The sequence below is a fragment of the Uloborus diversus genome, chromosome 1 (assembly GCF_026930045.1).
Source record: "Uloborus diversus isolate 005 chromosome 1, Udiv.v.3.1, whole genome shotgun sequence".
Taxonomy (NCBI): domain Eukaryota; kingdom Metazoa; phylum Arthropoda; class Arachnida; order Araneae; family Uloboridae; genus Uloborus; species Uloborus diversus.
This window is the reverse complement of record NC_072731.1, coordinates 268424291-268496379: the sequence shown is the minus strand read 5'-3', so window position 1 is coordinate 268496379 and position 72089 is coordinate 268424291. Positions and strand designations below refer to the sequence as shown.

General features: G+C 36.5%; 1 protein-coding gene across 1 annotated transcript; it reads left to right on the top strand.

Moving 5' to 3' along the window:
* The first annotated feature begins 32339 nt into the window (after positions 1 to 32339).
* Positions 32340 to 59207, top strand: LOC129220617 (catalase-like). Its single transcript, XM_054855050.1, has 6 exons — positions 32340 to 32405; positions 39359 to 39550; positions 41540 to 41692; positions 44640 to 44778; positions 47456 to 47604; positions 58659 to 59207. Exons 1-6 carry the CDS (start codon positions 32340 to 32342, stop codon positions 59031 to 59033), a joined length of 1074 nt encoding a protein of 357 aa, XP_054711025.1. The 3' UTR covers positions 59034 to 59207.
* The last annotated feature ends 12882 nt before the right edge of the window (positions 59208 to 72089 follow it).

Here is a 72089-nt window from a genome sequence, read left to right as displayed (position 1 = left end):
TTGTAAAATGTAAGAATAAATAAAATGACAACAGACATTTGAAGCAAGTGATGTGAAGGACACTAAAACTTTTTTGCACATTAAAATGCACGCACAAATTAAGGTTGTCTGGTTTTCTCATTTAAAAGCGCGTGGATTGCTTACCGGTCATCCCCGCGTAAAATTCAACTCTGCATTCGAGGAGGCGGGGCGAGGCACCCTCTCATGAAAATCGGACAATATCTTTGCTCTAATGTTAATATGTATGGCCTTAATTTCCATTTCGCTCACACCCGAATGAATGGTAAGTTTTTTTTTCCCTCAGAGTCCAGAAAAGTCACAGAAAATGAGGATAATGTTCAAAAACGTACGCAAAGTTGATTTTTCCTACTTCCACCCAATAACCGAATAAAGAGAATGTGAGTGGTACTTCTACACAGTAAAAGTTGGCACATTAGTAAAATACAGAAGGCTCCTCCCACAAAAAGGGTTTTTACCAAAGGTGTAAAAACCGTCCTATCTGAAATAACTTTTAGCCACTACGATGCCAAAAAAAAAAAAAAAAACAGTATTCATTGCTCACAGGAATATAACTGTATTTTTGATGGTTTTTCAATTCAACTTACTGACTTAAGAGCGTGGAATGCAATTTTAATTTCATGTTTTATGTGTCTGAAAAAGTGTGGTACCTGGGGATGGATGAAATGATCATCATTTCCTCGCAATTTATTTGCCAACTAAGTTTGTATATTAATTTATGTATGTCTGTTTTCAAATTTATTTATGTTTTGCCTTAGCTCATGAATCTCTTAAATTTGTAAGTTGACTATTTCCAGCATTGATATTGTCAAGAATCCTTACGGTGAGCTTTTTATAATATTTTTCATAATTATTAAATATATATTTAGTTTGTCAAGAAGATTTTTTACTCAGCTTGATCAAAAAGTTTTGTTGCTCTCAGATTGCTTCTCTGTTTTAAAATAGCGCATTAGATTATTCTACCGTATGCGCTGTATAATTATATTCTTATCCTGATTAAACTGTTATTTTTGTCTAAATATTTTTCCCCAAAAAACAAAAGCAGGTCTAAATCCTTTTCTTTTTTGCTATTGGCATTCAGTACAAGACAGAAGTTAAAGTAATATTAAAGCAAAAAACAGTTTGAAGAACATTGTAATTGGAAAATAAAAACAGTTATACGGGAGTAAACCAAGTTCTTCCAAAGTTTAGTACTAAAATTTCTCGATCGCAGAAAGTCATTTTCTTTAAAATTAATATTTTCTGCCTTCATTGTTTAAATGATTCATAGTTTCGTTTAGGAACATTGTAATTTTGTCTCATTGTGGTCCACCGTCCCCTACACATTCCGTACTGATTAATAATCATAGATATCAAAAATGAGGCAACTAAATTAAAATGAAACAGGTTTCTCGCGAATCAAAAACGCTAAAGTAAATGAAAAAATACAGGAAAAAATATTGAATGAAGTAAAGAATAAGAAAATTAAAATCTGGTTTTCTCGTGGTCGCGAGATAAGAAAATACTATGAAAACAAAAAAAAAACTCAAGGAAAAAATATAAATTAATGTATAAACTTTCTTCCCCTGCTCGCGAAATTATAATTTCAAAATTGAAGTTTCATAAATATAAATTTTCCTTCAAATGAAAAGTGAGCCAGCATGAATATGAGAATTCCTTAACCACGCTCGCGAAATAAACAATTTTGATATCAACTAAAAAAAAACAAAGAAAAAATATTAATGCAATAAAAGAACTTTATTATCGCTTTTACGGAACAAAAACCAAGACGTACACCAAATCCTTCGTTCCTCAGTGTTTCCAAGCCTTCTCCACATTTTTTTTCCCCTCGCCTGTCTCTTTTTGGCCATGGCTTGCCAATTTTTTCCTTTATGGTAGACAAATAATTTTCAAGGCAATCAACCCATCTAAGAACCGTCGACCCTTTGTTCTAACTCCTGAAGGTTTAGCCAAATAAATTTTGTTTGTTGATCTTTATCTAATTTTACAACGTGACCTGCACAATTCAATCTCTTTCGCGAAACCAAACTAAGACGTACACCAAATAGCAAAGTAAAAAATATTATTATTTTTCTTTTTTTCACGTTCGCGATGTTAAAATTCAATTTCTATCTGCCGTACTGATTCATAATCCTAGAAATTAAAATTGAGACCAAAAATTAAAAAGAAAAGAGGGTTTTATCTCGTTAACAAAACCTATGAAAACAAAAAGAAAAAAAATCTCATGGAAAAGAATAAAGTCATAAAAGAACTTTCTTCAACCGCTTGTGCAATTTTAGTTTCAAAATCAGTTTCATTTCTATAAATTTTCCTTCAAACGAAAAGTGAGGCAGCTTAAATATGAGAGAACTTGAAAACCGCGCTCACGAAGTAAACATTTTTGAAATAAACTTAAAACTGGGAAAAAATATTAACTTAATAAAAGAACTTTCTTGTCGCGCTCGCGAAGATATGATACAAAAATCAAGCTTCCGCACGATTGAATAACACTAGTCTACGAAAAAAAAAATACTCAAGAAACAATGCAAATTAATAAAAGATCTTTCTTAACCCCGCTCGCCAATCATAATTTCAAAATCATAGGTTCATTGCTCAAAATTTTCCTTCAAACGAAAGGTGAGGCAGCTTAAATATGAGAACTTGAAAACCGCGATCACGAAGTAAACATTTTTGAAATAAACTTAAAAAAATTGAGAAAAAATATTAATTTAATAAAAGTACTTGTCGCGCTCGCGAGGATATAATACAAAAGTCAAGCTTCCGCACCGCTTAGTAACACTAGTCTACAAAAAAAAAAGAAAAAAAATAAATACTGATAAAATAAAAATATTTTTAAATCAAGCCCATTTTCTATTGTTAAATTCTTTTTTGAAACTAAACCACTCTCGCGAAATAAACAATTTTGATATCAACTAAAAAAAACAAAAAAAAAAAAAAAAATTAATAAAAGAACTTGATTCTCGCGTTCGCGGAACAAAAATTAAGACACACACCAAATCCTTCCTCCTTCAAAGGCAGGACAGCCCTGGGTAGGCCCAGGCCTTCTCAACATTTTATTTCCCCCCTCGCCTGTCTCTTTTTGGCCAATTTTTTCCTTTATGGAAGACAAATCCTTTTCAATGCAATCAACCCATCTGAGGTTAGGTCGACCCCTTGTTCTAACTCCTGAAGGTTTAGCCACACAAATTTTGTTGATTTTTCTTTATTTAATTTTACATGGCCTGCACATTTCAATCGCTTTTGCGAAACCAAACTAAGACGTAAACCAAATAACAAAGGGAAAGTTATTAATTTTTTTTTTCTTTTTCACGTTCGCGATATTAAAATTCAACTTCTATCTGCCGTACTGATTCATAATCATAGAAATTAAAAATGAGACCAAAAATCAAAAAGAAATGAGGGTTTTCTCTCGTTCACGAAACAAAAACTATGAAAACAAAAAAAAAAATCTCATGGAAAAGAATCGAAAGTCCTAAAAGAACTTTCTTCCCCCGCTTGTGCAATTATAGTTTCAAAATCAGTTTCTTTTCTATAAATTACTGCTAAAATATAGGATAATTCTTTAACTGCGCGCCCGAAGTAAACAATTTTCAAACCAACTAAAAAAAAGCAAAGAAAAAATATTAATTTAGTAAATATTAATTTAATAAAAGAACTTAATTAGCGCGCTCGCGAAATTATAATACAAAAGTCCAGCTTCCGCACCGTTGAATAACACTAGTGAATAAAAATAAATAAATAAATACGAAAGAAAAAATGTAAATAAAAGATCTTTCTTACCCCGGTTGCGAATTTATAATTTCAAAATCACAGATTCATTTCTGTAAATTTTCCTTTAAATGAAAAATGAGACAGATTAAACATGAGAACTTTCCAACCGCGCTCAAGAAGTAAACATTTTTGAAATAAACTTAAACTGAGAAAAATATTAATTCAATAAAAGAATTTAATTCTCGCTTTCGCGAAATTATAATACCCAAATATAGCTTCAGTACTGATTAATAATCATAGAAATAGATAGTGAGGCAATTGATTTTAAAAGAAAAGTGTTTTCTCACGTTCGCAACACAAACTATGAATAATAGGGGAGAGTGGGCCACAATGAGACATGGGCCACAACGAGACATTGTGAATTCAAAAGTAAATACAATTCTGACGGCTACCACTATCTAGGAGAAGTAAACATAATCAAAATCCATCCCAGAATTTCTAGTTCCATGCTGTTCTATATTTTTGTTTTGTAGGACAGAATTAGTTACTGTTTGGACACACGGAAAATGATTTGGGTGATTTCATGCATGTATTAAAATCTTGAAAAACCTCAACAGTTAAGCTAAGAGTTGTAAATTATGTTGTTATTCATTGTTTCGTCTTCTATTATTCAGCGAATTAACTCATGGTTTGAAGCAACTCATTTTTTTTGTTTGGGCCACAGTGAGATTTCTCATTATGACACAAGCAACAGTAAGAAAGTGTAGTTCTACTCTATTCTAATTCATATCTACTACTTGTTTTAGTTTACAAAAAAGAAATTTAACAATAGAAAATAGGCTTGATTTAAAAATATTTATATTTTATCAGTATTTTTTTGTAGACTAGTGGTACTAAACGATGCGGAAGCTTGATTTTTGTATTATATCTTCGCGAGCGTGACAAGTAAGTTCTTTTATTGAATTAATATTTTTTTGTTTAGTTATTATTTTTATTTTTTTTTCTGTAGACTAGTGTTATTCAGCAGTCTGGAAGCTTGATTTTTGTATTTCACGAGCGCGTTAATTAAGTTCTTTTATTGAATTAATATTTTTTATTTATATTTTTATTTAGTATATATTTATTTATTTTTTCTGTAGACTAATGTTATTCACCGGTCCGGAAGCTTGATTTTTGTATTATAATTTCGCGAGCGCGTTAATCAAGTTCTTTTAATTAATTAATATTTCTTCTCAGTTTTTTAAGTTTATTTCAAAAATGTTTTTTTCGTGAGCGCGGTTGGAAAGTTTTCTTATATTTAAGCTGTCTCACTTTCCATTTAAAGGAAAATTTACAGAAATGAATCTGATTTTGAAATTATAAATTCGAATCTGGTCTAAGAAAGATCTTTTATTTACACTTTTTCTTCAGTATTTATTATTATTATTTTTTAAATCTAGTTATTAATTTTGTTTGCTTGATTTTTGTATTCTAATTTCGCCTGCGCGTTAAGTTTTTTTATTGAATTAGTATTTTTTATTTATATTTTTATTTAGTATATATATTTATCTTTCTGTAGACTAGTGTTATTCAGCGGTGTGGAAGCTTGATTTTTGTATTATTTCGCGAGCGCGTTAATTAAGTTCTTTTATTGAATTAATATTTTTTATTTATATTTTTATTTAGTATATTTTTATTTATTTATTTTTCTGTAGACTAGTGTTATTCACCGGTCCGGAAGCTTGATTTTTGTATTATAATTTCGCGAGTGCGTTAATCAAGTTCTTTTAATTAATTAATATTTCTTCTCAGTTTTTTAAGTTTATTTCAAAAATGTTTACTTCGTGAGCGCGGTTGGAAAGTTTTTTCATATTTAAGCTGTCTCACCTTTCATTTAAAGGAAACTTTACAAAAATGAATCTGTGATTTTGAAATTATAAATTCGAATCCGGCCTAAGAAAGATCTTTTATTCACACTTTTTCTTCAGTATTTATTATTATTATTTTTTTAATCTATTTATTTATTTTGTTAGCTTGATTTTTTATTCTAATTTCACGACCGTGTTAAGTTCTTTTATTGAATTAATGTTTTTTATTTATATTTTTTATTTATATTTTTTTTTTATGTAGACTGGTGTTATTTAGCGGCGTGGAAGCTTGATTTTTGTATTATTTCCCGAGAGCGTTAATTAAGTTCTTTTATTGTATTAATATTTTTTATTTAGTATATATATATATATGTATATATATTTATTTATTTATTTTTATCTAGACCAGTGTTACTCACCGGTCCGGAAGCTTGATTTTTGTATTATAATCTCTTTTATTAAATTAATATTTCTTCTCAGTTTTTTAAGTTTGTTTCAAAATCTTTTCTTCGCGATTGCGGTTGGAAAGTTTTCTCATATTTAAGCTGTTTCAATTTTCATTTAAAGGAAAATTTACAGAAATGAATCTGTGATTTTTAAATTATAAATTCGAATCCGGACCAAGAAAGATCTTTTATTTAAATTTTTTCTTCAGTATTTATTATTTTTCAAAAAAATTATGAGTTTTGTATTCTAATTTCTCCTGCGCGTTAATAAAGGTTTTTCTTTGAATTAATATTTCCCCTTTGTTTTTTAGTTGATATCAAAATTGTTTATTTACGAGAACGGTTTAAAGAATTATCCTTTATTTTAGATGTTTCACTTTTCATTTGAAGGAAAATTTATATTTATGAACCTTTTGATTTTGAAATTATAATTTTGCGAGCGGGGGTAGAAAGTTCTTTTATTGCTTTATATTTTTTCCTTGAGATTTTTCTTTTTGTTTTCATAGTTTTTGTTTCGCGAACGATAGAAAAATCTCTTTTCTTTTTAATTTTTTGTCTCATTTTCAATCTCTATGATTATAAATCAGTACGGCCGATAGAAGTTGAATTTTAGTATCGCGAACGCGAAATAAGTTTTTTTTAAATTAAAATTTTTTCCTCTGCTATTTGGTGTACGTCTTAATTTTTATTTCGCGACGGCGAGAAAACCCAATTTTAATTTAATTTTTCATTCTTTATTTCAATCAATATTTTTTTTCCTTTATTTGATTTCAACGTTTTTGTTTCGCGAACATGAGAAAAAGATTCGTTTTAATTTAGTTGCTGCAATTTCATATAAATGATTATTAATCAGTACGGAAGATAAATTTCTGTATTATTATTTCGTAAATGCGAGAGCAAAGTTATCATTTCTTTTAACTGAAATTTTCTTCTCCCATTATTTGTATGGGAGGGTGGGCCACAATTGAGACATTGCAAATTCAAAAATAAATACAATTCTGACAGCTACCACCACCTAGAAGGAGTAAACGTAACCAAAATGCATCCCAGAATTTCTAGTTCCATGTTGTTCTATGTTTTTGTTTTCTAGAAAAAAATTAGTTACTGTTTGGACACACCGAAAATGATTTGGAAAATTTCATTCATCCATCATGATCTTGAAAAACTTCAACAGTTAAGGTAAGTGTTGTAGTTTATTTTGTTACTGACTCTTTATTCTTCTACCATTCAGCTACGTTACTTTTAACTCATGGTTTATTTTAATGATATGAAGCAAAAATCTTTATTTTGTTGTGTGGGCTACAATGAGACGTCTCTTTGTGGCCCAAGCAGCAGTAAGCAAGTGTAGAATACTTATCTACTTCTTGTTTTAGTTTACAAAAACGAAATTTAATAATAGAAAATAGGCTTGATTTAAAAATATTTATATTTTAACCAATAATTACAAGTTAATTTTTATTTTACTACACAGCTTTATACAAAACAAAACTAGAAACCGGTTCGTAGTTAAAAAAGTTGCCAAATTTGGTACTTATTTTAAAGCATTTATGTAATTATTTTACAAATATTAATTATAATTATAAAGTTAGTAAAAGAAATCAATTATTGTTTGGCATTTATTCTTTTTAGAATTATGTTTTTCTTTTCTTTTTTTGCTCACTGTAATTAAAATTGTTTCGTATGTAAGAATAAAACAGTTTTAAAAATTAAAAATATGCTTTAAGGGGCACAGAACCTCGAAACCATCAAATTTATGGGGGAAAAAACTGTCGGAATTGTGGAAAACATTAGTCTGTGCGACTTGGTGTTGTAATTTTTTTGTTGTAATTTTTAATAACTCTGAACTGAATTTATTAAAGAAAGTTAACTAGCTAAAGGTGCTTATTTTACAAACTTTGAGTAAAAATACAGTAATTATTCAGCTGACCCATTGTGGCCCTTCTTAAACGTCTCATATTGGTCCATCATGAGGTCACAATGTGACACTTCTCATCGAATTTATAAAGACTCGTAACTTTATTTTCCTAACATTAAATAAACTAAATTTGGTGCAATATACTATAATTTGATAACTTTAATATAATCAAGTATGTTTCTGCGCTTCTGAACTCACTAATACACCAAAAATGAAAAATATGTTTTTGTCTCATTGTGGCCCATCATCCCGTACAAGTAATGGAGGAAGGAAATATCAATTTAAAAAATAACTTTGCTCTCGCGCTCGTGAAGTCGTAATACAAAAATCTAGCTTCCGAACTGATTAATAATCATAGATATAAAAAATGAGGCAACTAAATTAAAATGAAACAGGTTTTCTTGCGTTCGCGAAACAAAACACTGAAATCAGTGAAATAATAAATATTGAAAGAAGTAAAATATTGAAAGAAGTCAAGAATAAGACAATTTAATTAAAATCGGGTTTCTCGTGGTCGCGAGATAAAAAAAAAAGTGAAAAAAAAATACTCAAGGAAAAAATATAAATTAATAAAAAAACTTTCTTCCCCCGCTCGCGAAATTATAATTTCAAAATGGAAGTTTCATAAATACAAATTTTCCTTCAAATGAAAAGTAAGCCAGCTTGAGTATGGGATAATTCTTCACCCGCGCTCGCGAAATAAAAAATTTTGAAATAAACTTAAACAGAGAAAAAATATTCATTCCATAAAAGAACTTTCTTGTCGCGCTCGCGAAATCATTATACAAAAATCAAGCTTCCGCACCGTTTAATAATAACACTGGTCTACAAACAAAAAATACTGAAGAAAAAATTTAAATTAATAAATGAACTTTCTTCCCCCGCTTGCGATTTTATAATTTCGAAATTGAAGTTTCATAAATATAAATTTCCTTGAAATGAAAAGTGAGCCAGCTTGAGTATGGGATAATTCTTTACCCGCGCTCGCGAAATAAAAAATTTTGAAATAAACTTAAACAGAGAAAAAATATTAATTCAATAAAAGAAGTTTCTTGTCGCGCTCGCGAAATCATTATACAAAAATCAAGCTTCCGCACCGTTTAATAATAACACTGGTCTACAAACAAAAAATACTGAAGAAAAAATTTAAATTAATAAATGAACTTTCTTCCAACGCTTGCGATTATATAATTTCGAAATTGAAGTTTCATAAATAGAAATTTCCTTGAAATGAAAAGTGAGCCAGCTTGAATATGGGATAATTCTTTACCCGCGCTCGCGAAATAAAAAATTTTGAAATAAACTTAAACAGAGAAAAATATTAATTCAATAAAAGAAGTTTCTTGTCGCGCTCGCGAAATTATTATACAAAAATCAAGCTTCCGCACCATTTAATAATAACACTGGTCTACAAACAAAAAGTACTGAAGAAAAAATTTAAATTAATAAAAGATCTTTCTTGCCCCGATTGCGATTTTATAATTTCAAAATCACAGGTTCATTTCTATAAATTTTCCTTCAAATGAAATGCGAGACAGCTTAAATATGAAAACTTTCCAACCGCGCTCACGAAGTAAACATTTTTGAAATAAACTTTAAAAAACTGAGAAAAAATACTAATGCAATAAAAGAACATTTTTCTCGAACTCGGGAAATTATAATACAAAAATCTAGCTTACGTACTGATTAATAATCATAGAAATAAAAAATAAGAAGCCTAAAGGATTTTCTCGCTTTCCCGAAAATGAAACGCTAAAAACAACCAAATAATAAAAGAAGAAATATTGATTGAAATAAAAATTCTGGCAACTGAATAAAAAAGAAAAAGGTTTTCTCGCGTTTTCGAAAAAAAAAAAAATCTATGAAAAAAAAAATACTCAAGGAAAAAATATAACTTCGCCTGCGGGGGAAGAAAGTTCTTTTATTAATTTATAATTTCAAAATCGCAGGTTTATTCCTATAAATTTTCCTTCAAATGAAAAGTAAAACTGTTAAAATAAAGAATAATTCTTTAATCACACTCGCGAAATAAACAATTTTGATATCAACTAAAAAAACAAAGAAAAAATATTAATTCAATAAAAGATCTTAATTCTCGCTTTCGCGAAATTATAATAGACAAATCTAGCTTCAGTACTGATTAATAATCAAAGAAATAGATAGTGAGGCAACTAATTTTGAAAGAAAAGGGTTTTCTCACGTTCGCAAAACTATGAATAATAAGGGAGGGTGGGCCACGATGAGACATGGGCCACAACGAAACATTGTGAATTCAAAAGTAAATACAATTCTGACAGCTACCACCATCTAGGAAAAGTAAACATAATCAAAATCAATCCCAAAATTTCTAGTTCCATGCTGTTTTATGTTTTTGTTTTGTAGGAAAAAAATTAGTTACAGTTTGGACACACTGAAAATGATTTGGATAATTTCATGCATGTATTAAAATCTTGAAAAATTTCAACAGTTAAGCTAAGAGTTGTAGTTTATGTTGTTACTGATTCTTTCATCTTCTATTATTCAGCTATAACTCATGGTTTATTTTAAAGATATGAAGCAAAAATCTTTTTTTTTTTTGTTTTCGCCACAATGAGACATCTTATTGCGGCCTAAGCAGTAGTAAGCAAAGGTAGATTTTAGTTTACAATATTTATATTTTATCAGTATTTTTTTTTTTTTTTTGTAGACCAGTGTTACCGTGCGGAAGCTTGATTTTTGTATCATTTCTTCGCGAGCGCGTTAATCAAGTTCTTTTTTATTGAGTTTATATTTTTTCTCAGTTTTTTAAGTTTATTTCAAAAATGTTTACTTCGTGAGCGCGATATTCAAGTTTTCAAATATTTAAGCTGTCTCACTTTTCGATTGAAGGAAATTTTAGAGAAATGAAGCTATGATTTGAAAAAGTAATTCGCGAACGGGGTTTAAAAAGATCTTTTATTAATTTTATAATTATAAGTTTTTCTTCAGTATTTTTTTTTTTTCGTAGACTAGTGTTATTCAAGTCAAATCAAGAAAAAATTCTTTTATTCAAGAAAAAAATCTGTTCTTCAAATCATTCAAGAAAAAATTCTTTTATAAATTTACAATTTTTCTTCAGTATTTTTTTTTTCGTAGACTAGTGTTATTCAACTGTGCGGAAGCTTGATTTTTGTATCATTTCTTCGCGAGCGCGTTAAAAAAGTTCTTTTATTGAGTTTATATTTTTTCTCAGTTTTTTAAGTTCATTTCAAAAATATTTTTTCGCGAGCGCGGTTTTCAAGTTTTTTCAGATTTAAGCTGTCTCGCTTTTCTTTTGAAGGAAAATTTAGCTTGATTTTTGTATCATTTCTTCGCGAGCGCGTTAAAAAGTTCTTTTATTGAGTTTATATTTTTTCTCCTTTTATTGAGTTTATATTTTTTCTCCTTTTATTGAGTTTATATTTTTTCTCAGTTTTTTAAGTTTATTTCAAAAATATTTATTTCGCGAGCGTGGTTTTCAAGTTTTTTCAGATTTAAGCTGTCTCACTTTTCGTTTGAAGGAAAATTTAGCTTGATTTTTGTATCATTTCTTCGCGAGCGCGTTAAAAAAGTTCTTTTATTGAGTTTATATTTTTTCTCAGTTTTTTAAGTTTATTTCAAAAATATTTACTTCGCGAGCGCGGTTTTCAAGTTTTTTTAGATTTAAACTGTCTCGATTTTCGTTTGAAGGAAAATTTAGCTTGATTTTTGTATCATTTCTTCGGGAGCGCGTTAATCAAGTTCTTTTATTGAGTTTATATTTTGTCTCAGTTTTTTAAGTTTATTTCAAAAATATTTACTTCCCGAGCGCGGTTTTCAAGTTTTTTCAGATTTAAGCTGTCTCACTTTTCGTTTGAAGGAAAATTTATCTTGATTTTTGTATCATTTCTTCGCGAGCGCGTTAAAAAAGTTCTTTTATTGAGTTTATATTTTTTCTCAGTTTTTTAAGTTTATTTCAAAAATATTTTTTCGCGAGCGCGGTTTTCAAGTTTTTTCAGATTTAAGCTGTCTCGCTTTTCGTTTGAAGGAAAATTTAGCTTGATTTTTGTATCATTTCTTCGCGAGCGCGTTAATCAAGTTCTTTTATTGAGTTTATATTTTTTCTCCTTTTATTGAGTTTATATTTTTTCTCCTTTTATTGAGTTTATATTTTTTCTCAGTTTTTTAAGTTTATTTAAAAAATATTACTTCCCGAGCGCGGTTTTCAAGTTTTTTCAGATTTAAGCTGTCTCACTTTTCGTTTGAAGGAAAATTTAGCCTGATTTTTGTATCATTTCTTCGCGAGCGCGTTAAAAAAGTTCTTTTATTGAGTTTATATTTTTTCTCAGTTTTTTAAGTTGTTTTCAAAAATATTTATTTCGCGAGCGTGGTTTTCAAGTTTTTTCAGATTTAAGCTGTCTCACTTTTCGTTTGAAGGAAAATTTAGCTTGATTTTTGTATCATTTCTTCGCGAGCGCGTTAAAAAAGTTCTTTTATTGAGTTTATATTTTTCCTCAGTTTTTTAAGTTTATTTCAAAAATATTTACTTCCCGAGCGCGGTTTTCAAGTTTTTTCAGATTTAAGCTGTCTCGCTTTTCGTTTGAAGGAAAATTTAGCTTGATTTTTGTATCATTTCTTCGCGAGCGCGTTAATAAAGTTCTTTTATTGAGTTTATATTTTTTCTCCTTTTATTGAGTTTATATTTTTTCTCAGTTTTTTGAGTTTATTTCAAAAATATTTACTTCCCGAGCGCGGTTTTCAAGTTTTTTCAGATTTAAGCTGTCTCACTTTTCCTTTGAAGGAAAATTTAGCTTGATTTTTGTATCATTTCTTCGCGAGCGCGTTAAAAAATTTCTTTTATTGAGTTTATATTTTTTCTCAGTTTTTTAAGTTTATTTCAAAAATATTTTTTCGCAAACGTGGTTTTCAAGTTTTTTCAGATTTAAGCTGTCTCGCTTTTCGTTTGAAGGAAAATTTAGCTTGATTTTTGTATCATTTCTTCGCGAGCGCGTTAATCAAGTTCTTTTATTGAGTTTATATTTTTTCTCCTATTATTGAGTTTATATTTTTTCTCCTTTTATTGAGTTTATATTTTTTCTCCTTTTGCTGAGTTTATATTTTTTCTCAATTTTTTAAGTTTATTTCAAAAATATTTACTTCCCGAGCGCAGTTTTCAAGTTTTTTCAGATTTAAGCTGTCTCACTTTTCGTTTGAAGGAAAATTTAGCCTGATTTTTGTATCATTTCTTCGCGAGCGCGTCAATCAAGTTCTTTTATTGAGTTTATATTTTTTCTCAGTTTTTTAAGTTTATTTCAAAAATATTTTTTCGCGAGCAAGGTTTTCAAGTTTTTTCAGATTTAAGCTGTCTCGCTTTTCGTTTGAAGGAAAATTTAGCTTGATTTTTGTATCATTTCTTCGCGAGCGCGTTAATCAAGTTCTTTTATTGAGTTTATATTTTTTCTCCTTTTATTGAGTTTGTATTTTTTCTCCTTTTATTGAGTTTATATTTTTTCTCCTTTTATTGAGTTTATATTTTTTCTCAATTTTTTAAGTTTATTTCAAAAATATTTACTTCCCGAGCGCGGTTTTCAAGTTTTTTCAGATTTAAGCTGTCTCACTTTTCCTTTGAAGGAAAATTTAGCTTGATTTTTGTATCATTTCTTCGCGAGCGCGTTAAAAAATTTCTTTTATTGAGTTTATATTTTTTCTCAGTTTTTTAAGTTTATTTCAAAAATATTTTTTCGCAAACGTGGTTTTCAAGTTTTTTCAGATTTAAGCTGTCTCGCTTTTCGTTTGAAGGAAAATTTAGCTTGATTTTTGTATCATTTCTTCGCGAGCGCGTTAATCAAGTTCTTTTATTGAGTTTATATTTTTTCTCCTATTATTGAGTTTATATTTTTTCTCCTTTTATTGAGTTTATATTTTTTCTCCTTTTGCTGAGTTTATATTTTTTCTCAATTTTTTAAGTTTATTTCAAAAATATTTACTTCCCGAGCGCAGTTTTCAAGTTTTTTTCAGATTTAAGCTGTCTCACTTTTCGTTTGAAGGAAAATTTAGCCTGATTTTTGTATCATTTCTTCGCGAGCGCGTTAATCAAGTTCAAGTTTATATTTTTTCTCCTTTTATTGAGTTTATATTTTTTCTCCTTTTATTGAGTTTATATTTTTTCTCCTTTTATTGAGTTTATATTTTTTCTCCTTTTATTGAGTTTATATTTTTTCTCCTTTTATTGAGTTTATATTTTTTCTCCTTTTATTGAGTTTATATTTTTTCTCAATTTTTTAAGTTTATTTCAAAAATATTTACTTCCCGAGCGCAGTTTTCAAGTTTTTTCAGATTTAAGCTGTCTCACTTTTCGTTTGAAGGAAAATTTAGCCTGATTTTTGTATCATTTCTTCGCGAGCGCGTTAATCAAGTTCTTTTATTGAGTTTATATTTTTTCTCAGTTTTTTAAGTTTATTTCAAAAATATTTATTTCGCGTGCGTGGTTTTCAAGTTTTTTCAGATTTAAGCTGTCTCACTTTTTGTTTGAAGGAAAATTTAGCTTGATTTTTGTATCATTTCTTCGCGAGCGCGTTAAAAAAGTTCTTTTATTGAGTTTATATTTTTTCTCAGTTTTTTAAGTTTATTTCAAAAATATTTACTTCGCGAGAGCGGTTTTCAAGTTTTTTCAGATTTAAGCTGTCTCACTTTTCGTTTGAAGGAAAATTTAGCCTGATTTTTGTATCATTTCTTCGCGAGCGCGTTAATCAAGTTCTTTTATTGAGTTTATATTTTTTCTCAGTTTTTTAAGTTTATTTCAAAAATATTTTTTCGCGAGCGCGGTTTTCAAGTTTTTTCAGATTTAAGCTGTCTCGCTTTTCGTTTGAAGGAAAATTTAGCTTGATTTTTGTATCATTTCTTCGCGAGCGCGTTAATCAAGTTCTTTTATTGAGTTTATATTTTTTCTCCTTTTATTGAGTTTGTATTTTTTCTCCTTTTATTGAGTTTATATTTTTTCTCCTTTTATTGAGTTTATATTTTTTCTCAATTTTTTAAGTTTATTTCAAAAATATTTACTTCCCTAGCGCAGTTTTCAAGTTTTTTCAGATTTAAGCTGTCTCACTTTTCGTTTGAAGGAAAATTTAGCCTGATTTTTGTATCATTTCTTCGCGAGCGCGTTAATCAAGTTCTTTTATTGAGTTTATATTTTTTCTCAGTTTTTTAAGTTTATTTCAAAAATATTTTTTCGCGAGCGCGGTTTTCAAGTTTTTTCAGATTTAAGCTGTCTCGCTTTTCGTTTGAAGGAAAATTTAGCTTGATTTTTGTATCATTTCTTCGCGAGCGCGTTAATCAAGTTCTTTTATTGAGTTTATATTTTTCTCAGTTTTTTAAGTTTATTTCAAAAATATTTATTTCGCGTGCGTGGTTTTCAAGTTTTTTCAGATTTAAGCTGTCTCACTTTTTGTTTGAAGGAAAATTTAGCTTGATTTTTGTATCATTTCTTCGCGAGCGCGTTAAAAAAGTTCTTTTATTGAGTTTATATTTTTTCTCAGTTTTTTAAATTTATTTCAAAAATATTTACTTCGCGAGCGCGGTTTTGAAGTTTTTTCAGATTTAAGCTGTCTCACTTTTCGTTTGGAGGAAAATTTAGAGAAATGAACCTTTGATTTTGAAATTGTAATTCGCGAGCAGGGTTAAGAAAGATCTTTTATTAATTTACAGTTTTTCTTCAGTACTTTTTTCCCTATACTAGTGTTATTCAACCGTGCGGAAGCTTGATTTTTGTATCATGTCTTCGCGAGTGAGGCAAGAAAGTTCTTTTATTGAATTAATACTTTTTGTTTTACATTTTTAAAATTTTATATTTCGCGATAGCGATTAAATTATTTTCTTGTGATTTTGCTGTCTCACTTTCTATTTTTATGAAAATTTATCTTTGTGAACCTTTGAGTTTGAAAATGTAACTTCGCGAGAGAGGGAAGAAAGTTCTTTAATTAATGCATGTTTACCTTGACTATTCAGTTGTATGTTTCGCGAAGTGCTAAAACCTGCTTTCTTTTTAATTTAGTTGTCTCATTTTTCGTTTCAATCATCTCAAAGTTAGATTGCTATTATGATTTTGCGTGCGCATATGAAACAGGGATAAGCACAGGAGGGGATAAGCACTTTTAGGGACAAACTCGATTTGACAAGAATAACCGAAACGAATCCAGGACGTAACAAAATGGCGATTTTTTCCATTAAGGAGCATTTAATTTTTCAAGTGGAAATTGCAATGAGTCAACTAAACGCAGTTTTAAATCCTAAATTCTAAATTAGTAGAAAGGAATTTTTGAGCAAACACATTGCTTATTGTTCTCATTTGACTGTTTTGAATTCCTATGATTTTGTTTCTCCCCCCCCCCCGCCTCCCTCTGCAGCACCACCGTCGACCGGTCCTTCCCGATGCTGCTCCTCCAGAGAAAAGTCTCCAGGTTGCGTCTATATCCTACACATCCACACACATACTCATACACACTCATGCCTGCACACAGCCACAAACAGACACATGATTGCGAAAAATAATTGGAATTCCAAATGTCGAAATTCAAATTAATTTTTACTTTTTTTTTATCGATTAAACTATCCGTCCGAAGTTACAGAGGTTTTGTCTGCCCATTTTAAAAACAAAATCTTCTGCTATGTACCACGTTGATGAACCGTTAACTCACGCATCCTTTTCTTGTTGTTCGTGAACCACAGTTTCAAACCAGATTCAACTTCATATTTTCCAGCACGGATTTGATTGCTGTTTGCACTTTCATTTATTTTCGCTGGATTTTCAAACTCATCAATTTTTACTTCCTTATACAAAAAAGGAAGTAAAAATATATTCGAAAAAAAAAAAAAAAACCCCTCAAAAATTGTCCTTAATTTCCATTTTGCTCATCCCCGAATGGGTATTGAGTTATTTTTTTAGACCCGACCACACGTAGATGCCTATTAAAGTACAGAGACCCCAAATACCCATTTTGAGGATCCCCGAGTTAATGACAACGAGTTTTCTCGTGATGTCCGTCCGTATGTACGTACGTACGTGTGTTTGAACGTATATATCTCGCATAACTCAAAATGTCCTAGAAAGTTGAAATTCGGTACGTAGACTCCTAGTTGTGTCTAGTTGTGCACCTTCCCTTTTGGTTGCATTCGGAAGTTCCTAAGGGGGTCTTTTAAACATTTTTGGGAGGAAATCATTGTTAGATTCAATGCAAACTCAAGGGGTGTTATAATTTATCAAACACTTGGCGATATATCACCAAGCTTTTGTCCGCCAAGTTTTGTCGCGCAGTTTTAATTTTTAAATCGGGTTTTAATTCGGTCAATGTTGGTGATATTTAAAGTTAGCCACTGAATCACATTAAAATTGCCAATGATGGGGAAATAAATCTGTGTAAAACATTTTATTGCTTCGGTTCGCAAGACACTAGGGGTGAAAATATTTAGTGTTTCCTTGCTTACTCCAAGGCGCTATTATCATTAAATTGGCGTAAAAGGAAGTCATGTGATGCGCGCATCAGTTCCTTTTAAATAACTTACTAAATAATGGTTGTGAAATTTTTAACTGTGCTGCAGCAGTTCCTTAATTCATGATAATTAAATTGTCAAAGCGTTTTTAAAATGTTGATTCTTAACTTTGCAGTTAAATAATTGTTTTCTCTTCATTGCTACACTGTTTGACTGTTTAATATGAAGTTTTTAGTATAACTGTGCAGGGAGAAGAATTCTTCTTTACTGAAAGGAAGAGAGCTTGTTTTACACGAAGCTAAAATAAATATCTCGTAGTGGGAGGAGATCCCCATCAGCCACGTGTCCAACAACTAGTAGAGGGGATAAAGTAGAAAATATAGCCGGAAACAGCATTTTGTAATAAAATCATGAAACTTGGCATGCATGAAGATAATGTACTTACAAACATTTTTAATAGGGGAGACATTTCAAAATCCCCCCAACCCCCCCCCCAGCTTCCATTTTTAATCAAAAATCCAAACCTACTTTTATTATTTTTAGAAAACCACCCACTGTATCTTTTGTTTGTTGTACTATGCTTATTAAAACATAAAAATCCATCAAATTGTCTCTAAACCTCCTAATTTTAATAATAATTTCGAAAACTTTAATTAACTAAAGTTTTGTTTACAAAAATCAAAGTCTTCAAAATTTCTGGAAAGGTTGTTTGAGAAATGTTCTTTTATGTATTTTAAAGCACTACGTTACGAAAAATCAATTCATTTATAGTAGAACCTAATAACACCTATGTTTTCAAATTTACTGATAAAAATTGATTACAAAACAATGAATAAAATTAGAAATAAAAAATCATAAACAAAGCTAGTAATTTTTTCACGACTTGAAACAAACATTTGAATTGTTATTTAAGAATGAATACACTACCTTGATTTGTTAAAACAAAATCAATTTTCATTATCGGCAAAAAAAAAACTTCAGTTTTTTCGCAATTTTTTGGAAGTTTGACACTCCTGCTGCAGTTTTATAAGTCATATTTGCACTAGCAAGACGATGGAAGGGGGGGGGGGGCACGGATATTATTTTCATATAACTCCAAAATTTATTATTAGAAGCTTTAAAAAAGTTTTTTCATTAGACGATTTGAAGTGTTTGTTCTATGTTTTAAATGATGTAAGAGGAATATATAGTAATAATATTGTTAGCTTTATTAACAATGCACTATCTTATTGCAGTTATTAATAAATAGAATTGTTATGTATTGAAATATAACTCACTATTACAAAAGCTACAACTAAACTACAACAAATCTGAGTAAATGATATGTACAATGGTTATATAGAAGGTAATTTAAAACATTTGTATTTACATGTAATATACACAGATACATAGCATTTTCCATTGCAGTATTTATACATCGATATGCAGATAAGTCCATTTTTGAAGTACCCACAAGTTATTTGAGTGCAGTTTTCTTACACTTGCATGGCGTAAATTCGCTTTAAGCAGTGGAAACTGCGGACAAACTCAAACACACAAGTGCTTCTCATCAATTACTGTGAACCCCAATCATGAATTTAAGCTCAGGCATACTGCCCCATTGATATCTACCTTAATAAGCATTATATAAGTTGCCTAAGGGCTTCAGCTGTGGTTGATTCCTTAAGTTAATCATTGATCTTTGTTTGCTTGTGGAAAAACATTCTCTATCTTCACTTACGGGCGGAAGATACATGAAGATGAGTAGCAAGGATTCGCTAAGATATTTGAAATTTTTAATCATGTTTTTTTTTTTGAGGTTGAGATAGGTATTAAAACACACTAATCAGAGTAGTCTTTCCATCTTTTCCACATCGTCAATTCCCCCGACTAGCAACAAAAAGGTCGTGTCACATCCTGAGAATGAGTCGAACCCTCTTTAAGCAACTGCTTTTTGCTGACCGAATTTGTGAGCAAAATATCTTGGACTAGTTTAATCGAAAATGTTTTCCAGCTACAAATGTAAGCCCCATCTTCTTTCTCCCCTTTTTGTACAGCTCATGGAAGTACGATATCCCTAAAATGACAGCGGGCTCCAACAGTCCTTACGCATATGCTTCTGTATCCTCTTTCCGCAGCATCCAAAACATGTACGAAGATCCTGCAATCGGTTTCCTTATGATTTGATGGAGCTAGAGGTGTTGTATTCAATGAAAATCACCGTCAAATCATTTAGAGGATAACAAGATGGTATAGGCAGTGCAAGCATGAAAAACAATTATGTCTCTTATCTGCATTCCGGAGAACACTGATCCAGTTCTGAGGGAGCAAAGCATTTTCTCCAAAATGATATCTTTCTCCTATTCCTTTTATACGTCTTGCATCAGTATCCTGAATAAACTTCAGACACTACACCCAAATATTTTCGGTCCTAGGTCGTTTTATGTAAACGATAAAAGAACTATCAAGACAATAGCATCACAATGTATCTCTGCACTTATTCTAAAATTAGCATTCATTCATTTTCATCTTCAGCAACCCTTCTCAACTCGTTTTCGTCTTTCCAGTAGTTTTCATCAGTAGGAAGACTATTATTTAATTCATTGAGCAGGAATGTTAATGACTGCTCAACTTATGGGACTTATTTCCCGTGGGACAACATGGGACTTATTTCCCGTTCAAAGAGCGCCATTCATTGAAATCGATGGAAGGTGAAGGTGATTTTCATGGAAAAGAAATTCGTCCAGGTTTAAATTTACGATATTGCAAATAATGAAAAGCTTTGAAAATGAATCTGCATCGAATTTTAATCTTTTTCCCGCGATTTTGTGTTAATGTATGAAATAATTTTTAAGGTTGTACAATTAGTAATGCTTTTTGAATTTTTATGACTAAAACATAAATATCTCTTCAGTAAAAGATAAATCATTCAATATTTTAGTTGCATTAAATAATCATTTAATGTATAGTCTTAAATTATTTATTACTATATTGGCTCATCTCCTTATTTGAGAATATAAAAGTACAATATGAATAAAGAAATATATATATAAACAAATATGAATTGATGTCTTATTTCTTTTTATAAATTGAACATTATTTCTTAGTTTTTTGGTGCAAAAACTTCATTTTCAGCATTGATCCGTAATAGCCAAATTTTTTTGAATTTAATACGAAGAAGGATTCATATCCGATCTAACCGATAGAGATTCTCAAACGACTAACCAACCTGACTTTTCAAAAAGTTAATTGAATAATTTCATAGAGCTTGTGTCATATGCCTATTTTTTTTTTATAAAAATAATCTTTTTAGCTATTTTCTTTATTGCTGTTTCCATTTTTGAGTCAAAAGTGTCTGTCTCAAAATTTAGAGGAGAGAGAGAAAAAAAAGAACGTTTTGAAATAGAACTTTTATTTAAATTTTTAAAATGAGCAACTTTAGCAAAAATCAAAGTGTTTTATTTTGACTTTTTAAATTAAAATTCTTTTGTATTTTCTTTTACTGTACCCTTTACCATACATTACGCAATTCGGTAATTCGAGCAACTACATTCAACAACAAATGAAATGTTAGCCAGAAAAGAACTTTTATTTTCCGAACAGTTATTTTTTATTGATTTTCTCGACTGTTCGATTTTGAAAATAAGGCATGGTGCTTATGACGTTACAAGTGATGTACTTTGGCGCGCTACTCCATTGCCTATCGCTTTGTTGTCAACCGCGTTTCCAGGTTATGATAACTTGCGATGTGCACTAATGGCATGAGCGAATGGCATTTCATCGCTTTTGATGCAATGTTCAGAAGCGTAAAAAAATAAATTTCAATCTGCGCACCAAATAAAATAATTGTTAAAAAATATTTTTATCAAATTATTTAAAAAATGGTTAAAACCCATGTTTTTAAGCATGCTTATTCAGAAAAAAAAAATGCTTTTAAAATTTCAGAAACGACCTCTCATTACCGAAACATCCTCTTTCATCCATTTATTTTGAAATTAACAGACAGAAAGCAAAATTGGAATATATTCTTACTGTTTGCTATTGTTTGTACATATAAAAATTGTATGGTTCCAGATATGCAGTAAACGTGAGTAAGGGGGAGGAGGGGTATAAATAAAAACGTTGGAAATAGATAAACTCATACACGTTTTTATCTAATATCCATTTATGAATAGGGTCGAATTTCGACCCCTGGGCGAACACTAGTGACACTTTATTTAATAAATTATTTGCGTGCTGCTAAAAATTGCTCGCAGTGAGAAATCACCAAACGCGATAACTTGGCAGAAAAAACAACCACTCAAACACGCGTTCCCATCCAAAATGGTTGAACTTAAGTTAATGAATCGGCTCGTAAATATAGTGGCCTTAGCTCAGAGCTTCCCTAGGCGGATGACTGTGGGGGAGAGGAGACCTATATTCAGAATTGTCCGTTTTTTACGAGAAGACCCTTCGCCACGCCTCCTCGAACGCAGAGTTCCATTTTATGCGGGGTTGATCGGTAAGCAATCCACGCGCTTCTAAAGGACACAAAACCGTACATCCTTAACTTGGGCGTGCCTTTTAATGAGCAAAAAAAGTCTTCGAGTCCTTTACATCACTTGCTTCACTTGTCTGATGTCATTTTAGTTGTTCTTACGTTTTGAAAACTGCTGCTTTAGCAACAAAATGCTATGACCCGAACATACCTTCTGCTGAAAACGGCGAAACAGAATCATCGGATACCACGTGACGAGGGAGAAGTCAGGCGCCTTCTCCTGAAAAAACGGACAATATTATACTTCTTATAGCTAAAATGATTATAATGCTGATGATGTGTTCATCTGTATATCTCTCGTTTTTTCGGAAGCATATTCAACGACTGGCGAGAACCTCAATATTTCGTTAACGTGATAATTTTCAAGTACATTTGAAAAAGTATCGAACCTTAGAAAAACACAAGTTGACAGAAAATAATTATTTTAAAGCCGAGCGACGCTCGATCGTCCAGGTACTTGAAGTAAACATTCTTAGTTATACATGGAATACACCGCCAGCTCAGTCATTTCCAGCCGAGGACTGCAGTTCCGTGCTTATTAGCACTCATCAGCCCGGCATGGGAAAGTGACTGAGCTGGAGATGGAAAACCATGTATTCCATGTATTTCTGCTTTAGCCCTGGCTAATGGGCGGTAATTTACTGAATATTCTTAGTTATGTTTCATATTTTAGATTTTTATTAATATAGTCGAATCTCGATAACTCGAAGCGTATAATTCGAACTTTTCTTTATCTCGAAGTTTTTACCAGGTCCCAAACTTTTGAAACTTTGAGTTGTCGGGAGTTCACTGTATTTGATGGCAAATACCAGTACCGTTTGTGATATTTTCCCGAATTTCTTTACTTTTTCTTTTTTACTGCCTGAATGCTGATAATTTAACACAATAAAAGTCAGTAATTAAATATTGTAAGTGTTTGAGGTTATTTGGTAAAATTGAAAAATGCTTTTATTTCATTTCATCAGCGGCGTAAGAAAGGAGATCGTACCCAGATCCTAGTTGACTAGCTTGAAGCTCAAAATCAATTAACTAGTTCCATCAAAATATAAGTTCCTATAAAATTATTAACTGATATAGAAAATTAAAGTTTTTCTCCTTCGTCCAAAAGATGTTTCACATCATCTAAATCCATTTTATGTACATGTATGTATACAATTTAAATCAAATTTAGAAAGCTCACATAAGCGATCTGTAATGATTTTTGTATCGTTACTTGTTAACAATCATTTTCCATTAAATCAGAAATGCATTACAGCTCCTTCTACTTTTCTGACAAAGTAGAAGTAAATAATATGAGAAGACGAGAAAGATCATTGAACTTCAGCTCAAGATAGGTGGGCTCTTTAAACATTTTAAAAAAAATTTATTATAATCAGTGGCAAAATTTCGTAACTTAAGAACGCTTGGTCTGGACTCCACATAACCACACACACAGCAGAAAAGTAGGTAGAAGTACGTTTAAAAATCTTTTTTTTTATTTAATTAAATATTATGACAAGTACTACTTTACTTTATGAAAAAAAAATTTTGGTGCTCATTGACTTCGCCGATGGTTCAGAATAAGAAGTCTCATTGATTAATCCGTCCGTGGACATCTGTCTTAGAAATGTTAACTCTTTTTCCACATCACCACTGAGGTACACTGTTATAATCAGGGGTTCCAGACGAGTGAAAATATTCCCTCTAAAGGGATATCCCACGAGAGAAATTACAGGACATCGCAACCGCAATAGCAACCGTAACGCTATCTGGAACTGGTTTTTCTACTCACTTCCACAAACGATCGCTCCAAAATTCTCGTGTGCTATGGAAATTCGCAGTTGCTCGTATAGGGGCAAATTTTTTCCTCCGGTAGAAAAAAATTGCCTTTAATTTTGGGCAAGTTACGAAGGAACCAATCTGGGCGCTGGGATTTCGTGACGTCAGGCAGCGTCACTGGAAAATACTTTTGCGACAGAAATGTGGGGATTCCTTTTTATTGTTCTATTTATTTTATGTTTCAAAAATTTTTCGTTTCACTTTAAAAAACGGATGAGCGACATTTAACCTTTAGTTTTGCATCTGATTTTGAATTTAAATTGCTACTTATTCGCACTGATGTTAACTAACATATATTATGCATTTCTTAATTTATATTGGTGCTTTTTGTTTCATTGGGTTTTTGAAAATCGTTTTGCACAAATGTTAAAATGGGGTCGTTTCCAAAATTGTAAACGTATTTTTTTTTTCTGAAAGAGCATGCTTAAAAACGTAGGATTTGACCATTTTTTTAATAATTTGTTTTTGTTTAATATTTTTAAAAAATTACTTAAATTGTTGCGCTATTATTGTTTATATTTCTGTCGTGTGACGTCACAAATGATGAAATGTCATTTCGTGTTGCCATTTACAGAGCAAAATATTTAATTCGCATCTTTACTTACGTTTATTGGCAACGATAGGGTTGATAGCAAGCGTAGAGTGCAATTTTAATTCGCTTCATGATTATCATAACGTGGAAACATGGTGAAAGATGCAAAAGTGCAACATTTTTGACGTCATCAAGACCACGCCTTGTTTGAAAAATCGGTCATTTAAAAAAATTAATTAAAAAATAACGGTTGGGAAAATGAAAGTATTTTCTGGGTCCAAATTATTGTTATTATTATTATTATTATTTTGCTTATTCTATCAATTTCAGTGACTAAAAGTACTAATTTTCACTGGAGGAAACCTCCCCATTCTGATACTTGAACAATTACAGTAAATTTTTTCCTTGAAAAAGTTGCGTGAAAATTCGTTTTTAAAAATCATAGCATTGAAGCTGTGCTTTTTTTTTTTTAATTCGAACTGATGGGTACATACAGTATGTTCCATTTAATAATACTTGAAAGGTAGGGGAATGTAAGGCAAAGTGAAATGGTGAAATATTTACTCTACTTTTAGCGCCACCTATTTATAATATTTTGACTGTGTAGTAACACATGTATTTTATTTCAGTCAAGAAAAAAAATCCCTCTGAAAATCAAAAAATATGATAATACAAAGAATTTTAAAAAAATGATACGCATATTGTAATATTTCGTTGATGTCAAAAAATGTTTGGCATTATTAAATATAAAGTTCTTTTTATTAACATTTGAAATATTGATTGAGACCTACTATTATTCAATGCAGTGTTTATTTGCTCAGTATTAAGCTTATTTGTGTTATAAATGCTTAGTTCACATCATATTCGGTCTTTGATAAAATCACTTTCGTATTCATTTATTAATTAGTTCGTTTACATTTCTTCTACAATACTTCCCTTATTTATTATTCATTTATTGACTTATTTTCTTAATAATTCGCTATTTTATTCACTTCTTAATTTATTTTCGTTTTTTCCTTCATTTTCTTTTCACTTATTCATTCTTTCTTTTATTTACACACTTATGAGACAAAAACTATCTTTAACGATAGAATGAAAAAACTTTCATTAGAAAAATATTTAATTTTTCACTTTGCCCGAATGGGAAAAAAAAGATGAAAAATTACCATTTTTTTTTTTTTTGAGGCACAAACTTACTGCCAAAAATAAAAAATACTTATTCAATGCGAGTTTTAACGCAAAACATATTTTCCTTCCTTTCTGTACCGTAATTTTCAGAAGGAATTTCTAATTTGTTCATTTTGAAAAAAGTAAGTTAACTAAAAGTAAGTACACTTTGCCCCACATTCCCCTACAGTGTTTTTAAAATTTATTACTTTGATAATAATATTCATCATATTAATTTTTTATAATAAAATGAAATTTCCATCATACTATACAAATTGGTGTATAGTAGCATGTAGGGCAAACATCTATTGTACAATAGAAATCTAGAATATAGGGAAAATTAAAACTTTTCATAACTTTTAACGTTACTAGGCAAGATACTGATTGTGTTAAACAGTTTTGCAGCTCAAATTATGAGAGTTCAGTCTGCAATCCCAGTTATTTACGCGTAGCATATTTAACTGAAATTTCAATGATTTTATTAATCGACTAAAAAAATGTTTTAAAAATGTTTCAAAATCGTACATTAAATAATACTGGCTTTTTGCGCTTCATCGTTTCATCACATTTTTTTTAAAGCGTCATCTTATTTTTAAATGTCTGGAACTATTTTAATAAACTCAGCCACACATTTTCCTGTGTGCAATATGTATCTAGTGGCGTTATATTTGTGTAGGTTAAAGAGTTAGCACATCCAATAAACTCGAAGTTTAAAAAAATAACTATAAAAGACCTATTGATGAGAGTTTGCTGGCTTTTTTTTTTTAATTTTTCATGTTTGTTTTTAGCTATGAATTTAGGTATAATTTGTTAGAGTTAAATTTTTTATTACCTGTCAATAAGTGGCTAATAATTCCTATCTAAAATAAAGATTTTATTTAGTAGTTATGGGAAAAATAAGCCTAGAGAAGTCATATATTCTGTATGTCTTCGTTAAATGTAACAAGAGTATCACTTAAAATCAAACATTCAATTAATAGTAATAAAATTTTTCAGTTTTTCTGAAATTTTTACCATAAGTTCTACAAATTAATGTTAAAACTCAAATATGAATTTAACAGGAGGAGCTTTAGTGACTGCATGAAATAATAATTAATGCTCTAGCTTTGATCATTTCCCCCCCCCCTTTTTTTTGCCATCTTTTCACAAATCCACATACAATTAAAGCTGCAAGCGCTGCATTAAGTATTTGATTACTAATTTCATCCATAAGTGTCAAATTAACGCAACGCAGTGTGATAACCAAATGCGGAATTGACGAAAAGCGATGAACAAGCGCAAGCACACGGATGTAAGCTAAAAAATGGTAGCCCCCGTTGTGAACAAATCGAGCAACCGGCAGTAACCCTGTAGGCAACTTCCCGTCCGAAAAACCAGTTCCAGATAGCGTTGACGGTTCCTATTGCGGTTGCGATGTCCCGTAATTTCTCTCGTGTGATATCCCCTTGAGGTGACTCTATAAGACTTCTGATTTAAGAGGAAGCCGATATGAACCTAACCTATAATATTAACTCGGAAGTAAAGGGGGTCCGGGGGTTTCTCCCCCGTAAAATTTTAAAATTTGTAGTCTTAAAAACCCGTTTTAGACGATCTTTGGTGATGTTAGGGGAAAAGATGTTGGGTGGCGCTCACTTGCCTATTTTTCGAAATTGTAGCTTTAAGAATGCAGTTTTAGACGATATTTTTGATGATGTTAGAGGGAGGAGAGATTTGAAGGCCCATCCCAGGAAGTTTTTCTGATTTGTAATCTTTGAAGTGGATTCTGTCTTTCGTAGTATTTAGCGCTCGGGAGCGACCCCCTCCCCTCGGCCATTTTTCGAAATTGAAACCATTAAAACGCAAACATTATGTCCAAGAGGTACCCAATATGATTCCCAAGATATCGAGTCAATATGTATCTCGTATCTTGCGCACTAGATGACAGCACTAAAGTAACCAACTTTGGTGCTGCTTATCTTATTTAAAAATTTGTTCTTTTTATTATTGTTATGAATTTTCTTGAATATACACTTGGGCAGAGCCGGTTTTTTCCCTTTCACACAAATACGAAACAGATGTACAAAAATTAAAAGTTGAAAAGTAATATTAACGGATGTTCCATCTCGGAATTTGATGCTACTTCTGTTCATGGGGAAAGTTAGGGTTGTGAAACTTTTGCCATGTTTATTAAAGTTATCAAATACACATCCAAAACTACTTATGCCAAAAAAAAAAAAAAATTATAGAAAAACGTAAACATATGCCAAGTAAGAAAGTCTTAAATCCATTGCCGTGCCGACTGCATCCTATACACTGTAAAATAAAAAAAAAATGGAATATTGGGCTTCAATATAGAAATTACTAATGATTATCGTCAGTTATTACGGTGGCTAATAACACAAGGGCACTTTACGGGGACTCATTATAGAATGTGCAAGAAGGGGCAGGGCGGGCAAAGATATCTTTTTTCTTCATCATTTTATTTGTGTACTAGTGGTATCCGCACGGCTTTGCCAGTAGTAGAAAATGAAAAGTCCCTTTGGTTCGCCTGTATATTACAAATAATGGATGATGAATTTCTCGCCCATTTGCTATGTTCGTTTGCTCGCCCATGTTGCGGTTTCCACGTTATGATAATTTCGTTATTTACTATTCCACGTTACGATAATATGCTGGGTACAATGTTCTTAAAATTGGGATAAAAAGGAACAAAATCGAATTTCAAAAAATCGCTTCGAGGTGCACACCCCCATGCTACAAACTAATTCAGTGCCAAATTTCATGAAAATCGACCGAGCGATCTAGGCACTATGCACGTCACAGAAATCCACACAGACAGACATCCAGATCTCCAGACAGACTTTCAGCTTTTTTATTCCCTGGAAATTAGAACTTCCTTGCTTTTAGTATTTTATTCTTTGCAAAAATGTGAAAAATTTCTACTCCAACCATTAATGAATAAGTCATTAAAAATGTCGACACTTTAATAACGCCAATCTGTACTGAAATCGGTTTCCATGGGGAAAGTATCCGTTTAAACCGTGGGGAAAATATCTGAGCGCCCCCCCCTAACATTTTGCTTATGGGCGACATAGTTACTATATTCTGGAAAATGTTTCATTCCGCGTTTGAACTTGAACCCCTACTATTTCTTGAAACAAGGCTTATCAAGTTGCTTTTCTACGACGACTTGTTTTTAAAATAAAATTTCAACAATACAACAGAACCGCATTCAAGGGGCACCTCTGTTAGAGGGGCATTCGTTCTCCCGTCCCAGTCCCTGCATAACTTGTCTTCATTAGGTCAGCTATCCTAGCATACTAGGATTATGCTTAATGCCACCCTACATTCTCCCTGCGGGGCTTTTGGCGAGACAGACCCAGCGGCACCCTCAATAACGATTGCTTATTATTCTCACTTGACTGTTTTGATGTGCTATCATTTTATTTTCCTGCCAGCACCACCGCCGCCTCGACCGCCCTCACGATGCTGCTCCTCTTGCGAAAACAGTCTCCAGGTTGCGTCAATATCCTAAACTTACACGCATACATACGCCTACACAGCACATACACACACACACACGCATACACACCTACACACACGCCTACATACACACACACTCGTGATTGCGAAAATCATCATTTGAATTCAAGATGTCAAAATTCAAATTAATTTCTTTCTTTTTTTTTTTGCGCTCATAAACCTGTGCAATTTTACTTCGCATGTGTTCGCATTCACATTGAATGAAGTACACTATTGGATTAAAACCCAACTTTTCTAGGATTAATTATCCGAAATTACAAGTAAGTACAGCTTTTGATCACTTTGTAGCTTTTAGGGCTTTCAAACATAGTTAAGTGGTAAAAAGTGCATTTATTGCTTTTCAGTTACCGTTACTGTCCCCAAAAACGAGCCGCCATGTTGGGTAGAGTCGCATCTCTCCTACTGAAAAACGCACTTTATTCTTAAATCTGATGGAAACACACATATTCTTTATCTCGTTAAAAAGTATCAGAAGAACATTTTCAAGCAGATCATTTTGAAAATGAGGCGTTTGCTATCAAAACCAGCTCATTCCATTTTTGGTAATTTTACAGGAGCGACAAAAAACTTTTCACGTCTACAGCTCTAAAGCTTTTTTTTTTAATTTTTATTGTAGTTATAACCGGTCTAGAATTTGATTGTTTTTTCATTTTTATTCTAGGTGCATTACCTTGGGCGTAGTTACACTAATTAGGTTGGAATGAGCTGATTTTGATGCAAAACACGATGTTTTTTCCATGCTATTTTTTTTCAGTTTTTTTGTTTAATTACCTTGTGTGAAATTGTTTTTTGAGCAATCACGATTGCTAATTGTTTTCATTTGATCGTCCTTGATGTCCGGTTCCTTTTTCAACCCCACCGTCCTCTGCAGCCGGGACTCCTCCCGGTAGCCGCTGCTGCTGGTCGGTGGCGTTCATGTCCTAGATATACACACGCGCCTTTACTCACAAACGCGCCTTTACACACATTCCTGCGTGCATACACACAGGTCTACGCACGCACACAAGCCTACACATACACAACTATACACACGTAACCACCAAGAGCAGGGACAGGAACCGTTTTTAGAAGCAAGCGAATGGGGTAGTAACCAATGAGTAGGGTCCTGTCGCAACTCCTGATTGCGAAAAAACATAATTTGAATTAAAACTTCAGAATTCAAATTAATTTTGAAAATTCGAAAGGATTTTTTTCAGTTTACCAGTCAGTATTAATTTGTGTCTTTACGAGTTTGAAATAAATGACATCCACTTTACTTTTTCAAACGATCTGAAATTTTATAGTTGAGACAAACTTTGGTGCAATGTGAAAAGGTCATAAAGTGCAACGCCAAATGGAACAGCATGTTTTTTTTTTTATTTATTAAAGAAAATTAATATTGTAAATAAAATGCAGAAAGCAAGGAGAGAAAGGAAAAAGAAGAATCGTTATTTAAATGAAATTGTTGTCGTAATGCATCGGATTGGTAGGAGATTGGAAAAGTTTGGAATGAGCTGGATTTGATTCAGAGGACAAACATTTTTATCCAATTTTGGGTTGGAATGAGCTGGATTTGAACTATATCCCTTCGTCAGGTTATGAAGGACCCTCTAAACTTACAAAATATGCAAAAAAGTGTATTTCAGAAAAATATGGAATGAGCTGGTTTTGATAGCGAACGCCTCAAACTGTACTGTGTTACCCCTTTCTAGTTTTTGTATTTGAACAGTTCCACTACGTTTGGAAAATCGGTACCACTGTCCGTAAAAGTAAGATATCAGGGGTATGACACCTCGGACTTATGTCCCTTTGCGCAGCCTAAGGTACACCACTGCACCTGGTCACCCCGCTCACGCTGAAAACAGATGTTAATTTGCCTCTATTTCGGGAGAGACCTTCCTGTAAAAGGAAAATGAAATGTTGGTTAGATCTACATTCTTCGTCGATCTCTCGTGAAGACAAGAGTTCAAACCTTCAAGCTGAAATTCAAAGTGAATAGTAAATCTGATGGGGGGGGGGGGTCATTCGGAGGGGGTCTTACAGAGGTGGAACTGCTCCTTCTTATGCCATCTTCTGAGCCTCCCCGCGCTTTGAAGTCTTGCAAGGCAGGGCATACCATGTTCCAGGGATTTCGTTACTTGAAAACATATACATAACACATCAGGATACGGCTTTTATTATTATTATTATCACATATAATTATTGTTTTCTTTAAAAACGTTTTTCCGGATCTTTTCCTTCGATTCCCCGGAGCTGGTCTAGCTGCTTGAAGCCCTACTTGGCTTAACCTGATTAATGTTTCAGTCGTCACGACACCTCCGCTTGACCCCCACCAGGCAGGGGTGCCCACGGGGGGGGGGAGGGAGTTATGGCGCAAATGCATAATTCAAATTTTTGAGGGGGATTTTAAAAATGTATTAATTTATATATATTGATTTATTCTTAATTTAAATTATTTATTTTATTTTATTCTGTTAATGAAATAAATATATATTTATTTAGTTTGTGTGTGTGTTTGTGGCATGTCATTGGCGTAGCACAAAACTTTTCTAATAAAAAAATACAAAAATTAATTAAAGTAAATAAATAAGCAAAAAATAATAATAAAATAAAAAAAGAACTAAAAATAAAAAGAGGAAAGAGGGTCGAGAAAATTAAGGGGGGGGGGCTTCGCGCCATTGGATTCGGATGAGGTGACACCTCTGCCACAAGGAGAGCTCGGGTCGTGTGGTGGGGTGGATATATCTCATCAAAAACAACCCTGTTGTAAAAATTTTCCCGCCAAGAAAACCTTTAACTTTTCCGCACAAAAAAAGAAAACCTGCATCCTAAACCCAAAAACCCTCAGTCATAAAAAGTTATGATATCTAGTTTGCCCGCCAAGAATCTGCCAAACTATCATCCTCCCTCTTCTCCTTTTTCATCACAGCTACTTCCATTAGAACCTCCTCCCACCTTCAACTCCTCAGAAATATGGATAGATCTTTTAAACTGCTTATCTTGCTTGGTGGGAAGCTTTTTGCTCACCAAGCAACCACTTCACTTTGAAACGCTTCCCGTTTTCAGTTCGTGTTAAGTCAAATGATTAAGAAAACTGTCGTCGATCCGTCGTTTTCTGTAAAACATACTTTCTTGAATCGAAACGCAATGCTTTAAAAATACGCTCTACGAAAATTTATAATAAAACGGAATGATTTTAACCTAATTTAGTTTTTGACGATTTAAAACTTTCGCAGTTGAGAATTTCAGTCAGAATATTGCTTCGTGCTTCTAAAACTTATAATTTTGCTGAAATTTTTACTAACCATTTCAGATTTTTTATTTCATTTCAAATTAAACCGTGTTATCAGGTCATGAACTGTCATAAAGGGTTTATATATTTTCCTCAAAAGTTCATCACGTTAATATGATGCAAGTGAGATTCGTATTTTTGGAAGAAGAAGAAAATGTATTTGGTAATGGTAATTTTATGGTAAATTTAATGGTAAATTTAATATTGGTTTGGTAATTAATATTTGGTAATGTACTTGGAAAAGATACCTGCTCAGTGATATGATTAGTATTTGAATTATTAGCAAATAATATAATGGTATATTTATTTATGAGAAATACTATTTGTTTTATGAATGAGACACATAATATGAAATTATAGACAAAATTTGAAAATATGGATCATGGAAGCATGTTTTAGGATGACATGGAAATAATTAATTAGTGCATAATCAAAAATTGGAATGATAATTGAACATTTGTGCTAACAGCATTTGTTAGCTAAAAATGATAGATTTAAATATAAGTAATAAAATTGTTCATGCGACATAGTATGAAATTGTACATATTGCAGACATATTTTAACGAAAAGTAATTTTTCAGGAAAAATCATATCTATTTATAATTATTGTTCGACAGTTGGACCTTATTTAACAGAAGAAATGTTATCTGAATGAGTCTAACACGGCAAAAGTCAAAATTTGATTCACATATTTTGTTCTTTTCAAAGTTTCACTGCTTTGAATGCAACAAAACAGACTCCCCTGTAAAATAAAAGAAACGTCTATTCCTGCCTGCAAGCCGAGTGTTTGTCTTTTCATCACATGAGTAGTGGAACACTATCTGCTTGACATACACAGAACAGTCACATTAATGTGACCACCACGTACTTTCCACGTCAGAGTTAAATAACCAATCACAGAAGGCAGGTGGCAGCACAGTGCAGTTGAGCGTATATAAAGGGTGTGGGAGGGCTTCGGAAAACATTTCAATCGTTGGCGTAATGCAGAAACGAAGCGATTTATCCGACGTCCAAAAGGGCATGATCATTGGCATTCGGGCCAAAGGTGGAAGCATTCCCGAAACTTTGTGAACTGTTCGCGTGCCGCCGTGGTAAAAGAGTACCGTGCATGGCAAAATGGGACTGTCCAAAATCAGTGACGTGGCAAATGTGGTGCACCACGGGCCATAGATGACAGAGGTGAACGACGGTTGCGGAGATGCGTTCGGGCAGATAGACAGGCTACCGTTGAGCAACTGACCACCAAAATGAACCAAGGGGCTACCAAAAGTGTCTCCCAAACTACTATTCAGCGAACATTGCTGCGTCTGGGTCTCCGAAGCAGACGCCTGGTTCGTGCACCTATGCTGACTGCTGTTCATCGACGACGAAGGCTAGACTTTGCACGCCAGTACAGTAGTTGGACGTCCACTGAGTGGCGACAGGTAGCGTTTTCAGATGAATCGCGTTTTATGCTCCATCGGACAGATGGACGTTGGCGTATATGGCGTGAAACATCTGAAAGGAACCACCCTGCAACCATTGCCGGAACGGTTCAAGCTGAGGCGGGAGCATTATGGTCTGGGGAATGTTTTCCTGGCACTCTGGGTTCACTGATCATTGTGGAAGGCACGATGGATCAATACCAGTACGCATCTGTCCTTGCGGACCATATCCACCCCTACATGCGCATTGTTTCTCCTCAGGATGATGGCATCTTCCAGCAGGACAATGCGTGGTGCCATACAGCTGCCACTGTACGTGCGTGCTTCGAAGAGCACCAGGATGAGTTTACCGTCCTCCCCTGGCCAGCAAACTCACGTGACTTAAAACCAATCGAGCATCTGTGGGACCATCTCGATCGAATTGTTCGCTTCATGGATCCTCAACCGCGTAATCTAGCGCAACTGGCTACGGCATTAGAGTCGGCATGACTCAACATCCCAGAGAACACCTTCAGGGACCTAAGTGACTCTCTTCCTGCACGTCTCGCAGCAGTCCGCTCTGCGAAAGGTGGTTATTCTGGCTTTTGACAGATGGTCCACAGCCTTCTATATATCAGGCCTACGCGCTGTATTGCGCAATCGATGTCACGTGACCTCAAGGAGGCTTTGAGCGGGAAAACACCTTTAGTTCAAACAGTGTTGTGGACTTCAAGTAGCTGCTCGTTGCGGATGCAATACTGTATTTCATCTTACAACTTTAGTATCAAATAGCAAAGTAATATTTATTCCAAATGTGTGAATACGTTATCAACTGTCTTTATGGAGACTTGAAATTATGTTTTCTTTTTTGCTCTTTGTATTTGGCTGTGCTAAATCGTTATGTTTCGTCAAGTTTACATTATAAGCCGTTGGGATACTTTGGTGGTGAAAATTTAACGTATCAAATGTTTAACATCTCCAAATATGTTTGAAGCTACTATTGTTGGATTAAAAAATGTTAAGAAGGTAAGTGTGGTTACCAATGGTTATTTTTAAGCAGAATTGATAATAAAAATAAATACAGTAAAATCCCTCCTAACGGATACCCCTCCTATGTGGACAGTATTTAATTCCTCGATTCTAAGGTAAAATTAAAAGGTATTAAACCTTTGTCATGCGGACACCCCTCTATTGCAAACAAAAAATTTTGTCTTGTTAGTGTCCGTATTAGAGGAGTTTTACTGTACTTGTTAAATAATATTTTAAGGATTTTTTACTTGTAAGAGACGAATTTTTATGTATGTTTTTTCATGCTACATATTTTTATCACTTTCGATTTTAATGACGAAGCTTTTTTGCCCTCAATTTGTGTAATGATTATTTTTTGTAACTATTATTTCAAGGAACTTTTTAACATGAATTGGCTGAAGAGTGCTGTTTAATATATACATTAGATCGCGGTTCATTAAAAAGAGCAACTGTTTTAACTTTTAAAGCAGTTTCTATTTCTGTAAGGTACTGTACTCTATTATTGAAAGGTACACATTTTTATTTATGTTTTTTTCATGTAATACACATTTATTACTTTCGATTTTAATGACGAAGCTTTTTGCCCTCACTTTGGTAAATGATTATTTTTTGTAACTAAAATTTCAAGGAGCTTTTTAATATGAATTCTCTGAAGAGTGCAGTTTAATAGATACATGAAATCGTGACTTTTGAAAAACACCAACTTTTTCTTTTAAACCCAGCTTCTATTTGTGTAAATGTATTTTAAAATGTTGTGGATTTTTTTTTTTTTTTTTTTTTTGGCGGAATTCATAGCAAATGAAAATGAATTAAAGATTTTAACAACTATTAGCGAGCCATGCATTAGAAATGTGGTACATGACCATTACAAGCTTAGCTCTCATACCATTTTCTTGATTTTGAGAAATATTATGCAAACGATTTATAACATACTGTTAAATAACTTCTCCAAAAAAAAAAATCTCTCAGATAACTCATGATAAATCTAATTATATTTTTTACTCTGAAATATATGCATCAGTATTGTCTTTATACCAATTGTTTAGTTTGTTTCAATTGCTCAGATGTTTTGTAATTATTATTGGGTATTGGAGTGATTTTTCTCTCAAAAATGTATACTGTTTCTTTTGTTTGTAACAGTTAGAAATATGGCTAAATATTGGTTTATTTTATTCCATCTTATTTTTATTTTTTTCATTTGTCTGTATTTTTATCAAAGGAAATCAATACTACTGTAAATCATTCGTGTGAAAAATGCAAAATATTTATTAGTTTATGAATAAGAAATATGCACTTCCCGTTTATCTTCCCCGTCTGTCTTAATCATTTTACAATTTACATTAAGCAAAATTTATTTCGTACTTTCTTTTGCATTATGATTTGAAGTTGAAGTGTATTTTCTTTTTACCCATTAAAATTTTCATTTTTATTCATTATCTATATATTTATTACGAATATAATATGTAATGTGTCATGCATGAATTTTAATTTAGTTTACTATTTAAGAACTATTTGTGTCGATATTAAAACTCGAACGATATAAATTTTTAATTTAGAGATGTATCAGAGTATTTCATGTAAAAATTAACTGTTTTTTTTAAATGGATTATAAAAAAATCTAAATTTTTATTCACGGTAGAGCTATTATGAGATGTAAACAAACCGCCTTCACGGGCGGCCATGTTGAATGAGCGCGCAGGCCTTGTGTTAAGATGGCTGTGGATGGTCACATTAATGTGACTGGACTGTGTATATATATATAGGAAGCAATTTCTCCTCCAAAATGCCAATATACAGCTGAGCGTTTCCCGTTCCTTGCACAAAGTGAAGCCCACCAACTCTTGATCAGAAATACATCCCCAATTCATCTGGGATACGGGTTGCTTGATGGTGTGTTGAATGCAGTCGGGACGATATTCCTCTCCTTTGGAGCGCGGGTGATGCAATTTTTTTTACTAACACTGTATTTTATCAGTGGAATTGATTCCTTTTCCAGAAAACTGTAATCGTGCTCTAATGCGGGCCGGCGTTGTCTTCCGAAAATATCTCCATTTCAGAGAGTTAAAAAAAAATCCAGGATTTAGTCACGACAACGGACAGCCAAGAAAAAACTTCATGGTAAAGGTAGTACGATCCCAGCCCAAACAAGCAATCCACCCCGCTGCAACGATCTCTTTCGACGATGCTTACCAACCGACTACGCATCCGGCTGTCGCCATGGAAATCCTTTGGAATTTCCGATTGATACTCATTTGCCAAGGGTATTTCGTCCAATGGTTGATACTCATTCGCCAAGGGGGTCTTTCGCCAAGAAGCAATTGCTTTATCTCTCTGATATTCAAATGTGATGTTCACGGATCTGAATCAATTACCCGCAGACGCCGTTGATGACAAAATTCCAACTTTTATGATTGCACAATGTAACATCCAAAATCGTCCTAAAATTGAATACTGGTCACTCTTTTACTTTCCATCTAGTCTTAAACAGAAAAACATTGTTTAAATCAAAGCTACGTTAAATTTCCCGGCTTTAGCCAGTGGTGTACTACGGGGGGGGGGGGGGGAGCGAGGGGTGGTCCCCACCGGGTGTCTCCACTCTAGATGATATTGCAAGTGTCTCAAAAATATGGAGCTAAAATGCATTTTTAGGGCTGCAAATTTGAAAATTTTCCGGGGATTAAACCCCTCGCCTTTCACTCGCTTTTATTCACTTTATTTTGCCACGGAGAAGCTTTTCTTTGCACTGTCACTGGGATTTTAAGCAAACAGCATATACCAAATAATTAGTGTATCAGAAAGGCTAATTTCTATGAAGCAGTTGGTAATTAAAAAAAAAAAAACACATTTATAGAATTCATTACCAGTGTAGGCAAGTAGTGACAGGTGGCTTTCTTTGCAATGAAACTTTTCTTGTAAAGAAAACACTTTTACAAAATTCATTAGGTGGGTATTCTAGTCTAGAAATTCAAAAAAATCGATTTTTTCCCCCTTCATATTCTCAGAGTTTAGACCTTTAAGAATAAGTTTCTAAGAGGATTTATGGAAACTCAAATATTTTTGGAGTTACAGTTAATTTTGTTAAAATAAACTCTTTTGCTGGAATGAGATTGCAAACTTTAAAACGCGTTTTTCTCGAAACTAGGTTTTTCGATACGGTTGACAATATATCTCAAGTTCTAATACACGATTTTCTTGAAATTTGGTACAGACATTCTTAGTAGTATCAAAATTTTCTCCACGTAGGGGTTTTTGTAATTTTTGATTTTTAATATTTAAAAAAAATGTCTAAGTTCAAAAAGGAGTCAAAAAAAATCACAAAATGGCGTCTTTTTGAAAGAAAAAAAAATGTTCATTTTTTTTCAAATCGGCTACGTCCAGACAATTCTACATCCTTGTTAAATAAGAATTAATCTTGACTCTATGTTTCAGATCACCTGGAGCATTGGAATCACGTCAACCAGGAGTCCCCACTTTGCCAGCCTCCTCCAACTACAATTTTGAAATTTTTTTCAATCATTACGCATTTTTATACTTTAAAAATATTAATAAAAAACTGATAAAAATGGATAGTGAAATTAGCTGCTTTTTTTTTCTATTACGCCTGTAAAATCACCTTAAAATTAAGCCTCTAGACTACAATACCCCCTTAAGCATATAACAATAATCATACTGCACAAAGGAAAAAAAAAACCGCTTCAGAGTACTTCTTGCTGATCATTATGCGAAACAACCCTCTGAATCTAAACACAGCCACTATTTCCTCCATTACTTTCACAAGTGCATGATTTTCACTTTATTTGTAAGTATGTGCTTTTGTCATGCATAAAACTGAAAAAAATCCACCTATACTCTAAAAATTAAAATTAATTACTGTTTCGTTGCGTTCGATGTTTCTTTCAGCTTTTTGTTCTTGTAAAAACTTTGCAGTAAGTATTTGAAGTTTTCCGAGTTAATTACAACGACTTTTCTCGTGACGTCTGTATGTACGTATGTATGTGAATGTATGTCGCATAACTCAAGAACGGCATGTCCTAGAAAGTTGAAATTTGGTACGTAGACTCCTAGTGGGGCCTAGTTGTGCACCTCCTTTTTTTGGTTTCATTCGGATGTTTCTAAAGGGTTCTTTTGCACCTTTTGGGGGTGGAATTCATAGCTAATTTCGAAGCAAACTCAAGTGGTGTTATAATATGGCGGACATTTGGCGATATATCGCCAGTCTTTTGGTCGGCAAGTTTTATCGCCAACTTGGCGAAAAATTTTGCGAGTTTTTCTTTAATATGTTTTTTTAAATCTGGTTTCAATTTGGCCTATGTTGGTGAAAATTAGACAGTTAGAGAGAGAATCCCATTAACATTGCAATAATAGGGAAATAACATTAAATTGGTGTAAAAGGAAGTCATGTGATGCACACATCAACTCGTTTCGTAGAAGGAAGTAAAAAGCTATTTTATGACTAAACTTAATTTAGTATGCGATGAAACTGTTTTCAAATTTGAAAACCCTTTTTTTTTGTGACTTTCATTACATCAAAATACCTCCATAAGCAAAACTTATCTGTATACGTTACAACAGAACATACGCAAATTAATTCACATGCATTTCTTGACAGCAGAACACGCTAGCCCGTTGTGACAGTAATGCATCAGTAGTCACTTTTCCCCACTATAACACAATTGTGACGCATTGCCATTTTTGTTTTAGACCGACCAAGGAATCCGGAACCTGACTTCAGAGGAAGCCACGAGGTTGGCAGGAGTGGACCCCGATTTCCAAGGCCGAGATCTGTTCGAAGCCATCGAAAGGGGCGATTACCCGTCCTGGACTTTATATATACAAGTCATGACGGAAGATGAAGTCAAGAACTTCAGGATCAATCCATTTGACGCCACCAAGGTAGGTGGCGTCTCTGTCAACTTTGCATAGTTTTGGATCGGAAACAAAAGCCGTTCACTTGTGGAATTTCAAAAGAAGAGTTATGAGGTCAAACATTAAATAGTCAATCTTGTTAAAATCGCAACTTAGCAATAACTTGTTTGAGTAGAAAAGCACTGAAAAATGTCTCTAAACAGTTGTTTTCTGCAACAGCAGAGAAAATGAAATTTGTTTAGTTTTGGTTTCCTTGCATTTTCACTTTCCTTATAACCTTCCTCTTGTCACTTTTTATTAATCGTCCTCTTAAAACCACTTATAGCCACTTACAGTGTTGGTAAAAAAAAAAAAAAAATTGCATCACCCTCGTATTTTCACAACAATGGTTTTATGTGAGATTGGTCGACCGACTAACGATGCATGTATGTGAAATTCTGCAAAACTTTTGAAATAAACATTTAACAGCAGGAATCCGATCATTGTTTGCGTAGATCGGGGCTGTTTCCGGGCCAAGGCAAACTGTTGACCCCCATGCTCACTTTTCCATTTCTGAACCTGCGAGTGAGTTTAGAGGGAAAAAAATGTCTTAACACCATGTCAATTTAAGTCTAATGGCAGGATAAAGGTTTTTGAATTGTTACTTGCCAGTTTTGCCCTATGGCACGGAGCAGAATCATCCTGGAAAATGACGTTTGGGACTGAAATAAAGTGATCCCGGATAGCAGGAAGCAATTTCTCCTCCACAAAATGCCGATATACACCTCAGCGTTTACTGTTCCTCGCACAAAGTGAAGCCCACCAACTCCTTGATCAGAAAGACATCCCCAAATCATGTGGTATAAGGGATGCTTGACTGTGTGTTGAATGCAGTTGGGATGATATGCCTCTCCTTTGCGGCGCGGGTGATGCAATTTTTTTTACCACCACTGCAATTAATATTTCCAGCACAAAGAGAGGAAATGCCACCCAGATCAGCACCGGAGGAAGTCAAACTCACAACCTCCGAAGTTTCTACCACAGAGCCAAGTACATAGTTTACAAAATCTTTTCCAATAAAATTAATAAAAAAAAAAAAAATCGTGGAATTGCCCTTCTCTGAAGTTAGAGGCGCAGTAAAAATGCGCTTTTACATACATAATGAATTTTTCCATAAAATCCTTATTTATCTTTGGTTGGAACATAATTTTTGTTGCAGTTGATCGTTATTCAACTGGAGTGTGTATTTTAATGATAAAACATTTTTCTTCGTGGGAGGGGGGGGGGGAGGTAATCGTTTGCCATCGTTGTAACTGTACCATGAATTTCAATTAAAATAACTTTTTCTTCAGAGGAGGCATGGATTTTCATTTTGTTTTTATAGCACTGAGTATTTAAATAAAATTCCTTATTCTTACGATTGGGAGATTTTTCACTTGATTCTGATTCAGCAATCAAGATTGATTATTGTGGTCAAATTGCCCAATGTCTTAGGTTTGTTAAAAATCTATTCTTTGCAATTGGTAGATAGCGAGTAACGTGATCATTATCTTTTTTTTTTTTTTTGCATGTAAAAATATAGTGTTTGCTTTATTTGATTTTATTTTTTGCTTTGTTTATTAATGTTTTGAAACGGTAAATATATGTTTAGTGATATTTTTATTTCTTTGCTTTTTTTATTGGCAGTTTCTTTCGAATTGAAGATTTAAAAGTTATTATCATATATACTTTAAACGCTTTTCTATGGTGATTTTTGATTACATGCTATTTTCTTTGGAAGAGTAATTTATGGAATACACTTGGTGCTGAGACGAAATTATGTGAGCACATTTAATTAAAGAAACAGAATTTTTCTTTTTATTTCGGAGTGGAAAGGGAGATTTACATTGGCTCTAAGAATCTTTTTATTTAACTTCACAGCGCGAGCAGAGACGTGCGGGTACAGCTAGTTCATTGTCTATAACAGCATAAGTCCTCGTTACAGCCGAACTAAGATTCCTCAAACCATATTCATTCACCCTTGCGGTTCTATTTCAGGAGTGGCCGCAGGATGAGTTCCCTTTAATCAGGGTCGGAAAATTGGTACTCAACGAAAACCCCATCAACTACTTTGCCGAAATCGAGCAGCTGGCCTTCTGTCCGGTGAGGCTGGTGCCAGGCATAGAGCCCAGTCCGGACAAGTTGCTTCAGGTCGGTATTCCTCTTTCTTACTCGGTTCATCTCTGAATGCAAGAGTTACCGCCTTATTCACCGTTAACCTAACCACACGCCTTAAACCGCGAGGTTCATTAACTCGTAGTTGGGGTTGTTACCGCGAGGTTAAAATTTCGGTATTCACCGACGAAAAACACCTCGGAGTTTCTCAACAAGAAGTTACTCAACCAAACTTCATGCGGTTATAAGCGCAGACACCTTATTGGCTAATAAAGATCATATGACTTTTACACGTTTTCTTCTTCGTTACTGTTATTTCAGCTCTGCGCTTGTGTAGAGTTCGTGGTAGAGGTAAAGCCGATCTTTGCTCGTGGTGTTGTTGTCATAAGCCTGATAACTTTCTTATCTTTTTATATAAAGCAGCTTGTTGGTAAAGAAAATGGAAATAGGTAACAAAAAAGAACGCGTCATCTCTATATACGCGTCTCTGAGTTCTAAAAACTCGATATATTGCAGTTGCCGTATGCGAAGTTGCACTCGGTCCGCCATTGTTTCAGATGTTTACTTGTAAAATGCGCATGCTCAGAAGCCAAACCAAGCCCTTAACCTTGCTTCTGGAGTTTGGTTAGATTTTCCAACCACGCCTGGTTTCGAAAACCTGTCAGCGCATAGTTGAAGTTAACGATGAATACAGAAGAAGGGGATAACCCCAGGTTAAGCGCTTAGCCGCGTAGTTCAGTTAATGGTGAATACAGCGGTTAATGTACAGATAGTTATCAAAATAATGGAAACACTCTGTAACAAGTGTGTTGGGAATCGCTACTCTACCATAAATGTTCTGTTGATAAAGGTGAATTCTGACTCTAATCACTCACACTGGTGAATCCAGATGGTGATTGAGTAATGTAACCAAAATTTTCAAGCTAAAAATCAGGACACATGACGAGGGGGGGGGGGGGGGAGGGGTAGAGTATTTTTTTTTCCACAGGCTTAATATTTTAATAGCCAAGAAATAACTCAAATGTACCAATAAAGAACTCAGGTTGAAAATAATTTAATAGAATTGATGTAAAGAATATTGCATCACACAACAAATTTATTAATCAAAATTATTATTTTCAGTTGTACTTGCTGTTAGAAGCGTATTAAACAGCAAAGAATAACATTTTACATGGCGTTCTTAGATTTCATGACAGCTAAAAATCGAAAAAGCGTTTAAAAAATCTATATTGAATGTCATATTTCTTGTGTGACGGAATTTAAACAAAAAAAAACGGAACTTTTTCGACAAAACGGGGCATTTTGGCGGGACATTCCCGCAGCGGGACAGTAAGACAAAAAGCGGGACTGTCCCACCAAAAGGGGGATGTCTGGTCACATTATGATTGAGTTCTCTAGTCATTTTCGCTGATATTGTTCGCTTTTTAGTCATTACAATCCTCTTCAATGCGTCGGTTTCTTTTACTAAGCTTCTCTTTCCGTCCACTATTTTGCTTTGTCGAGCTTGTCTTACCGCGCTGCGTGTGTGCTGTCATGACTTTAAATACTGTACCTCTAGAAACGCCAAAAAGTAGAGATGTTTGAGTTACACTTGCTTCAGCTTGACGCGCTCCAACGATTTGGCCTCTTTTAAAATTTGAGAAGTCCGATATTTCACGCGCTTGAAAAAAAATCCAAGATGTTCAGAACTTCGGTTAATCCACCATTTAAAAAAAACAAAAAACAAAACAAAAAAAAAACAGATATCTAGTTTTATTTTTTATTATTAACGAAGAGTTTTAAAAAAACTGTCGCTTTTATTTACAGGCATTTCCATTATTTTAATAACTACCTGTATGTATCGGTGCAAATATTTGGCGAACCGGGAAAGAAATGTTCGTTTCTTTCAAAGAAAGTTTTTTTTTCTTTTTTTTTTTTAAATCAGCGATGTAAAGTCAACGAAAGATAATCCGTCATCTCTATAGGTTACTTCTATTCCTCAATCGAGTTCAGGAACTGAGTAAAAAGTCGCAGGACTAAAGACTTCCACGAGGTTTAGGTAAAAAAGGCATTGGTAACCAAAAAAAAACGCACGGGAAAACAACTTCCGTGCTTCAAATCACCAACCTTTTCTCTTTTTATAGAGTGCTTGCGCTGAGCGCTACAGTCACCTTTTTTTTTTTTCGATTTCGATTCTGAGTCACAACTGAAATCAACTGTATTTATGTCGAGGACTGCATACTAAGTGCCTTGCCTCCATTATTTTTTATACCGATAGATGGCAGCACCATCACCGGATCGAACAGTTAATGAGAATTTAGAACTAGACCAGGAGCTAATAGCTACCTGGTGCTAGCACCCCCAGAGGTATCGTTTCACTTGGAGGATATTGAGACCACGAGCCTATTTAACGTCGCCCAGTCCCCTTTAGTGACGACGGTGGGTCTTCGACCATCGAGGTTCGAACTCAGAACCCTCCGGCCCCGAATTTGACACTCTACCGATCGGGCTGCCACGGCCCGCTACAGTCACCTGTCATTTGAGCCTGCGCTTAATAAGATAAATAAATACCTTTGTGCTGAACGGTAGAGTAAGAAATAAACAACGTCAGAAAAGCACAAATTCGCAGATGACTGCAGACACGTGTTTCGGCGTTACAGGGAACGCCCTTTTCAATGCAAAAAGTAATGAGCTTATGGATATAGCTTTTGTCTTTTCATCCATAAGCTCATTACTTTTTGCATTGAGAAAGGAGTTCCCTGTAACGCTGAAACACGTGTCTACAGTCATCTGCGAATTTGTGCTTTTCTGAAGTTGTTTATTTCGTACTCTACTGCGCTTAATGCTAATGGTTTGCATATTTAATCGCGGCAAACGCATGATGTAAATTTCACTTGTTCTGCATGCTCCCCATAATATTGCATTTTATGTGGTTAGTAGTGCATTTATACCTTTTTTAATTCAATAGAGGAAATATTTCTTTAACCATTGTGTTATGTTACAGGGAAGGCTCTTTGCTTACACGGACACCCAGAGATATCGACTTGGCGTCAACTTCAACCAAATCCCCGTCAACATCCCGTCCAAGTCGCCGGCGAGAAACTATGAGCGAAATGGTTTCGCGAATGTTAATGGAAACCAGGGTAAGCTCCTCCCACAGCTCACGGACCAAATCATAAGGGGTTTTTATCAGGAATGCAGTAAAAATCCTCCAACACAGTAGAATTCGGCTCATCAATTTAAAGGGAGTCAGTACCCTAAATACTTTCAAAAATTCGATTATTTGATTTTTATTTATTTTGAAACTCCATAATCCACCATTAAAACCGTATTGAAATCTTTTCAATGATACTTCTAATATGAGCACGATCAAGAAATTTGTAAGTTAAAGTAAGCTTTTAAAAAATGTAAACCTATTTTGATGACGTATGATTTTCCCCTTTAAATTGCAATATCTCGAAATGGTATTTTTGAAACTAAATTTCCCTTTTTCTCAGAAACTAAATTGTGTTACGCTTTGAAATATTTACCACCTATTCCATACATGTAATTGCATATACTGAAGTAAATTTTTTCTCATATTCGAAAAATATATTTGTAGATCTGATTTTCTGTTGCAAAGGCATTTTTTGAGAAAAATACAGTGACTTTCTGATTAGATTTAAAAAAAAAATCATTCTTCCTGCAAAATTAACTTCAGTATAGAGAAAAGAGTTTACTTAAAGTACCGAAGAAATTTCAAAATTGTATCTTTAATAGATTTTCAGAAAAAAAGTACATGAACTTTTGCAATTAACATTGACAGTATAAGGGGTACTAACTCCCTCTGAGTAATTTTCGTCAAATAATGTCATTTCTCAATAAATGGAGATTTTAGCACCCTATTGAAACACCTCAATCGTAACCAATGAGCGGATAGAGCAGGTTAAAGAAGATGGTAACGTGGAAGAGTATGTTCTCTTACACCCTCGCTGTGTGTGACTGAGCATTGTCCTGTTCAGAAATAGCTCCTGGGAGCCAGTCATTAATACTTACATATAAAACATGGTACAAACGTGCCATTGAACACGAAGTTTTTTTTTTTGTCTTTATTGAAAAAATATTTAGTATTATTTACATTTTTGACTAGAAAGTGGTGCTAGTGTTTTTTGTAGAGTACAAACTTATAATGCGTGAAGAAAGCAAACGAATTAACTGCACAGTATCTATGCTCTAAGGATGTTGCGTTGATGTTGGTTTAAAAAACACTTTTGCAAGAAGACGTTTGGAAGATTCAAGAAACTGAAATTAAAATGAGAACTTACCCCAAAAATAGCCCCCGATATCTCCAGAGTTTGCACCGTGTGACTTCTGGTTGCAGCTATATTTTAAGTCACCTGTGTATGGAAATCAGCCCGTTGGAAAAAGCTATTTACCACCATGTTTCAGTTATTCCCTCTGAAATGCTTATTAACTACGTGCAGGGTATTTTACGGTCTTGCGGCTGTAATTATCAATGATGGTAAACGCAATAAATAGCTGTAGTACTGACGTACCTTGCCTGATAAAATCGTGCTGCATTATAACATTATTCAATGAATTCAACTACAGTGCCACCTTTCGTTCAAAAATGTAACTGATATGTATATTTTTTTTTTCATCACAAAACAAAAATCTCCCATGTTTCTGAGCCCTCCTGCGCAAATCGCATCATTTTATTGTTAAGAATCCAATACTTATAAAGTTTTAAAATATCTACTGAATTTTGGATCACCCTGTGTATATGGCATGACCTTTTGAGCAACGTTTGCAAATAGTAGCCAAAGTGTGCAAGGGCGCCCATGTGGGGGGGCAAAGGGGGAGCTCAAGCCACCCCCCCTTTGAAATTAGTGTTACAACTTATTGTTACAACTTATGTTTAAGTGGAATAAATAATGCATTGACAAGAATCATCTTGATTATATATGTATTAAAAGAAGAAAAAGATAGTTACACTTGTATACATTTTGTCATGGCGATCTGGCCGAGACGACAACTAAGCAGAACGTTGCCAAACTACACAACATAAACTTGGTGTTGCCACACAGAATTATTTACAGTAAACATTAATAAATGTAAGGGAAATATGATCATAAATAATGAGGTAATTTTAACAATTAGAACTCCCTTGCTGTTAGTACTTTTTTCTTTGCAAAAATGTAAAAACATTTCTTCTCCAGCCATTAATGAATAAGTTATTAAAAGTGTCAAATTTTAATAACTCTAATCGGTACTGAAATCGGTTTCTGTGTGAAAAATAGCCTGCTAAACCATGGAGAAAATATCTGAACTCCCCCCCCCCTTAAAATTTTGCACATGGGCGCCCTAGAAAGTGTCGATTTATCAAAAGCACTCAATTTGAAAAACCTGTTCTACTCTATTTTTCCTAAGTAAGAAACAACACTGAAATGAAAAAAACAATTAGTAATAATTTCAAATTATATATGTATATGGTTTTAAAATAAAAAAGCTTTGAAGTCTGAAAAAAAAAAAAAAACCCTGCTTGTAGTCTGAAGTGACAGCGAATAATACCATGGAAAACAACAAATTTGATTTTCAGTCAAAATTCAATTTTAATACAACAAATAATTGGTGGAAAATTTGTTGGGTATTTCTTTATATTGTAGGAGGGTAGGGTAAAGTACTTCATTTTGCACAGAAAAAAATTCTTCATTTGATCAATTTTCCCTGAATTTTTGTTATTTTTTCAATATTCCCTGATATTTTCCTGAGTGATAAAGTTCCCTGACTTTTCCCTGGTCTGTCGTCACCCTGCAAAAATCACTTATTTTTCTTGTGCAGGACCCGGTCCACATTATTATCCGAACAGCTATGGAGGCCCACAAGAACACCCCGTCTATTTGGAAACGCCTTTTGAAGTATGTGGCACCGCTACGAGGTACAACTCTTCCGATGACGATAATTTCACTCAAGCGAGAATATTTTATGAGGTAAGAAACGGGAGCGAAAGAGTTGTTGTTGTCTTGTGCCAGCTAGGTTGGCAATGGGGTCGTTTCCAAAATTTTAAAAGTATTTTTTTTCTGAAAGAGCATGCTTAAAAACATCGGATCTGACCATTAATTAAATAATTTAAGTTTAAGGGGTCAACCTTTCTTAAAATTCCTGCGCGAAGGGTTCCTTTCGAAAGGGGTCACCTTTCAAACTTTTTTTTTTTAATTTAAGTTAATTTTATATTTCTTTAAAACTATAACATAAATACTTATTTCTTAATCAATAATTTATTTCCAAAATTGAAAAATATTGCCTACGTTTTTTTTTAAATTCCAAAAATTGAAGAAAATTTCAATTTTTTGAAATCCCTAAGGTTTTTTTGTTTTTGCACTAATTAAAAAATTTTTTTTTGCTAAACGATCACTATAATCATCTCTAAAAATCTGTGCATTCATTTGCTTATGAGTTTATTAGAAAATTTTCTGTGATTAATTACGTAAAAAATCAAAGTTCTTTTATTTTTAATTGGTTTTTAAGGGGAGTCAGTACCTTGAATACTTTCAAAAATTTTATTTCTTGATTTTGATATGATTTGAAACTCCATTTCAGTACCTTTTTAATGATATAAATTTCTTGATCGTGTTCATATTAGAAGTAAGTTAAAATAAGCTTTAAAAAAAATTAAGCGCATGTTGATAAGGTATGATTTTCCCCTTTAAATTGCAATATCTCGAAACGGTATTTTTGAAACTAAATGTTCCTTTCTCTCAGAAACTAAATTGTGTTAGGCTTTGAAATTTTTACCACCTATTCCATACATCTAATTGCATATACTGAAGTAAAATCTTTCTCATATTCCAAAAATATTTTTTTATAGAGCTGATTTCGTGTTACAAAAAGACTTTTTTTTTGAAAAAAATACAGTCACTTACGCATTAGAATTTCTTTTAAAAAAACTAAGCTTCCTTTCTGTAAAATGTTACTTCGGTATAGAGAAAACAGTCTACTTAAGGTACAGAAAAAATTTCATAAATGTATCTTAAATAGATTTTCAGAAAAAGGTACATGAACATGCGCAAATTAACATTGACGGTATAGGGGGTACTGACTCCCCTTAAAGGCTTAACATGCTCTAAACATTTGAGTAATTAATAAAGTGCTTATCCAATGCACAGTTTTGTCAAATATGTTATCACAATTGCAAAAAGTATTATTTTAAAGCTTTATCTTTAATAGAAAAAAAACCTTAGCGATTCTAATGACATGAAAGCACAAAAAAACCATCATCGAGAAAAAGCAGTTTAAAGTTTTTCTTTTGCATAAGAACACATAGCGAGCATGGCCTAAAACCACTCATAACTTTTTAAACATTTGAACTAAAGCAATGAAATTTTTCCCCTGTGTTCAGAATAGTTTTTAGTTTTGAAATAAACAATAAAATTTTTTTTGATCGTTTCATCATTTTTGAGGTACTGTAATCCCTTAATATTAAAAAAAAAAAAATACTTAAATCGGCTACAGTTTGTTCGGCACTCTTGGCTTCCTTAAGTTGTTTTCCACCTCCAGCTCAGTCACTCCTATGCCGGGCTGATGAGTGCTAATAAGCACGAAACTGGAGTCCTCGGTTGGAATTGAATGAGCTGGCGGTGCATTTCCTGTAATAAGTAATTTAGCACGCAACCAGCCATTTTTTCAATAAAGTGACTAGACTCCTGAAATATTTCTGGCGAGATTGCAGCTATTATGGAATGCATTATTTGCATAATCTAAAGACTAAGAGAGGTTTCATTCAGTGTGTTCGTGAGAACACCCAATGCAACGCCATTAATGATACGCTCAGGGCCGGATTTGGAAGTGTGGAGGCCCCGGGGCAACGAAGGAGTGGAAACCCCTAATCAGGGTTCGAAAAGATCATCATATTTTCGAAAATATCCGATACTTTGATATATATCAAAATATTCCCATTTAAGTCATTTCGTCAAATATTTTTTGAAATTTTAAGCTCAAGAAGCGAGAAGTTGCAAGGATGACCTGCAAAGTTAACCATTTTTCGGATTTTTTTTTACTTACTTCATTTGTCTTTAACTCATAAGTACAAATTACAAATTAAATGAATAAAAATAATATTGCCCCTGAAATGCTCGATCAAATAAAAAAAAAATGATAGTAAATGGATACTTTGCAATCAGGGCTTTCTGATATATCGATAATAATACTATTTTTGTACAAGCATTCTTTGTAGAAATACAAAAAAAAAAAAAAGAAAAATGAATTTTAATTTTGACATTTTGAATTCAGATTATGTATTTCGCAATCACGAGTGTGTGTATGTAAGCATGTGTGTTTGTGTGTGGGGGGTATGTGTGTTTTTGTGTAGGGAGTATGTGTGTGTAGGCATGTGTATTTGTCTGTGTGCTGGCATAAGTGTGTATGAATATGTGTGTGGGGGGGGGGTATGTGTATGTGTGTAGGCATATGTGTTTGTGTCTGTATGTATGCGTGTGTGTAGGTGTATGTATATGTGTTTCTTTATGTATGTATGTGTGCGTGGTGTGTAGTTGTGTATGTATTCACGTGTGTGTAGGACATGGATGCAACCTGGAGTCGGCTTTCGCTATAGGAGCAGCATCGTGAGAAGCCGGTCGACGGTGATGGTGAGGAAGGTGGCGGTGGGAAAATAAAATCAAAGGACGTCAAAAACAGTCAAATGAAAGCAATAAGCAATCGTGATTGTTTAAAAAACAGATGTCTGGGAGAAAAAACGTAAAATTTGCTGCCCCGAGAAAGTTAGGATAGTTTGTAAAAAAAATTGTTGTGAGGGTCCCTTTGTTGTGGAGGCTCCGGGGCAGTAGCCCCGCCTGCCCTTATTCCAGGCCCCACAATGTATGCCCGTAAAAATTTTTAGGTCCAGAGATTTTCTCTTTGGAATCTTGATCTGTAGGTGTTCTAATGTGAGAATATCTTGGGTAGACATGTTGAATCCTGCGCGAAATAATTTTACAGGCCATCAAAGATAGCGGCCATTTTGGTTCACTTGCTCATTACGTTTTTCGCAACGTGCGTACCTATAAATTTATTTTTAGTTTTGAACTAAAATTTTTGGGCTTTAGAAAGTCAATTAATGTAATAGTTATGTCATAAAAACCGCTCTGGCTTTTTCTACAATTTTTCGTGAGGTATCTCTAACGTTTTTTGTTTAACATTCTAGTTACTTAAAAGTGTACAAAAATTAATAACTCTTAATAAAACCAAACGATTTTAAAGTAAAACCTTTTGTGTAAAACAATATTTTTCAAGGTCACCAGCGTAGCCAGCAATATCTTCTGTAGGGGTTTTTTTGATCAAAAATACCTTCTAAAGGGGGGTTTTTGGATAAAAAAAAAACCTTCTGAAAGGATTTTTTTGATTGAAAATACCTTCTGAAGGAGATTTTTTGATCAAAAATTCCTTATGAAGGGGATTTTTTGATCAAAAATACCTTATGAAGGGGATTTTTGGATCAAAACAGCCCTTTCATATGCATAAGCTACTGTATTAAAATTTGCATTCATGTTAAAACCAGTGGCTATAGGGATTCCCCTCCCCCCCTCCCTCGGTCCACGCTTTTCAAGGTTATTTATCGTTTGCTGTCAAAGTAATTGTTTTTGAGTAAAAATGTTCCACAGTTCCAAAAACTTTTTGTTTCATGTTTTTCTGTGACAATAACTATTTTAGCAATGGCTGATATTTCTAAACTGAGTTCAGAAAGTTTTGGTAGGCAATTGAAGACATCTTGAAGACAGTTTTAACAAACGAATATGTAGTTTTTTCAAAAGGAATCAAGAGAAAAATTATGTTCTTCGACCAAAAACGAGTTCGGGAAGCTGCTGAAATACGCAAAGACGCAATATTGAAAAACGCGGCAAGAAAACATAGTGTGTCATTGTAGCAACTAGTGCTATAAGAAATACACGAGAGGAAAAACGCTAAAAAAAATGGTAGAAAAAAATGCACAGACAAGTTATTTTGAAAGTGAAAACAATATTTTAGAAAAATCAGAAAGTACTGAAGGAGGTCCAAATCAAGATGAAGTTTTTGACAGAGTAGCAGATCTTAACAGCGATATGAATGTTTCTGCTGCGAATTCATATGCACATCCAAACTGTATAAGTTCTTATATTCGAAAGTATGAGCGAGAAACCAATACACAGTCTACGCAACATCTATCCTCAAAATTTGAACTGTTTAAAAAGGCAAATGAAATATTAAAGCCTCTGTTAAATGCTGGGCATGGATTTATTCTTTCAGAAATAAAAGAGTTGATGCTTAATGCTCAATGTAGATGAAAATGCATTGGTTTTTATAAATGAAACAAAACTATTTCTCGTAACAACGTATAATGAAAGGATTCTTTTCTGTGCTTCCAAAAGAAAGAATGACCCTTTGTTGTTTTTTTTTTTTTTTAGTCATTTATCCCCAAAAGTACTTGCTGCTGCTTTTAGCTCACAAGAGGCTGTGAAGACTGCAGAAAATCATTGATAATCTTGAGAAAATCATTATAAGATGTTGATTTTAGACTACAAGAGAAGTTCTGCTAAGCGAGTAAAGACGGTTCAGGATGCTCTTGGCTCAATGGATGAGGAAAAAAGTCAAATAATGATTCAATCGCTACGCACAAATATTGAAAGCTTGAAAACAGAGATTGAGTTTTTGTTAAAGGATGTAGTGACAAATCAGAACTGTGCAAGTGTTGGGAAGTGTTTCGTTCACTGGTATCACTTGTAAAACACTTGATTATTGCTGATCGCGAAGAGAATTACAAATTATACGTTCAAACTGTTGAATTACTGTTTCCAGTCTTTCGTGTATTTGATTGCATCATTTATCTACTACATGAAACATGGTACGTAGAGAGGATAAGGGCGCTAGAAAATGAGTGTCCCTACCTGTAAGAAAAATTCATTCAAGGTAAATTTGTTGCTAAAATTCAATGCTGTGAAGCCAGAGATGAAATTGGAACAAACGATTCAACGGTCACAGAAAAGTGCCGGAGAAATTGCAGAGCAGACGAGAAAAAGTATGTTGCTGAGTGGCATTTAGAGTATCATGAAATTTTAATGATATGCAATGTGTTTCGTGGTCTTACTAGTTCTCATTTAATGGATCACTGTGAGAGTGTCCCGCATCCTTATTTTTATAGGCAATCGTAGCCAGTATTTTGATGAAAATGTCAAAAGACTTGTTGATTTTATCCATCAACATGTAAATCTCTATGATATATCTGAAACAGAGCAACTTTACAGCTTTCTCACTAAACAACTTGTGAATGGTAGTGTCAAGATTCGCCTTCTCAGCATCATGAATCATTGATCAGAACAGTACCCCCAGTTTAGACTGGATACATTTTGTTTCAAAAATTGTCTGATTTACTTTCCAAAGTCAACCTACCATGCTTTGAGGCACACAGTTCTTCATAAAATATCACTTCTAAGCTAATGGGGAAGAATCAACTTTAACAAGGGTACAGAGACATGGAAATAGCGAAAGAAAGGGGAGAATGCATTAAAAATATTTTAGCTCATGACTTGTTTCCAACGAACACATTATGTGATGGTCAGGGGCGTGCACAGAAAATTTGGGGCCCGTTACAAATGCCCACAAATGTTTCGGCCGCCCTTCCATATTGTTTAAGCACATATTTCATCCCTAGTTTTAAAAATAATAGGTCCCCTTCAGGCTCAGGCCCGGGCAAACAGGTTTCTCTTATTTTCTCCCCCCCCCCCCGTGCACGCCCCTGGCGGTGGTGATTCACCTACCAAGCTAGAGTGCAGAAATATCCGTTCCCAGAACATTTTTTATTTAGCAAAGTATCCCCAATAAAAACTGCCCTCGTTATATATTTCATGTCACAAGTCCGCCAAATAAAGAAAACTTTTGGCGAAGTTATCATCAATGTTCTGCACGGATTCATTCCTGTATGCTCTTTTCATGAACTTCATCCTGTGTTCGATAGTTATTTGCAGCATGTTGTGAAATAATTCGAAAAGATGAGAAGAGAATCAACTAAGGGCAGAACAAACATTGCTGTAATTGACAGAAAACCACTAGTACCTATGCAGGTAGAAAAATTCTGGTCTTCAGTATCAAATAAGGAAAATTTACAGTAACTAGCACGCAAGGAAATAGAAGAAATGTCAAAAATGCTACATTTTCAGCTATTGCTAGTGGTTTAACAGTTAATGAAGAAGCAATCTGCAATACTTTTCATAGGAGATTTGAGACACATCATTGAAGAGCTTAATTAGAATAACTCAAGAGAAGATGCAGATCTACAAATTTTTCCACACATAGACTGGGCTGATAAAAATTGCTCAAAAAGAGTGGCTGCGGCATCAAATGATACAGACGTTCGTCGTAGTGCAATAACATGCAATGCAAAAACAGATCGTAACCTTTTTTAAAAGTAACTAATCTTGTATTTTTCGTTTATTGTGTTGTTGAAGAAACATGTATGTGATAAACAGGAGTTTAAAATGAGCATTTTGGATTATTTATTGATTTTTGTACCCTTTTTAGTAACCAGAATATTCAGCAACAAATGTCGGAGATATCTCCACGTAAAATTGAAGAAACAGCTAGACCGGATTTTATGACATAATTAATACATTAATTGACTTCCTTAACTCCAAAAACTGCAGTTCAAAACTAAAAATAAATTTATAGGTACGCACGTTGCGAAAAACGTAATGAGCAAGTGAACCAAAATGGCCGCTATCTTTGATGGCCTGTAAAATTATTTCGCGCAGGATTCAACATGTCTACCCAAGATATTCTCACATTAGAACACCTACAGATCAAGATTCTAAAGAGAAAATCTCTGGACCTAAAAATTTTTACGGGACTACATTGTGGGGCCAGGACTACCTCCCCTAAATCCAGCCCTGGATACGTCCTTTAAGCTTCTATTATTTGTGAACCCGCAGGAGCATTTGAAGCTCAATGACAGACTGGACTTGATTGTGGACGTAGCAAAACGCAACCTAAATCTATTGTATTTTGCGCCATTGCCTTGGAAACAACTAATACTCGTTGTCTGCATAACGAATGGCTCCCCGTCTACACTAATGGGCAACTATTTTATTTTTTCTGAGGTGATGGTGCTGAAGTTGATTTTTTACCATTTTCACCTGACGGGTTCTCCAACCTGTACCTTATGTAACTCTGGACAAATTATGTACTCTGCTCATCAGGACGGTCGCTCTGCATTAAATATTTTTAATTGTGTTGTCAGGATATGTTGACAAATTAAATTCAAAGATATGTTTAAAACCATGTGATATGGGTAAAAGTTATGCTACTTTTAGTATAATGGAAGTCAATTCGCGATAACTCGAATCTAAAGGGACCGACGGAAAACTTCGAGTTATCGAAAGTTTCATTTACCGCTTTTATTTTACTGTCATTAATAGTAATTCCTTAATAGTAAAGAAAACTCACTCTGTCTCTCAGGAACTTATCAGCAAATGATCGAACTGAAGAATGAAGAGGAACGCATCTTAACTTAGGTCAGCCTTTGAATAAAGGTACAATTAGTTTACTTGACTTGGACTGCGAATTCGCTTTGAAGCTGCCAAGAACATGTCAAAGTGTAAACAGACCAGTACAACAAAAGAAAACAAGCTAACTCATTTCCGCACGTGTAACTCCTTTATGGCACATTGGCTTCAGCAAGTGCTCTTCCTGCTTTATAGGTCTATTGTGCAGGGATTGCAAGCGGAGGAGAATTAAGTTTTCTCTCATAGTCACTTGTTTCTTCCTTTTTTTTTCGTTCTTTCGAAATCTATTTCGAAAACTTTGAGTTTATCGGACTTCGAGCTATCGCGAACTGACTGTATAAGCAAAATACACGTACAATTTTCAGATAATAATATACTTAAAATTAACAAATTATAACACTACTTCAGTTTGCATCAAAATCAACAATGATTCCCCCCCCCCCCCAAAAAAAGGTGTAAAAAAACCCTTTTGAAACATCCGAATGCAACCAAAAGGGGAGCACAACTAGACCCCACTAGGAGTCTACGTACCAAATTTCAACTTTCTAGGACATACCGTTCTTGAGTTATGCGACATACATAAGCACATACATACATACCCACGTACAGACGTTACGAGAAAACCCGTCGTAATTAACTCGGGAATCGTCAAATTTCGGGCTTCTACACGTTCTTAGGTATATATCCACGTGTTGGCGGGTCGAAAAAAAAAAAACATTCATTCCGTGGTGAGTGAAATGGAAATTAAGGTAGATTTTTGAGGAAAAATCTTTTCGCGAATACAAAACTTCCTTTTTTGTAAAAGGAAGTAAATATGAAATATTTAAATCTGGCATTTAAATGTATAACCACAAACCCCTTTAAAGCTATTCAGTGAATCAAAAAGGTGTCTATTTACTGTTCGTTACAGCTTTCTTGCACAACATTTGACAATAAAAGTTAAGTAATTTGAAGTTTCAGCAGTGGAAAACATTAAAATTAAAACCATTGTGAAAGTATTGAATTGAATTTTAAAAACTACTTGGAAAGTTTCGTTATTTTTCGAAATTCCCTACCTAAACTCGGTTTAGGGGCTCCCTCAACTCTAGCAGAGTTTGATCGAACTGAATCCAGAAGAATTTTTTTCGCTACGCTACTGGTAGATAAAACAATCGAAGCTGCAAAATAGAGTTGAAATAAACCCTTATTCTCGAAAACTGGTTTTAAATTTCATTTGCAATAATAGTATTGTCAAAACGAACGCTAAGAGATCATTCAATTCGATGTTTTTCTTTTCGATTAATCTACCAGTAGCATAGCGAGAAATTTCCTTTCTGGGTGGGGCAAGAACATTCGATTCTATTCGATTCGTTAGAGTTGAATGAGCTCCTTAACTAGGTTGACTATTGCTACAGGTGTGGCACCAGCACTTTGAAAAATTTCATATAATATACAGACAATTCGCGATAACTCGAAATCCATTAATTTAAATCTTACTATAACTCGAAGTTTTTATCAAGTTCCGACCTCTTTGTTTTTAATGCCATGCTTATTATTCTCAATACCTCGAAGTTAACTTTCTTTAACTCGAACTTATTTCAAAGATGACTCCAAATTTATTTCGAAAGAACGAAAGAAAAAGGGAAACAAGTGACTATGAGCGCAAAATTAATTGAACTTCACTTGCAGTTCCTGCGCAATTGACCTCTAAAGCAAGAAGAGTTGAGCCAATGTATGATAAAGGAGTTACACGTGTGGAAATGAGTTAGCTTGTTTAGTTTTGTTGTACTGTAATGTTTACACTTCGCCATGCTGCTGGACTACGAATTTGCTTTTAAACTGTCAAGTTATCAAGTCAACAGATTGTACCTTTATTTGAAGGCTGACCTAAGTTAAGATGCGTTCCACTTCATTCATTAGTTCGATCATTTGCTGATAAGTTCCTGAGAGACAGAGCGAGTTTTCTTTACTATTAAAGATGTCTAAGCAAGTACTGTGTTCATGATATTAAAAGAAAAACTTCTAAAGCGGTAGAATCCATGAATCCGAATTTGAAACGAATGATGGTGTGCATTTTTCCTGAAGCAGAATCAGCTCTATTCAAGTGGTTCCAGCAGTATCGAAAGCAAAACCATGCTTTTAATTTTTTTTCCCTTTAATATTTTTGATTAAACTGTGCATATTGTGCTTAAAAACTTTTAAGTTTTGCGATTTTGTCTGTTATTTGTACATATTAATTGAAATATTCGATGGTTTTTCCTATTAAAATATCAAAAACCGAAACTAATAGTAAGTCGAACATCCGATAAGTCGAAGTTTTTCATTGGTTCCTTTAGATTCGAGTTATCGCGAATTGCCTGTGTTCTTCCAATTCACTCAGAAAATCTCATAAACCAATAATTCTAAACTTCATTAATTCCAAAACGTATTTAAACAAAGGAAGATATTTTATTGAATATAACATAATACAGTTCTCCGCCGACGTAGGGCGAGAAAAAAACTATTCAACTACTACGTTGTTATTCACAAACTCCCACCTGTTCCGTTACAATTCTTCGCTGTTGCCATACATAAAAAGAAATATAAACCGCAGACGATAAACAGAAAACTATTAAGCCGAACATTGCACGTAAAAGGAAGAAGCCGTAACAGCCTGTATTGTGTAAATTACTCGATTAAGAAAAATTATTTTTTGAGCAATCACGATTGCTTATTGTTCTCATTTGACTGTTTTGGTGTCCTATGATTTTATTTTCCCGCCAAGCACCACCGTCGCGGCGACCGGCCTCAAGATACTGCTCCTCTCGCGAAAACTGTCTCCAAGTTGCGTCCATATCCTACACACACACTCATACACACACACACCTACACACTCATGCCTGCGCACAGACACAAACACATATGCTAATCACACACACACGAACGCCATCACACACACACACACACGCGCGTACACACACAGCACTGCATACACAACACGCACACACATACATACACACATTCACACGCACCCACACACATGCGCCTACACAAACAGACAAGCGCATTCATACACACACATGATCGTGATTGCGATAAACATAATTTGAATTCAAGATGCCAAAAATTCAAATTAATATTTTTTTTTTTGAGCAATCACGATTGCTTATTGTTCTTACTTGATTGTTTTTGGCGTCCTATCATTTTATTTTCCCGCCAGCACCCTCTGCCAACACCACCGTCGACCGGCTCTTCATGATGCTGCTCCTCTAACGAAAGCCGTCTCCAGGTTGCGTCCATATCCTACACACACACACGCATACACGCACCTGCGCACAGACACAAACAAATATGCCTACATCACACACGCGCGAACGCCACGCAGCACTGCGTACACAACACGCACACACATGCATGCATACACACCTGCGCCTACGCAAACACACACGCGCATTCATCAAACACAAACACGCTCGTGATTGCGATAAACATAATTTGAATTCAAGATGCCAAAAATTCAAATTAATATAATTTTTTTTTTCGTTTTCTTCCCAACATAGCAAATGAACGAAGATCAAAAAGGCCGGCTGATTCAGAACATCGTGGACAGTCTCTCACAAGCCCAAGAGTTCATCCAACAACGCCAGTTGAATAATTTCCGCCAAGCGAGTGAAGACTTCGCCGACAGACTGACGGCAGGGCTAACCGCCAAGAAGCAAGGAGTGATGATGCAAGAAGCATCCGACCAAGAAGAAGCAAATTTTAGCTTTGATGAAGAATTCGACTTCGGCATTGGGGAAGGTTACGGTGGAGGGGTCGAATCCGTCGGGCGAACGGAATTTCTCGGGCAGACGAAATTCGGCGGAAATGAAGAAGTTAAGCAGCAGACGGCATTTAACGGACAAAGACTTCTTGTGAAGAATATTCGTGTATAGATCAGAGCGGGATAAATAAGCAAGTTGCATTGTGGTTTCAAATAGTAATTCATCTCCGATATCGATTACAGTTTCATCAATGGGATGTATGAAATTTAATAAATCAATTTTGAATGGTTTTTTATGTAATAAAAAAAAATGAAATGAATCTTTTTCCTAAATTAAATTGTCTTATTGTGATTTAATAAACAGGATGAAGATAACTGAAATTTAGATTTTTAACAAATTAATACCTATAAACATTTTATATTTTCATTCTTATCTTTACTAATAATAAAGCTGAAAGTCTCTCTGTCAGGATGTCTGGATCTCGGTGACGCGCATAGCGCCCAGACTGTACGGCCGATTTTCATGAAATTTGTCACAAAGTTAGTTTGTATATATATATATACAAACATATATGTATATATTATAAGGGCGTGCACCTTGAGGCGATTTTTCGCAAATTCGATTTTGTTCTTTTTCTATTCCAATTTTAAGAACATTTTCCAGAGCAAAATCATCATAAGATGGACGAGTAAATTAACAAGTTATCATAACGTGGAATCATAACATGAGCAAGCCAATTGGCGAGAAATTCATCATACATTATTTGTAAATATACAGGCGAACGAAGAGACCTTTTAATTTTCTACTACGGGCAAAACCGTGCGGTGCGCCACTAGTGCAACATAAAATAAAATGTGTGTGGGTATATTTCTGTGTATTCTCCCTATCAGTGGCGCACACAAGGGGAGGGCCCAGGGGGTTTGGGACCTTTCCCATAACCCTTGAGTTGTTTTTTTTTTCAGAGATTTTTTTTTTTTGAGCAATCACGATTGCTTATTGCTTTCATTTGACTGTTTTTGGCGAGCTATCATTTTATTTTCCCACCGCCACCCTCCGCACCATCACCGTCGACCGGCTGCTCACGATGCTGCTTCTGTAGCGAAAGCCGTCTCCAGGTTGCATCCATGTCCTACACACACGCGCATACATACACAACTACACGCACACAAATACATACACCTACACACATACATCTACACACACATACACATACACACACGCATACATACACAACTACTACACACACACGCACACATACACACACAAACACACACACACAACTACCCACACATTCATGCCTGCACACAGACACAAACACATATGCCAACACACGCATACACATATCCCCTACATACAAACACACATACCCCCACACACAAACACACATGCCTACATACACACTCGTGATTGCGAAAAACATAATTTGAATTCAAGATGTCAAAATTCAAATTAATTTTTCTTTTTTTTTATTTTTTCTTGGAATCATTTTACGTACTACTAAAAATATTCTGATTTAACAAATCCAAAAATAAAATTTATTTTCTCTCTTCCATTGCAAAACCGAATTGTATGTGAACATTAATTGTTCTATGATGATTACTACCCGACAATCGATAAAATCAAAAGATTATCTTCGGATGTTTGTTGGAGTATAATAATAATATTTTGAACTATGACATCTTGAATTCAAATTAGAGTTTTCGCAATCACGAGTGTGTGTATGTAAGCGTGTGGGGGAGTATGTGTGTTTGTGTGTAGGGGGTATGTATGTGTGTGTAGGCATATGTGTTTGTGTCTGTGTGCAGGCATGAATGTGTGGGTAGATGTGTGTGTATGTGTAGGTGTCTGTATGTATGCGTGTATATATGTGTTTGTGTGTGTGTGTGTATGTAGGTGTATGTGTGTGTGTGTGTATGTGTGCGTGTGTGTGTGTAGGATATGGATGCAACCTGGAGACGGCTTTCGCTATAGGAGCAGCATCGTGAGGAGCCGGTCGACGGTGATGGTGAGGAAGGTGGCGGTGGGAAAATAAAATGATAGGACATCAAAACAGTCAAGTGAGAACAATAAGCAATCGTGATTGCTCAAAAAACAAAAGCGCATAGGTTCGAGGGCCGGTGGGCGCCCCTGGCTTTGCAAAAGTGAAATAACTTATTAGAAGTAAGTCACACACAGGAAAGTTAGTAAAAACCATGACTTAGAAAATGTTTAGTTATAAAGCCCCTTAGTTACTGAAACTATTTTTCTCTTGATGTCTTTTTAAATTACGTCAATAAGTATGTGTTTCGCAATTAATAATTTATTAATTCATACTTATTTATAACTGCCAATCATCGGGGCGCCCAAAGTTAAAATTTTTGGGAGAGGGGAAATTATCAATTTGCCGAATAAAACTTCAAATCTTACCGAATGACAAAATGCGAGCATGCACACGTACTAACATCTAACGAAAAGAAAAATTAGACATCCTTACAAAAAAAAAAAAATATTGCCTCCAAATTTTTCGAACTGTTAGACATTTTTTGTCAAATAAGGAAAGTTTGGAAATGTCACAGTGACCTCCGGAGCCAATCTGCCAAACATATCTCCTATTTTGTACAAAATATTCACCATAGACTGCTTTAATTATCTACACACACATGCATTGCATGCAAGTTCCAAATAGATAATTTATTATGCACAATTTTGTATATTTTTACGAAAATGATGTAAGTTATCGGAGTTTGCTTCCAACATACTATTTTTATGAGTATTTTTATTCACAATTTCACCACAAGAATCACAACAAAGTGGATAAAATACATGGGATGCCCCGAAATATGTTTTAAATGGAAGAAAAATTGAAATATAGAGAGAAAGAGTGATTCAGAACAAGATAATAAGGTAGAAGTTTCGTTTATAAAGGGTGTCCCAAAATTAACGCAAGATTTGAATTTGCCACCATTTTTTCCATAAATTGTTGGCAGCTATGAAAAAAGAACAATTTGACAGTTGAGAGTTTAGGGTTAGTAGAAATGGGGTGTTGTACCATACAGCTAGAGAGAGTGAAACATTTCAATGACTGCATAAGGCATTTCCTCGTCGCGTACTCTCTCATTTCGGTGATCAGAATCGGCACCCTAGATCGTGTGATTTAACATTTTTAAATTTCTTCTTATGGGGTTATTTGAATTCAAAGGTCTATGTCAACAAGCCCACAACCACCCGTGCATTACCGTGTTGCGATACCGAGCGCCAATAACAGTAACTGCTTGACCAGCCTCAACTTTCATTATTTTTGAAACAATTGTTCAATAATGAAAGCGCGTAGTTGTATCGTATAACGCTCCATTTTTGATTACCCTAAACTCTCTGCTGTCAAATTGTTCTTTTTTCAGGGTTGCCAACCATTTATTGCAAAAATGTCGGCAAATTCAAATCTTGCATTAATTTTGGGACCCCCCTTATGACCTCAACTTTAAACATTTGTGTAAGAGCGCCCTCAACGCCCCCCCCCCCCCCCGCTCTTTTCGTTCCTAACATTTTGAAGATGGTCTAAAATGTCAAACATCTCCGGAGGAGATTTATCAAACCCCATCCAGTCACCCAGCATTCGAGTTCCAACGAATGCATATTTAAAGTTTTCGTTTCGATTTTTATTAGGGGAAAGATCTCTGTAACGCCCCACCTTCACATCGTATCAGATAGTCTAAAATTTTGTTTTTAGGACCTTAAATTCGAAAACTTTCCTGGAGAGTGACCCTGATTTCAGAGTAGATGTTAAATACCGGTTATCACAAATTTGCCATTTCAACTGGGCTGTCTGTTTTAAGATTTTGTGTTGCTTGTTTATATTTATGCTGAGCTAGAGTCTCAACAAATTAATGACTGCGATTTGAATATTTTCACAGCGATTTAGTGATATACTATATGAAACCGCGGATATGAATTCCTAATAATCTTTATAAATCTTTATAATGAAAAGGGGAAAATGACACTTCAATATTTATTGGTTTGAAAATATTTACTTAACGTAAACGTAAAACCCGTTGGGTGCTTCAAAAATGATTGGAATATGAGTACAGATGTCCGTCTTTTGCAGATATTTTACGTTAGGCGTAAATAGCAGTATTACACATTTTTATTTAGGTTGATGGTTCGGCTTTGTATTAGAAGTGATGCTGCAATTCTAGTACGCTCTTCTGAGGTTGAAAATTTAGCCCTGAAAAGGGCCATTGATAGAAAAATCAGGCTCCGAATCCATTAAAAATTAAGACTCAAAATTCAATCTTCACCGAGGCCTAAAAACTAAACCAGAGTTAACTTTGTGATTTCTAATTTTTATCTGTTGCCATCTCATATTTATTAACAAATTTAAAATGTTAACAAGATTTTTGAAATCAGCTAAGTCCGTGCGCAAGCGCAGTTGAAATGGCAAATTTGTGATAACCGGGATTTAACGTCGAGTTGATTTCAGCATTCCTCTTACATTATTGAAAATCACCAAGGATTTTGTTTTTAGAACCTCAATCCACTATAATATTAAAATCTGTTCGCGTCCGTCTGTCTGTCTGTCTGAATATCGATCTTCTCGAGAACCGCTGCGAATCGAGAGTCAAACGAGATACCGATCAATTCGAAATTTTCCAAAGAAAACAATAGGACCAATCTCGTAATTGTGCGACTTTAATTAGCGGAGATATTAATTAAAACGTTAATTAACATTCAGGAATTTTTATTTCTTTCCTGTTGCCATTTTGCATATGCGTGAGCAAGTAAAATTCTAATAATTGTTTTAAAAGAGATTTTTTTGGCTGCCGTCCAAATCTCAAAAAAACAACGTTTCCATCTAGAATTTCATTTTAAATTATTTTAAAATTGGTTGCCCTATTCGGACATAGCCTTTTTTTTTATCGACTTCATTTTGAAACAACTATGGAAGAGAGTTACCGAACTCTATTTCTTTGCGTAATGTCATCAGGGATGGTTTCCAATTGTATATTTAAGTTTTCAATTTCGAAACCGAGGAACGGTTTAACCCCATCTATGTCCGGACGTCACAAAATATTTCCTATAATTTTTTGGTTTTTAGTTTCAAGAAGTTTTATCGCTACAGTCAACAATCACCCTGTATGGATAAAAAAGAAAAAGAAAAAAGATCGTTAAGGGTCGCTTTCAAGGACCTCAATTACAAAAAAATTTCAGGAGAGCTCTCCTGACTCCCACCGTTCCCCAGCATCATTAGTAAAGATCATTGAAAATTTCCTATTCCTATTCCTATTCAGAGTCACAACTGACTACAACTGTATTTATGTCGAGGACAGCATACAAAGTGTCTTGCCTCCATTATTTTTATATACCGATAGATGGCAGAACCATCACCGGATCGAACAGTTAATGAGAATTCAGAACTAGGCCAGGAGCTAATAGCTACCTGGTGCTAGCACCCCCAGAGGTATCGTTTCACTTGGAGGACATTGAGACCACGAGCATATTTAACGTCGCCCAGTCCCCTTTAATGACGACGGTGGGTCTTCGACCATCGAGGTTCGAAAGGACCCTCCGGCCCCGAATCCGACACTCTACTGATCGGGCTACCACGGCCCATTAAAAATTTCTTTTGAAAAACTAATTTTTACAGGAGGACGGTTGAGAGTCCCCGAACTCATTCTTTTCTCTATCATCATCAAAGATAGCATACAATTATGTATGTAGGACTTCAGTTACGAAAGCTTTCCGGGGCGAGTTCCGAATGCCATTAGATCCCCTTAAATAGCCTCAGATGGCTTAAAATTGCATTTCTAACGCTTCAATTTCAAAAAATTCTGGGGGGAGCACCCCCGAACCCTCCTTTTTTGAGCTTTATCAAAGGAAAACAAAAAATGAAGCCAATCCCTCAGTTTTTCAGAATAATACTTCAAATTTTACTGTTTCATAAATATTGTTGCAGGATCAGCTGAATGATGATATTCTTGTCCAACTGAACGCCAAATCTAGCCAAATAGCTACAAATTTTGCCGAATGGTAATAACTTTAACATTTAAGTGTAAAACTAACTCTCCCAGTATACACAAAAAACACCGCCAGCTCGGTCTTTCTTTCCGAGGAAAGCAGATACGTGCTTTTCAGCACTCATCAGTCAGGAATAGGAAGCAACTGAGCTGTGGGAGGGAAAACTTCTTAAGGAAGTTATGAGTGCCAAACGAACTGGTAGCTATGTAAAATCAACATACCAGTCAGTTTCCCGCACCCAAAAAGCCAATTGGTGGAAAAGCAGAAACAATGGCAAATAATATTTTTTTAGAACAAAACTCCAAATTTTGCCTAGTCATAGTTTCGCAGAATAGATATAAAAGTTGGACCAATTGGTTATATTTTTGTCGTGACTAAAAATTAGGCCGAACGATAATTTTTCCAAAATTAGCGGAATATTGCTCCAAATTTTACCGTTTCAGAAATATTTTCGTACACACAGGTAAGTTGTACAGACTGACGGGCAGCTCAGGTGACCGGACAGTAAGCTCAACTGACCGTTGGGTACCTACCCATAAGCTGTACTGACTGTCCGGCGGCTCAGGTGACAGGCCAGTAAGCTCAACTGATCGTTGGGTACCCACCCGTAAGCTGTACTGACTGTCCGACAGCTCAGGTGACCGGCCAGTAAGCTCAACTGACCGTTGGGTACCCACCCGTAAGCTGTACTGACTGTCCGACAGCTCAGGTGACAGGCCAGTAAGCTCAACTGACCGTTGGGTACCCACCCGTAAGCTGTACTGACTGTCCGACAGCTCAGGTGACAGGCCAGTAAGCTCAACTGACCGTTGGGTACCCACCCGTAAGCTGTACTGACTGTCCGACAGCTCAGGTGACCGGCCAGTAAGCTCAACTGACCGTTGGGTACCCACCCGTAAGCTGTACTGACTGTCCGACAGCTCAGGTGACAGGCCAGTAAGCTCAACTGACCGTTGGGTACCCACCCGTAAGCTGTACTGACTGTCCGACAGCTCAGGTGACAGGCCAGTAAGCTAAACTGACCGTTGGGTACCCACCCGTAAGATGTACTGACTGTCCGGCGGCTCAGGAGACCGGCCAGTGAGCTCAACTGACCGTTGGGTACCCACAAGTAAGCTGTACTGACTGTCCGGCTGCTCAGGTGACCGGCCAGTGAGCTCAACTGACCGTTGGGTACCCACCCGTAAGCTGACTGACTGTCCGGCGGCTCAGGTGACCGGCCAGTGAGCTCAACTGACCGTTGGGTACCCACCCGTAAGCTGCACTGACTGTCCGGCGGCTCAGGTGACCTGCCAGTAAGCTCTACTGACCGTTGGGTATCCACCCGTAAGCTGCACTGACTGTCGGGCGGCTCAGGTGACCGGCCAGTGAGCTTAACTGAACGTTGGGTACCCACCCGTAAGCTGCACTGCCAGTCCGGCGGCTCAGGTGACCGGCCAGTCAGCTCAACTGACCGTTGGGTACCCAGCCGTAAGCTGTACTGACTGTCCGGCGGCTCAGGTGACCGGCCCGTAAGCTCAACTGACCGTTGGGTACACACCCGTAAGCTGTACTGACTGTCCGGCGGCTAAGGTGACCGGCCAGTAAGCTCAACTGACCGTTGGGTACCCACCCGTAAGCTGCACTGACTGTCCGGCGGCTCAGGTGACCGGCCAGTAAGCTCAACTGATCGTTGGGTACCCACCCGTAAGCTGTACTGACTGTACGGCGGCTCAGGTGACCGGCCAGTAAGCTCAACTGACCGTTGGGTACCCACCCATAAGCTGCACTGACTGTCCGGCGACTCAGGTGACCGGCCAGTAAGCTCAACTGACCGTTGGGTACCCACCCGTAAGCTGAACTGACTGTCAAGCGGCTCAGGTGACCGGCAGTAAGCTCAACTGACCGTTGGGTACCCACCCGTAAGCTGTACTGACTGTCCGACGGCTCAGGTGACCGGCCAGTTAGCTCAACTGACCGGTGGGTACCCACCCATAAGCTGTACTGACTGTCCGGCAGCTAGGTGATCGGCCAGTAAGCTCAACTGACCGTTGGGTACCCACCCGTAAGCTGTACTGACTGTCCGGCGGCTCAGTTGACCGGCCAGTAAGCTCAACTGACCGTTGGGTACCCACCCGTAAGCTGCACTGACTGTCCAGCGGCTCAGGTGACCGGCCAGTGAGCTCAACTGACCGTTGGGTACCCACCCGTAAGCTGTACTGACTGTCCGGCGGCTCAGGTGACCGGCCAGTAAGTTCAACTGACCGTTGGGTACCCACCCATAAGCTGTACTGACTGTCCGGTGGCTCAGGTGACCGGCCAGTAAGCTCAACTGACCGTTGGGTACCCACCCATAAGCTGTACTGACTGTCCGGCGGCTCAGGTGACCGGGCAGTAAGCTCAACTGACAGTTGGGTACCCACCCGTAAGCTGTACTGACTGTCCGGCAGCTCAGGTGACCGGGCAGTAAGCTCAACTGACCGTTGGGTACCCACCCGTAAGCTGCACTGACTGTCCGGCGGCTCAGGTGACCGGCCAGTAAGCTCAACTGACCGTTGGGTACCCACCCGTAAGCAGCACTGACTGTCCGGCGGCTCAGGTGACCGGCCAGTAAGCTCAACTGACCGTTGGGTACCCAACCGTAAGCTGCACTGACTGTTCAGCGACTCAGGTGACCGGCCAGTGAGCTCAACTGACCGTTGGGTACCCACCCGTAAGCTGTACTGACTGTACGGTGGCTCAGGTGACCGACCAGTAAGCTCAACTGACCGTTGGGTACCCACCCGTAAGCTGTACTGACTGTCCGGCGGCTCAGGTGACCGGCCAGTAAGCTCAACTGACCGTTGGGTACCCACTCATAAGCTGTACTGACTGTCCGACTGCTCAGGTGACCGGCCAGTAGGCTCAACTGACCGTTGGGTACCCACCCGTAAGCTGTACTGACTGTCTGGCAGCTCAGGTGACCTGCCAGTAAGCTCAACTGACCGTTGGGAACCCACCCGTAAGCTGTACTGACTATCCGGCAGCTAGGTGACCGGCCAGTAAGCTCAACTGACCGTTGGGTACCCACCCGTAAGCTGTACTGACTGTCCGGCAGCTCAGGTGACCGGCCAGTAAGCTCAACTGACCGTTGGGTACCCACCCGTAAGCTGCACTGACTGTCCAGCGGCTCAGGTGACCGGCCAGTAAGCTCAACTGACCGTTGGGTACCCACCCGTAAGCTGTACTGACTGTCCGGCGGCTCAGGTGACCGGCCAGTAAGCTCAACTGACCGTTGGGTACCCACCCGTAAGCTGTACTGACTGTCCGGCGGATCAGGTGACCGGCCAGTGAGCTCAACTGACCGTTGGGTACTCAACCGTAAGCTGTACTGACTGTCCGGCGACTCAGGTGACCGGCCAGTGAGCTCAACTGACCGTTGGGTACTCAACCGTAAGCTGCACTGACTGTCCGGCGACTCAGGTGACCGGCCAGTAAGCTCAACTGACCGTTGGGTACCCACCCATAAGCTGTACTGACTGTCCGGCAGCCCAGGTGACCGGCCAGTAAGCTCAACTGACCGTTGGGTACCCACCCGTAAGCTGTACTGACTGAACGGCGGCTCAGGTGACCGCCCAGTAAGCTCAACTGACCGTTGGGTACCCACCCGTAAGCTGTACTGACTGTCCGGCGGCTCAGGTGACCGGCCAGTAAGCTCAACTGACAGTTGGGTACCCACTCATAAGCTGTACTGACTGTCCGACAGCTCAGGTGACCGGCCAGTAGGCTCAACTGACCGTTGGGTACCCACCCGTAAGCTGTACTGACTGTCCGGCGACTCAGGTGACCGGCCAGTAAGCTCAACTGACCGTTGGGTACCCACCCATAAGCTGTACTGACTGTCCGGCAGCTCAGGTGACCGGCCAGTAAGCTCAACTGACCGTTGGGTACCCACCCGTAAGCTGTACTGACTGTACGGCGGCTCAGGTGACCGCCCAGTAAGCTCAACTGACCGTTGGGTACCCACCCGTAAGCTGTACTGACTGTCTGGCAGCTCAGGTGATATGCCAGTAAGCTCAACTGACCGTTGGGAACCCACCCGTAAGCTGTACTGACTGTCTGGCAGCTCAGGTGATATGCCAGTAAGCTCAACTGACCGTTGGGAACCCACCCGTAAGCTGTACTGACTGTCCTGCGGCTCAGGTGACCGGGCAGTAAGCTCAACTGACCGTTGGGTACCCACCCGTAAGCTGTACTGACTGTCCGGCAGCTCAGGTGACCGGCCAGTAAGCTCAACTGACCGTTGGGTACCCACCCGTAAGCTGCACTGACTGTCCGGCGGCTCAGGTGACCGGCCAGTAAGCTCAACTGACCGTTGGGTACCCAACCGTAAGCTGCACTGACTGTCCGGCGACTCAGGTGACCGGCCAGTGAGTTCAACTGACCGTTGGGTACCCACCCGTAAGCTGTACTGACTATACGGCGGCTCAGGTGACCGACCAGTAAGCTCAACTGACCGTTGGGTACCCACCCGTAAGCTGTACTGACTGTCCGGCGGCTCAGGTGACCGCCCAGTAAGCTCAACTGACCGTTGGGTACCCACTCATAAGCTGTACTGACTGTCCGGTGGCTCAGGTGACCGGCCAGTAAGCTCAACTGACCGTTGGGTACCCACCCGTAAGCTGTACTGATGGTCCGACAGCTCAGGTGACCGGCCAGTAGGCTCAACTGACCGTTGGGTACCCACCCGTAAGCTGTACTGACTGTCTGGCAGCTCAGGTGACCTGCCAGTAAGCTCAACTGACCGTTGGGAACCCACCCGTAAGCTGTACTGACTGTCCGGCAGCTAGGTGACCGGCAAGTAAGCTCAACTGACCGTTGGGTATCCACCCGTAAGCTGTACTGACTGTTCGGCGGCTCAGGTGACCGGCCAGTAAGCTCAACTGACCGTTGGGTACCCACCCGTAAGCTGTACTGACTGTCCGGCGGCTCAGGCGACCGGCCAGTTAGCTCAACTGACCGTTGGGTACCCACCCGTAAGCTGTACTGACTGTCCGGCGTTTCAGGTGACCGGCCAGTAAGCTCAACTGACCGTTGGGTACCCACCCGTAAGCTGTACTGACTGTCCGGCAGCTCAGGTGACCGGCCAGTAAGCTCAACTGGCCGTTGGGTACCCACCCGTAAGCTGCACTGACTGTCCGGCGGCTCAGGTGACCGGCCAGTAAGCTCAACTGACCGTTGTGTACCCACCCGTAAGCTGCACTGACTGTCCAGCGGCTCAGGTGACCGGCCAGTAAGCTCAACTGACCGTTGGGTACCGACCCGTAAGCTGCACTGACTGTCGGGCGGCTCAGGTGACCAGCCAGTGAGCTCAACTGACCGTTGGGTACCCACCCGTAAGCTGCACTGACTGTCGGGCGGCTCAGGTGACCAGCCAGTAGGCTCAACTGACCGTTGGGTACCCACCCGTAAGCTGTACTGACTGTCTGGCAGCTCAGGTGACCTGCCAGTAAGCTCAACTGACCGTTGGGAACCCACCCGTAAGCTGTACTGACTGTCCGGCAGCTAGGTGACCGGCCAGTAAGCTCAACTGACCGTTGGGTACCCACCCGTAAGCTGTACTGACTGTCCGGCGGCTCAGGTGACCGGGCAGTAAGCTCAACTGACCGTTGGGTACCCACCCGTAAGCTGTACTGACTGTCCGGCGGCTCAGGTGACCGGCCAGTAAGCTCAACTGACCGTTGGGTACCCACCCGTAAGCTGCACTGACTGTCCGACAGCTCAGGTGACCGGCCAGTAGGCTCAACTGACCGGTGGGTACCCACCCGTAAGCTGTACTGACTGTCCGGCAGCTCATGTGACCTGCCAGTAAGCTCAACTGACCGTTGGGAACCCACCCGTAAGCTGTACTGACTGTCCGGCAGCTAGGTGACCGGCCAGTAAGCTCAACTGACGGTTGGGTACCCACCCGTAAGCTGTACTGACTGTCCGGCAGCTCAGGTGACCGGCCAGTAAGCTCAACTGACCGTTGGGTACCCACCCGTAAGCTGCACTGACTGTCCAGCGGATCAGGTGACCGGCCAGTAAGCTCAACTGACCGTTGGGTACCCACCCCTAAGCTGGACTGACTGTCCGGCGGCTCAGGTGACCGGCCAGTAAGCTCAACTGACCGTTGGGTACCCACCCGTAAGCTGCACTGACTGTCCGGCGGCTCAGGTGACCAGCCAGTAAGCTCAACTGACCGTTGGGTACCCACCCGTAAGCTGCACTGACTGTCCGGCGGCTCAGGTGACCGGCCAGTAAAATCAACTGACCGTTGGGTACCCACCCGTAAGCTGCACTGAGTGTCGGGCGGCTCAGGTGACCGGCCAGTAGGCTCAACTGACCGGTGGGTACCCACCCGTAAGCTGTACTGACTGTCCGGCAGCTCATGTGACCTGCCAGTAAGCTCAACTGACCGTTGGGAACCCACCCGTAAGCTGTACTGACTGTCCGGCAGCTAGGTGACCGGCCAGTAAGCTCAACTGACGGTTGGGTACCCACCCGTAAGCTGTACTGACTGTCCGGCAGCTCAGGTGACCGGCCAGTAGGCTCAACTGACCGGTGGGTACCCACCCGTAAGCTGTACTGACTGTCCGGCAGCTCATGTGACCTGCCAGTAAGCTCAACTGACGTTGGGAACACACCCGTAAGCTGTACTGACTGTCCGGCAGCTAGGTGACCGGCCAGTAAGCTCAACTGACGGTTGGGTACCCACCCGTAAGCTGTACTGACTGTCCGGCAGCTCAGGTGACCGGCCAGTAAGCTCAACTGACCGTTGGGTACCCACCCGTAAGCTGCACTGACTGTCCAGCAGCTCAGGTGACCGGCCAGTAAGCTCAACTGACCGTTGGGTACCCACCCGTAATAAGCACTGAGTGTCGGGCGGCTCAGGTGACCGGCAAGTAAGCTCAACTGACCGTTGAGTACCCACCCGTAAGGTGCACTGACTGTCCGGCGACTCAGGTGACCGGCCAGTGAGCTCAACTGACCGTTGGGTACCCACCTGTAAGCTGCACTGACTGTCCAGCTACTCAGGTGACCGGCCTGTGAGCTCAACTGACCGTTGGGTACCCACCCGTAAGCTGCACTGACTGTCGGGCGGCTCAGGTGGCCGGCCGGTGAGCTCAACTGACCGTTAGGTACCCACCCGTAAGCTGCACTGACTGTCCGGTGGCTCAGGTGACCGGGCAGTAAGCTCAACTGACCGTTGGGTACCCACCCGTAAGCTGCACTGAC

Excerpts from the sequence above, each read along its gene's own strand:
- LOC129220617 (XM_054855050.1), top strand. The coding sequence starts at position 32,340 with ATGATGCAAGTGAGATTCGTATTTTTGGAAGAAGAAGAAAATGTATTT. Across the intron at positions 39,551-41,539 it reads ATCCATTTGACGCCACCAAG|GAGTGGCCGCAGGATGAGTT; the intron begins GTAGGTGGCGTC and ends GTTCTATTTCAG. Across the intron at positions 47,605-58,658 it reads AAGCGAGAATATTTTATGAG|CAAATGAACGAAGATCAAAA; the intron begins GTAAGAAACGGG and ends TTCCCAACATAG.